The 72089-nt window shown below is 41.0% G+C and overlaps 1 protein-coding gene and 2 pseudogenes across 1 annotated transcript; 1 reads left to right on the forward strand and 2 right to left on the reverse strand.

Moving 5' to 3' along the window:
• Positions 1-4801: 4801 nt before the first annotated feature.
• LOC100450657 (mitochondrial protein C2orf69-like) lies at positions 4802-6706 on the reverse strand. Its single transcript, XM_054533832.1, has one exon. The coding sequence runs from the start codon at positions 6526-6528 to the stop codon at positions 6175-6177; it is 354 nt and encodes a 117-aa protein (XP_054389807.1). The 5' UTR covers positions 6529-6706; the 3' UTR covers positions 4802-6174.
• A 4344-nt stretch (positions 6707-11050) lies between these two features.
• On the reverse strand, positions 11051-15629 carry LOC100450296 (angiogenic factor with G patch and FHA domains 1-like; annotated as a pseudogene).
• Positions 15630-26331: 10702 nt separating this feature from the next.
• Positions 26332-28945, forward strand: LOC100449927 (protein FRG2-like-1; annotated as a pseudogene).
• The last annotated feature ends 43144 nt before the right edge of the window (positions 28946-72089 follow it).

The raw sequence follows: 72089 nt of genomic DNA on the forward strand, positions 1-72089 counted from the left end.
ACCCCTGAATGCAAATGCCTGTTTTGTTCTGTGATGCTCTTGCCTGGGGACGCAGTGCTAGTGCTGGCCACCAGGAGGCAGCATCCTCTTGTGTCCCTGGTACCCAGTGAGGTTTGCTGAAGCAGTGGGAGCCAGGGGAGTTTCCTGCTGAGGTCATTTTGGCCATTAACTGCCAAAGACCCAACTGAAACCTCCTGTCTTCAATTATCTTTACATTGTAAGGTGTTCAGAAGCATAAAGGAGGCTCCAGATCCCATTTATTTTCTCAGCAACTCTGCCTTCAGCATTCACTCTGTACTAGGTGCCCTGGTGGGCCAAGCATGTAGTGCTAAAAATGACCAAGTGGTCTCTGACCCCCAGGAATTCACAGTGTGATGCCAACTGGAAAAAAAACACTAAAGCAAGTACATATAACAAAAGAGCAAGTGATATAATAAAAACAAAGTAGGATGTTGTGAGGGAGAGCTGGGCATTTATGTTGTGACCAGAATGACAGGAAAAAGCTTGTTCTGCACAGGTCTGGAAACAGCGCGACAGGGAGAAGTCACCCTGATGCATTAAGACTTTTGTTTTAATGTTATTTTATTAAAATTATTTTATCATAACCAGTTTTTTATTTTGTTAGGATGAGTCGCTTTGCTGCAGCTTACAAAAAATTAAAAATTTGTATTAATAATTTTTTTAACTTTTAGATTGTTTTATTTTTAATTTTAAAATAACCATTAACCTCTAGACAATATTATTTTTTAGTAAAAACTACATCTATATGTCATTTTAACAAACGTTTATTTTACCAAAAACACATCTTAATTTTTAATATACTTTCTATGTAGATTTTTTATATCCAGTAATTTCAATTACACATATTAACTATGATTTTAATGCTTAGCAATGCTAATTTTTAGTGGGAAACTTAAGGTTACTTAACAAAACAGGACTTTAAGATTTTAAATCGTAAAAAAATTTATGACACAGGTACTTCCTCTAATTTTTTTGGGGGAGGGGGTTTCAAGCACCTATGTTATATATTTAAACCTAATGTTTCTGTAAGCCCTACCCTTAAATCAAAACAACCTTGATGTTACTGTGAACAAGTACTTAGCATAAATCCTACCCTTAGGCAAGTTTGTATAGTGACTTCAATTGTCCTACACATTCCTTTTTCTGTGATAAGTGTCTGGGTTTGAGGGTAACACTGTGGGGATCCACCATCTTCAGCCATCTGAAACACAGCTTTTATTCATAAGTCCCTCTTAAATGTTTCTTTCTGGGAAACTTGATTTGTCAGCCTCTTTCTTCAACTTCTCAACTCCCTTGGCCTTTCTATGTACGTTTACATATACCTAGTCATGACAGAACAACATCATATATATGGTCTGTCAATTTCTACGTTATTACGTGGTTCATGACAGTAATGTGTAGCACAAAGTACAGTTTTGTACATGAAAAGTATATTTTATATAGCATATTTTGTAGAGCTACTTTCTATTACACATCACTAAAATACATGCTCAGTAAGTACTCATTTAATGTCATTGATAGGTTCTTGGAAACTGACTTCAAGTGAAACAAAATACTACGTATCATAGAAAATGAACTCTTGTTTATATCAATTAGCCAATAGTAAAATTGGTTTCATTATATAGTACGTTTTACTAAAAATCACAGTTTCCAAGAATCTATCAACAAAGTGAGAACATACTGTAATTAGTATTATAGTGTACAGTACATTATAGAGTTATACTATTATAGTATGTTAGTGGAGTCTTAGCAGTTGGTGCTATAATGTGTTTCAGTTTCTCCCAAGATCACAGAATTATTCAGACCAACCAATAACAACCTCCTGTGGGAACCAAGAGCATCTCACCCTCTTGATACTACAAAGCCTGTTTGTTCTCTCTGCTCCCAAGTGCAATCCCTGTGTGGGTCTGTATACTTTACATACTTTCCTCCTTCCATGATTATATGTAATGAATATCTGCTGTCAATCTTGTTAATCCAATGATTGGTGTCATGGCTTTAACTGTTCCAGTAGCCCTAGGGTGGTAATTTCTCCCTCACCATTGCAGTAAAGTGGAGGCTAATCAAACAATTCACAACACAAACTGGATTAACCACCATGACTGAGGACACCTGCTCAACTTTAACTCCTTTTTGCTTACTGGTTTCATGATATATTAAAAATCACCTCCGTCAGAACCAACAGTTGGTGGTGGGCTTTTGCTTTGGTCTAAATAGCAGTTTGTGGCTGTTATCATGAGGTACCTTCCCTGCCCACACTAAAGCACACTCATCACCTAGACACAAATAGTCAATTGACTCTGCTCCAGCATGATGTGTCATCAGGTTTAGCCTGTGTTTGGCAGGCAGTTTGCAAGACACTTGCCTGTCAAGGCAGTGAAAACACAGCACTTTAATCAGTCAGCACTTCAGTCCTGATTACCTGATTATAGTCAGGCTATATCCCTGTAGTCACTTCATCTAGTCTGGTTATCATTACAAACAAACAAACAACAATCAGTAAGGTTCTGGGTCTCCTAATTGTATAAAGAATACAGATTACTATGACAATAATCAATATTCTATAGACTACTTGGGTCCATTATTATCAGAGTCCATTACACGGGTAAAATTTTGCCTCTTATGGGCACACTACCCAACAATTAGGATTATCATTCTCACACATGTACAAAGTGCACTGGTAAGGTTCTGAATCTCACATGTGCAAACAGTCCACAGTTAGAATTGAGACTGTCATTTGTGGATTTGGCAGCAGTTTGGAAGGTGACTCATTTCTGGACCCAACTCAGTCGTGTGAATGTCTCTCATGCCTGGTCCAAGGAAGTAGAAGAGATGTTGGCTCTTGTATCGAGGCTTACTGCAACAGATAATATCCTGGGCTTCCCAATTTTACAGAGGTCTCAGAGAATTACAACAGTCATGCATATTGAATAATGCCCTAATGTGGTACAGAGAGTGTGAAAACAGGGCCCAGCTCAAAATTTTGATTGTGACTCTTGTATGCACACACAACCCACAGTTAGGATTAAATGCAAAGAGAACCCACACATGAGGTCCTGGATCTCACTCACAGAAACAGTTCACAGTTGGAATTCTGACTTTCATATCTGGGTCCACCCACAAACGGGATGGTGGCTCATTTCTGGACCCAGTTCACAGGCATACTGATGAATCTCATACCTGGACCCAACAAATAGGACAGGTGTTGACTCTTATGTCTGAACTTAGGGCAACATTTAGGATCATGGATTTACACCATCACGAAGGTCGCAGAGCAGGTTTCATTCTCATGCAGACCATATAGAACCATTAAGTGGCACACGGGGTGTCTTAAAAAGACCCAGTGCATAGGTGACACTGTGACTCTTCTATGCACACACAATATACAGTGAGGAATGTCACCTTCCCACATGGACATAGCCCACTGTTGAGATTCTGAATATCACACCCAGATCAGTTGGAAGTTGACATTGTGACTATCATACATGGATGCAGTTCATAGGTAGATTGCTGACTTTTATACCAAAACTCAGCACACCTGTGAGGCAGTGACTGCTCTAATTAGACAGTGTTTGCAGGTGAGGGTGGAGCTTTCATGCATGAATTCTGTCCACCATTGAGACTGTGATTTGTGTACTTTAACACAATTCACAGAAGCTGTTGTCTGTTATACCCTGAGCCAGAAAATGTATGGGACTGTGAATCTCATCCCTGGACTTTCCTGCAGGTGTGACTTTGACATATAATTTTTTTCTCATCACCTGACTGACTTTACTCTCTTGCATGAGCCCTGCCAACAGTTGGGATTGTGACATATACCTGGCCTAAACACCTAGGTGATGTTACTGTCCTGCCTGGGTCCTGCCCACAAGGAGCATTGTAATGTATCTCTGAGCCCATCACCTGGGTGATGAGACTCTACTTTCCTGCCTGTGCCCTGCCTCCAGTAACAGAAATCTGGGCATATTACCTAGGTGGTATGACTCTCCACTTATGATTCGGCCCCGTGAACAGAGGGGATTGTGACATACTGCTGGGCCCAGCACCTAGGTGATATGATTCTTTTGACTGGGTTCTCCCTACAGTGGGCATTGTGACATATCACTGAGCCTAGCACAATGGTGATGTGACTTTCCTGTGTGGGTCATACCCATGGAAGGATATTGACATTTCCCTGGCCCAGCGTTCAGGTGATGTGACTTTCCCCCTGGTTCTGCTCACAGGTGGGGTTGTGACGTATAACCAGGCCCAGGCAACAGTCTGGTGTTGGGACTAGGAATAAGTGATGATGGCTTTCTTACATGGACCCAGAAAATAGAAGAAATTTGGACTCTAATAGCTAGGATTAGGGCAACAACTAAGGTCCCTGGTCTACTAATTCTAAAAAGCTCGCAGAAGATTATGACACTCACATGTATTTTATAAAGCCCTTGGTGTGTATAGAGAGTTACAGAACAGGGCCCAGCAAAGAGGGAGCTTGTGACTCTCATAGAAACATGTAGCCAACAATTAGGACTGTCACCTTCATACACGGACAGAGTCCCCTAGTGGGACTCTTAAATCACACATAAATGCAGTTCAGAGTTGAAATTGTGACTGTCATATATGGATCTGGCCTCTGGCCGGATGATGTTTAAACTTTCCCTTGTAACTTTTCTTACAGCAATGTAATTTTGCTTTTTGGCCAAGGATAACTTTTTTTTCCAGACAAAGTCATCATTGTGGAGAAACACTGATTTAGATATATGGAATCTGTTTCCTTTTTAATAGAGCCTGAAGATATACAGCATTATGTATTTATCTTACCTAAGTTGTTCCCCTTAAAAAAGGCTAATACATTGAAAATTTTGAAATTTTCTCAGTAGCACATTTTTATCCAAAATACATAAATAACCACCTTTACACTATTGCAAATTTTTGGACATTGGGAAACAAATGTATTTTGACTCTCAAGAAAAAAGTACTTGGTGGCACATTCAAGAATGAGTCAATGAGTTTACAAAACACAAGAGGCAGGGTACAGTTACTCCAAAATGACAGAAAACAACATTGTGCCTTTGCTTTTGTTTGAAGAGAAATAAAATGTTTCCACTCAAGTTTTAAGTGCCAAAATAGCTAATCACTGTTAAAATGTCACCAAAATTAGTAACATAACTCAGAAAATCAACTATTTTCAACAGAAACTATTTTAGTTACCTTTTACAAGAACTATGCTGTAACTTTCATTTTTAAGGGTCTTATATCTCCTTAGTATTATTACAAACCACCGTGTTACATTTCAAATTAGCTAATTTTAACCCAACCCAAATTAAAAACTGCTCACATCCACAAGCAAGACACACTATTGCACATTACACTCATATTCGAGGAATGTGTGCTTCCCTCCATACCCACAAACTGACAATGCATCTATCAATTACATTCCATTATCTGAATTTATAACACTCAAAGTGCTCATGCTCTTCCACTGAACAAGTACATTAATATACTTGTAATCTCAAAATACTTCACGAACTCTGAAGAGATTCTCTATGGAGGGACCTTCCTTTGTGAAATGAATTCGGCCAGTCACCTGCATATCAATATCCGTAAGTATCTAAACAAATTAATTTTGTTCCTTTCCAATCCAAGATCTCACTGGATCATGTACTTAGTAAGGTGTTACATGGGTGTGTACAATAATCCCTGTTTGTGAAATTCTTTCAAGACTTGTGGTTAAGTAACACAAGTATTGCTTCCTCTGGAATGACCACCATCCAGCCAATACATTGTTCTTATGCTTTTAATGAAAGCATCTATGTCCTTGTCTTTCTTGGCTTCTTTCAATTCAAAAAGAAACTGCTTCAAAACAACACAACCTTTACTGAATCCAGTCAAGGTAAAAGATGCATCATTTAGCGATGGTGGATAAAAACTCATGACCAATGCATCAGGTTTTTCACAGGCCCTCTCTTTTTCTCCCTGGAAACAATTTTTAGTATGAAAAGAATTCCACTACAATTAGATCCTGTGGCGTCCTTATTCCAATCATTCAAATTTTTATTTAATAAACTATTCTGACTTAAAAGCATCAATAAAATATAAAAGTGCTTAAAAGCTCTAGAGTCAGTATTGTGTTTTTGGAAACCAAACACGTTACTTTTCAGAAAACTATCATGGCAGCTGAATTTGTGCAAATGCATTCGGGAGCACTTTTATTACCCAAACATAACTATTGGGGAACCGGTGAGCTAAAACTGTGGCAACATTTTCTAGACTCCAATTTTCCCACTGGTAATTCGCAGGATGACGAGTCATAATTTCATGGTAATCCTGCACATTCCCGGGGAAAAAGAGGGCCTGGCGCCTGCGGCTTTTCCTTCGCCCACTCCCGGAGATGTCCCGCCGCTCCAGTATCCCTCTGATCGCCGCAAACAGGAGCAACTCCGCGCTGCGTTGCACGTCGGCTCCGGGGATGGCGGACAGTGGCAGGCTCTGAGGCGGCGCCCGTCGGCGGATTGGGAGCATCGGGGACCGCCGGTGCCGCTGCTTTCATGGTTCTGTCCTGAGAGTAGGACAAGGCATCTCCAATTCCAATCTGAGGCAGCAGGAGCAGCAGCCGCCGCGACCGCAAAGACTCGAGCTCTTTGGAGGTGGAGGGTGGGGAGTCCTGAGGTTGGGACTGCGCAGGACGCCCAACTGTCGCGCCGCGGCCAGGCCAGAAGCCGGCGCGGGGCAACACGTCAGAGGCCAACGTCAGCGCGCAGCTCCGGATTTCATGTTTTCTGTGGTTAAATCGTATTCCATTGTTTGTATACACCACATTTGCTTTATCCATTTATCCCTTGATGGACTCTAATATTGATTCCATATCTTTGGCTACTGTTAATAGAGCTATGATAAACATGGGAGTGCAGATCTCTTCAATACACTGATTTTATTTCCTTTTGATATATACTGAATAGTAGAATTTCTGGATTATATGGTAGTTCCATTTTAGGTTGGTTGGTTGGTTTGTTTTGAGAAACCTGCATAGTTTTCCATGCGGTTTCTAAAAAATCAACAAATAAATCTAAAAATGTACTAAATTTACATTCACAACAATAGTGTTTAAGTGTTCCCTTTTCTCCACATCCGCATCAAAACTTGTTATCTTTTGTCTTCTTGATAATGGCCATTCTAAATGGGGTGAGGTACTATCTCATGTGGTTTTGGATTGCATTTTCCAGATGATTAGTGATGTCAGGGATTTCTTTGTGCCTTCTTTGGAAAAATGTCTATTCAGGTCTTTTGCTTACTCTTTAGTTGAGTTTTTTGATTTGTATTGCTGTTGAGTCTCATATATTTTGGGTATTAACTCCTTGTCAGATGCACATATTTTCTATTATTTTATAGGTTGTCTTTTCAGTTAATACATTTCTATGCTGTCCAGAGCTTTCCTTTTAATATTTCATTAATATTAATTTTACTGTTTTCTGACTTGATACAGAGGCAAGAGTTTTCCCTCAGCTTCACAGGTTATCTGTCTTCTATCTCAATGCTTGTAAGAGTTTTTCTTCTTTTTGGTGTCATGCAGTTTGATCATTATTATTATTATTTTTTCTCAAGATGGAGTCTTGCTCTGTCATCCAGGCTGGAGTGCAGTGGCACGATCTCAGCTCACTGCAACCTCCACCTCCCAGCTTCAAGCAATTCTCCTGCCTCAGCCTCCTGAGTAGCTGGGATTACAGGCACATGCCACCATGCCCGGCTAATTTTTGTATTTTTAGTAGAGACAGGGTTTCACCATGTTGGCCAGGCTGGTCTCTAACTCCTGACATCGTGAGCTGCCAGCCTGGGCCTCCCAAGGTGTTGGGATTACAGGTGTGAGCCACCTTGCCCGGCTGATCATTATTCTTTTTTAAAGAGGTATTTTATTCATAATTGATGCACATGGGGTATAGTGTGATGTTTCTATGCGTGTATACATTGTACAATGACCCAATCAGGGTAATTTGCATATCTAGCACTTAAACATTTATTATTTCTTTGTGCTAATAAAATCCAAAGTCCTCTTTTTTAGCTGTCTTAGAATAAAGAGTACATTATTATTAGCTATAGTCACCCAACTGTGTAATAGAACACCACAATTTATGCTGCCTAACTGTAACTTTGTAACTTTGACAACCCTCTCCCCATTTCTTCATCCCTTCACTCTCCCTAGCCTCTGGTAACCACCATTCTACTCTCTACTTCTATGAGATCAACATTTTTAGATTTCACGTGAGTGATATCTTGTGGTCTTTTTTCTTTCTGTGACTGGCATATTTCACTTAACATAATGTCCTTTAAGTTCGTCCATGTTGACATAAATGACAGAAGTTTATTCTGTTTTATTACTAAACATTATTCCTGTGTGTGTATGAATGTGTGTGTGTGTGTGTGTGTGTGTCTGTGTATAATATTTTCTTCATTCATCTGTAGATGGGCACTTATAGACTGTTGGTGAGAATGTAAATTTGTACAGCCCTTTGGGAAAACAGCATGGAGGGTTTTCAAGAAATTATAAATAGAACTACCATATATTTGACCCAGCAATCTAATCACTGGGTATATATCAAGAGGAAATAAAATCAGTATGTCAAAAGATAATTGCACTCTCATGTTTATTGAAGCAGTATTAACAATAACCAAAACCATCACTTCTTTTAAGTATTTCTTAATTTATCTTTTTTGACACATTACACTCTAAACTTCATTCATGCCTTGTTTCCAATTTCTCAAACTGATGAGTCACCGATTATTTGAATATTGCCTTCCTGTTTATATAGTATAGTAAAACCATTCAATGTTTTTCATTTCTTCTCATCTAATCTTCATATATAATAAACAATTTGTATTTTGTATTAATTTGCCTGCTAAAAAGTATATGACTACAGTAATTGTGCTCAGCAGTTCAGTTTACTAGTCCTCTCATCAGCTCAGTCTATTTTAATGTGTAATTTGTATGCTGTACATTAAACACTTTTACTACATTTTCAATACTTTCCATTTGCCTCTCTTCCAAATATGACTTGCCAAGCTCATAGGTTTTTCACACATTATTTTGGTTTCTTGTTTTTTCATTATATTAGCAAACATTTAAATATAAACCTCATATCTTTTATGTGCCATATAATTTATCTAATGCTTCACATTAGTAGCTTATCTCCTGTGTGCAACATAATCTATAATTTAGTTCTCACATATGGAAGATAGCACACTCCAGAAGACAGCAGGCAGTTTATCTATGTTTATTCCATTTGCCTTATCCAAAGCTGAATGACCCACATAGATTTGACATCCTTGTGATCAGATGCATCTGAATGAAGCACTGGCCTCTTAGGTTGATACTTCTCAGGATCATTACCTTTATCTACTTCTGATTCTGAGAAGTTTCCATAATTTTCTTTCAACTATGTTAGGCGTTTTGTGAATTCTTGTAACTTCTTGGTGATTTTAGTTATGTTTATTATGTTTTTATAGCATGTTATTTTTCTGAAAAGCAGAAATATCAACAGTTGCACACATGAGTAAAATATTTTACATAGATTTTCTATGGCATAGATCACCACCTCATGAGAAATTCAAAGTTTGTTCATTTGAAATACTGATCTTTTCAATAGACCACATTGTAATATTTTGTAGAATGTGATTACTTTTTGCCATTAGAAAATTAATTATGTATTATGCACAAATTTCTGGAATACTTCACTGTAGTAAATAGTATATGGTCAGAATTATTGTTTTTATGGATAAAATTATTTACCCAAACTCAGATCTTTTGGCTTCAATTGCCATTCTACCTTATTAGCACTTCCCCAACTCCATACAAGTTATCATTTGATTTTTTTGTTTAATTCAGAATTTATTGAAAATTTTGTTAATGTTATAATGTTTTTATCACAATTGAAGATATTTTCAATAAATGTCTTAAACTTTAGGCCCTGGCTAAGTATTCCTTTTCTACTAGAAATCAGATTTCTCTGATGCAACTCCATTGCATGCAATAATATTTATGAAAACTACAAATACCAGCACAATATTTTAATACTCTACTCAGGTGTTTATATCTGAATATCTCATTAGCTATGATACAAACCAAATATAAATGCTGAATATATAGTACAAATAAACAGATTCTTCACAGAAGAAAACAATAACAGACTAATTTTCTACAATATGTCACCTGTTAATTCGTTCTCCAATAATATTATTTATGCTATTTTGAGGATAAGAGGTTCTTTTTGTTTTTGAGACAGAGTTTTGCTGTTGGTGCCCAGGCTAGACTGCAATGGCACGATCTTGGTTCACTGCAACCTCTGCCTCCTAGGTTCAAGCAATTCTCTTGTTTCAGCCTCCCAAGTAGCTGGGATTACAAGGTGCATGTCACCATGCCCGGCTAATTTTTGTATTTTTAGTAGAGACGAGGTTTCATCATATTGGTCAGGCTGGTCTTGAACTCCTGACCTCAGGTGATCCACGCACCTCAGCTTCCCAAAGTGCTGGGATTACAGGCATGAGCCACCGCGCCTGGCCAGGAGGTTCTTTGATGTAGGTTTTTAACAGCATAAACAAGGATGCATATAGTTAGGTTTATTTTTATAAACTTTTGATGTTTCTTTTGCTCTGTGTCTTACTGTGAATATATGGAGACAAATGTACATTTAAGTCATTCGTGATCATATTACTTTTGCTTATATGGGTTTTTGCTTATATGGATGTTGTAAATGACAAGATAAAATCATAAAGTTTGATAAACTCATCTGTGCCCTGTAAACTTTAGTCCACTGACTGCATAACTCGATTCAGTCACTATTTATCAGTTTAAAAATGGTTTTAAAAAGCTGTAAAGCAAGCTTTATTACACATTTCTGAATCAGGAAGGGGTAAAATGTGACACAGTTCCTCTGTGCCACAGACTCTTTTGGGGAGAAGAGTTTTGCAAAAATAAATAAATAAATAAAATAGGTAAGAGATTCCAAAGTCTATTTTTCAAAAAGCTTGGGTGTTTTTCTATGATTAACCCTCACTATACAGTCCCTTTTACCCAAGGCATGGTCCCTAGGTCATCTTTTTAAGGTTTAGTTTCTGGGAAGTTTTCAGCAAATCTATCTCATGCTTTGTCCCAGTTTGTTTGTTTTTGTTTTGGAGAAGGTGAACATCTTCAGTTGAGGATGGACTGTCTGTCCCCAAGCCTACATGTGTTCGCCAAAGCTAAAGCTGAATCGGAGTTTTCATTTCTTCACCACCCTTCCCCAGGCCCCCTCCTTTTTACCAACCCATCTTCTCCAACATCATCTGATCTTTGTTGCTGTCAGTAATTTCAGAATGAACAAATGCAGGAGCACCATCTCTTTGGAAAGTTCCTTCACTTCCAGTCTGCTCACTACGTCCTCCAACTGTATCTTTATATTTTAGATTTTTCAATATCTATACCTCTTCATAATGTATATTCTGTAAACCATATTTTACTACTATTGTATAAAATTATTTTCTTATTTCCAACTCTTTTTTATCCTTACTTAGTGTTGGACCAATACACAATTCATCCTTCTTATTAAGGCAAAAGTGAGCTCTAACCTGCTGTGGTTCACAGCCATCATAGGTATGACTGCCAGGGTGAATGTAAAAGGGTAACACAGTCTCACCAATTTTCACTTCATGTCTATGCTAAGCTACATAAGGCTCACATTTAGTTTTCAGCTGAACAATACTTTTTCCATTAGCAATTTTTCCATTTTGACTGTCTTCATCTACAAGGACATAAGTTTTCAAGTCTTGGTGAAAATAAATTTCTGCATGAAACTTACTGACACCAACTTCAGGGATTCAAAGAGTATGATCCAGATCATTTTCTCAACCAATTAGCAGGTTTCAGAGCAGTAATGACAAAGTGTGATCCTGCCTGCAGCATGGGTGATCTAATGACAATTATTCTAATACACGGGGTCCAATTTTTTTTCTCATTTTCCTCCTCAGTATCTTCCGCAGTTACATTGCCTTCACTAGTAACGAGAGGAGGGACTGCGCTGGAGCCATACTGGAAGCCTAAGGAGCCAGAGGGCACAAGAGGGCAGGCAGGAAAGGCAGCCTCGTCCCGGGTGGCTGCTATGGCCACTGCCAGGACTCCGTAAAATGCATTGCCTGGAGCCAAACGGGGCTGTGGGCAACAAGCAAGGGGATGACTGATGGCCCTGTCCAATCTGCACGGCCTGGAACCCGGAAAACTCCTGGGAACTATTACATCTTCTGCAACTACAAGAACAGCGGGAGGAGCGTCGGAGAAATCAAGGGGCCAAAAGCGCTTGGGCCGTTCCTAGGTTGAGCCAGAAAGAGTGGCCAAGAAAGTTTTAAATAAATTTACCTGTGGCTAGATATGACCTGTTGATTACTCTTATTTTTTTCCACATTTATTGAGGTATGATTTACACATTAAAAAGTGTATCTATTTAGGGTGTACAATAGAATGCTTTGAGATGTGTATACATCTTTAAATTATCTCAATTAAACTAGTTATCATATCTATCCCCTTACATAGTTACTTTATACATTTTTGTGTGTGTGATGAGAGTAACTCGGGTCTACTTTTGTAACAAATTTCAAGTACAAATTATTATTAACTATAGTCACCATTCTACACATTAGGTCCTCAGCAGTTTTTCATTATATAACTGACAGTATGCACCCTTCAATGGATATCTCCTCACTTTTCTTTCTTGCTTGCTTTTTTTTTTCTTCCTTTTTTCTCTTTCTTTCTTTATTTCCTTAAGATTCCACATACAAATGAGATCGTGCAGTATTTGTCTTTCTGCATTTCACTTATTTCACCTAGCATAATGTCTTCAAGGTTCATTAATATTGTTGTAAATGAAGAATTTCATTCTTCACTAAAGCTATAATTCTCTCTCACACAGTTTATCCATTTATCTGTATCAGAGGAGTACAGATATCCTTGGTGGTACGTATTCTATGTCCTTTGGCTATATACTCAGAATTGGAATTAATGGTACTTCTAGTTTAAAAATTTCAAGAAACCTCCAAAACTTTGTGTGTGTGTGTGTGAGAGAGAGAGAGAGAGAGAGAGAGAGAAAGAGAGAGAGAGAGAGAGAGAGAGAGAGAGAGATAGAAAGGATACAGAAAAAAGAAAGAAAATGTAAGAATAATGAATGTTTCAATATCAATGGCTGGTTCCTGGTCATCCTTGGTAGGAAATAAACAAGTAGGTTAAGTCAAGCATAGCCTAAATTATGTTTAAAACATTTTGTGAACTTAAAGTAGATTAGATGTTTAGAATAATTTTGTTTTCTTTTTGTCTGGATTCATTTGTTTTTTTACTATACTTTAAGTTTTAGGGTACATGTGCACAACATGCAGGTTTGTTACATATGTATACATGTCCCATGTTGGTGTGCTGCACCTATTAACTCGTCATTTAACATTAGATATATCTCCTAATGCTATCCCTCCCCCCTCCCCCCACCCCACAACAGGCCCCGGTATGTGATATTCCCCTTCCTGTGTCCATGTGTTCTCATTGTTCAACTCCCACCTATGAGTGAGAACATGCGGTGTTTGGTTTTTCGTCCTTGCGATAGTTTGCTGAGAATGATGGTTTCCAGCTTCATCCCTGTCCCTACAAACGACATGAACTCATCACTTTTTATGGCTGCATAGTATTCCATGGTGTATATGTGCCACATTTTCTTAATCCAGTCTATCATTGTTGGACATTTGGGTTGGTTCCAAGTCTTTGCTATTGTGAATAATGCCGCAATAAACATACATGTGCATGTGTCTTTATAGCAGCCTGATTTATAATCATTTGGGTATATACCCAGTAATGGGATGGCTGGGTCAAATGCTATTTCTAGTTCTAGATCCCTGGGAGGAATCGCCACACTGACTTCCACAATGGTTGAACTAGTTTACAGTCCCACCAACAGTGTAAAAGTGTTCCTATTTCTCCACATCCTCTCCAGCACCTGTTGTTTCCTGACTTTTTAATGATTGCCATTCTAACTGGTGTGAGATGCTATCTCATTGTGGTTTTGATTTGCATTTCTCTGATGGCCAGTGATGATGAGCATTTTTTCATGTGTCTTTTGGCTGCATAAATGTCTTCTTTTGGGAAGTGTCTGTTCATATATAATGGCTGCACCAGTGGAAATGCTCAGCAATGGTGTACAAATATTGTGTCTCTGCATCCTAACACTTTTTATCTTTTGACTTTTTGATAATAGCTATTGTAACACCACCATAAGGTGATATTGCCTTGGGATTTCGGTTTTAATTACTCTGATAATTAGTGATGGTAAGCATCTTTTTATATGCCTGCTGGCCATTTGTATGTCTTTGGAAAAATGGCTATTTAGATGTTTTGCCCAATTAATCATGGAATTGGTTTTTGTTTTGTTCTGCTATTAATTTTATTCCATATTGATTAGTATTACATATATTTTGGATAGTAATATATTATCCTACATGTGGTTCACAAATATTTTCTCCCATCCCATATATTCCCTTTATATTTTGTTGATTGTTTCCTTTATTGTGCAGAAACTTTTTACTTTGATATAGTTGCACTTTTTTAGTTTTGCTTTTGTTGCTTGTGTTCTTCGTGTAGAATCCAAAACATCATTGCCAAGACTGGTGCCAAGGAGCTTTTTCCCTATTATTTTTTAGAGGATTCATGATTTCAGTTCTTACGTTTGAGTCTTTTTAAATTTAGTTTAATTTTATTTTAGTTTATTTTATTTTCCTTTCAGTTCTAGGATACATGTGCAGAAAGTGTAGGTTTGTTACATAGGTATACATATGCCACGGTGGTTTGCTGCACTTATAAACCCGTCATCTAGATTTTAGGTCCTGCATGCATTAGGTAATTGTCATAATGCTCTCCTTCCCCTTGCCACCCACCCCCCAACAGGCCCCGGTGTGTGATGTTCTTCTCCCTGTGTCCATGTGTTTTTATTGTTCAGCTCCTACTTATGAGTGAAAACATGTGGTGTTTGGTTTTTTGTTCTTGTGTCAGTTCACTGAGAATGATGGCTTCCAGCTTCATCCATGTCTGTGCAAAGGACATGAACTCATTCTTTTTTAATGGCTGCATAGTATTCCATAGTGTATACATCCCACATTTTCTTTATGTATTCTATTGCTGATGGGCATTAGGGTTGATTCAAGTCTTTGCTATTGCTAATAGTGCTGCAATAAACATACATGTGCATATGTCTTTATAGTAGAATGATTTACAATCCTTTCGGTATACACCCAGTAATGGGATTGCAGGGTCAAATGGTATTTGTGGTTCCAGATTCTTGATGAATCACCACACTGTCGTCCACAATGGTTGAACTACTTTACACCCCCACAAGCAGTGTAAAAACATTCCTATTTCTCCACACCCTCACCTATTTCTCCACACCCTCACCTGCATCTGTTGTTTCCTGACTTTTTAATGATCACCATTCTAACTGGCATGAGATGGTATTTCATTGTGGTTTTGATTTGCATTTATCTAATGACCTGTGATTATGAGCTACAAAAAAACTTCTTAAATAATTTTTACATAATTCCTTTTCCTCCTTGGACTTATATTTGAATTCCATTTCCCCAACAGACTTATATTCTGCTAATGACCTCTTCAATGAGAACTACAAACCACTGCTCAAGGAAATAAGAGAGGACACCATTGACTTTCTTCAAAGAACTAGAAGAAACTACTTTAAATTTCATATGGAACAAAAAAGAGTCCATATAGCCAAGACAATACTAAGGAAAAAGAACAAAGCTGGAGGTATCATGCTGCCTGACTTCAAACTATACTACAAGGCTACCATAACTAAAACAGCATGGTACTGGTACCAAAGCAGATATATAGATCAATGGAACAGAACAGAGGCCTCAGAAATAACACCACATATCTACAGCCATCTGATCTTTGACACACCTAACAAAAACAAGCAATGGGGAATGGATTTCCTATTTAACAAATGGTGCTGGGGAAAGTGGCTAGCCATATGCAGAAAACAGAAACTGGATCCCTTCCTTACACCTTATATAAATTAACTCAAGATGACTTAAAGACTTAAACCTAAAACCTAAAACCATGAAAACCCTAGAAGAAAACCTAGGCAATATCATTCAGGACATACACATGGGCAAAGACTTCATGACTAAAACACCAAAAGCAATTGCAACAAAAGCCAAACTTGACAAATGGGATCTATTTAAACTGAAGAGCTTCTCTTCAGCAAAAGAAACTATCATTAGAATGAATAAACAATGTACAGAATGGGAGAAAATGTTTGCAGTCTATCCATCCGACAAAGGTCTAATATCCAGAATCTACAAAGAACCTAAACAAATTTACACACCAAAAAAAACCTCATCAAAAAATAGGCAAAGGATATGAACAGACACTTCTCAAAAGAAGACATTTATGCAGCCAACAAGCATGAAAAAAAGCTCATCATCACTGGTCATTAGAGAAATGCAAATCAAACCACAATGAAATACCATCTCATGCCAGTTAGAATGGCACCAAAAAGTCTGGAAACAATAGATGCTGGCGAGGATTCAGAGAAATAGGAACACTTTTACACTGTTTCTGGGTGTGTAAATTAGTTCAGCCATTGTAGAAGACAGTGTGGTGATTCCTCAAGGATCTAGAACCAGAAATACTATTTGACCCAGCAATCCTATTACTGGGTATACACCCAAAGGATTATAAATCATTCTACTATAAAGACACATACACACGTATGTTTATTGCAGCACTATTTACAATAGGAAAGACTTGGAACCAACCCAAATGCCCATCAATGATAGACTGGATAAAGAAAATGTGGCACACATATACCATGGAATACTATGCAGCCATAGAAAAAATGAGTTCATGTCCTTTGCAGGGACATGGATGAAGCTGGAAACCATCATCCTCAGCAAACTAACACAGGAACAGAAAATCAAACACCACATGTTCTCACTCACAAGTGGGAGTCAAACAATGAGAACACATGGACACAGGGAGGGAAACATCACAAACCAGGGCCTGTAGGGGGGTGGGGAGCAAGGAAAGGGAGAGCATTGGGACAAATACCTAATGCATGCAGAGCTTAAAACCTAGATGACGGGTTGACAGGTGCAGTAACCCACCGTGGCACATGTATACCTATGTCACAATCCTGCATGTTCAGCACATGTATCCCAGAACTTAAAGTAAAATTTTAAAAAAAAATGTTTAAGTCTTTATTTTAAACTAATTTTTCGGATGATATAAGAGAAGTGTTCAGTTTTTTGTGTGCATATTTAGTTTCTTCTACACCATTTCTTGCTGTGTCTATCTTTTCCTAATTCTGTGGGAGCAGTTGACTGTATATGTGTGTTTATTTCTGGGTCCTCTACTCTGTTCCATTTGTTTTTATATAGGCACTGTACTGTCTTGATGACTATACCTTTAAAATATAGTTTGAAATGAGGAGATTTCAGGCTTTCAGCCTTTTTCTTTTAAGTATTTGGCTATTTGGGGTCTTTTGTGGCTCCACACTAATTTTAAAATTGTTGGTTCTACATTTATTTTAATGCATTAAAATTTTGATAGAAATTTCTTTAGCTCTGTAGATGACTTTTTGTATTAAATTTTAACAATATTAATTTTTAGAATCCATTAACACAGGATATATTTCACATTTTGTATTCTTCAATTTCTTTCATCAACATTTCATACCTTTCAGTATGCATATCTTTCATATTCTTGGTTAAACTTCTTCTATTTAATGAATTATTTCATTCCATTTGATAATATTGTAAATGGAATTGTTTCTTTATTCCTTTTTCAGATATTTTGTTGTTACTGTAAAAAAGTGCAACTGATTTTCATGTTAATATCATATCCTGCAACTTTACAGAATTACTTTGTTAGCTTTAACAGGGTTTTGTTGTTGTTGTTGTTATTGTGATTGTCGCTGTTGGTAAAATGGCAGGTATTCTTAACCCTAGTTACACTTTAAATTGATAGTTGCTATTATCATTTCATAATTCTTTAAAATATGACTAGATGGGTTTCTGCTGTTATAAATTCAGTTAAATTCAAATGTTCCTATATAAAATAATTTTGTCAGATTTCCCTGAGCTCTGGGAATGGAGGGCACCCTGTGGGAGCCAGGAGATTCAGGATGGGGAAGGAGAAGTGGAGCGTGGGAACCAGAGAGGGTCTCCGGGGACAGTAGGGAGGAGAGGGTGTCGTGTCAGAGATCCAGTGGGGAGAAAGAACGGACCAAAAAAGGGTGAAGGGTGGGAGTGGGCAACAGGACTGCTTCCCGACCCAGGCAGGTGGCAGGGAACTTTGCTAAGACTGCAGGCCCCAGGGAACAGTGCAGGCCGGATGGGAGGGAGTGGAGAGGACCAGGTGGACCCCAAGGTCAATGTGGAGAAAGGGACATTTCCTGGTTTCTTCGCCTCTGCCCAGCGTTCTGCGGGCATGGCCCCCCAGAAGCAGGGCAGGGGAGGAGGTGATTCCCAGCGGGATCAGAGAGCTGAGGGAAGAACAGCCGCTTCGCAGGGCCGCGGTGACAGTGGAAACAAGCGAGGCTGCTGATCCCGCTGTCCCCGTGGGTGGATGGGGCAGGGGCGGAGCCGAGCTCTGGTGGCCCAGCGCCGGGGCCTGCAGCTAGCCCTGGAGGAATCCACTCAGACCTGCAGTGGGCCTTCTAGGAGACCAGTGTGGACGGCGCAGTGGACACACCCTTCCCTGCTGGAACATTTGTGAGGCTGGAATTTAAATTCTTGAAAACAAGATGCCAGAAGGACTGGAAGATATCCTAGTGCAAAGTCCAGCCCAAGGGGAGGAAGCGGAAATCCCTGGCCTGCATCAAACAGGGCTCTGAGGGTAAGGTTCCAGGCCAGATGGTCACTGCCCTATAGAGACGCACGCTCTGCAGGACCCTGAGGAGCACCAGGGACCCAGTGCAGCAAGGTGGAGCAGGCGGTGAGGACCCCACAGCTACTGCTTCCCTACATAGTTCGCCTTCTCCAAGGCTCGGCCCCCAGCTGAGCCCAGCACTGAATTGTGTGGTGCCTCCTGGACCACTGCCGGGAGTGACCAGTGGAAGACTCCACCTCCCAGGGAGAGGACCCCACTATATCCCCAGCTGATAAAGCTGCTCCCCCCACCAAAAACAAATAAATAAAAATTGATAAAACAATTTGGTTTGGTCTGAAAATAATGTGTATCCTTTGTTTACTGGTCAACATGCTGCCCATTTATCTATATGCCTAATTAGTAAAACTTTTTAATGAAGTTATTTAACGTTATGATCCTTTATTATGAAACAAAATGGTAAATTTGATAATGGTTTTAATAGCACGTAATATGATTGAAAATATGTCAATTTGTCGTTGCCAATGAATCTTTGTGTTATTTTACACTGTGGGATATTCTGTCTACAGATGTCTAAGAGCTTAGAATCTTGCCTCACATTATTGTCTGTGCTGAGTACTAACTACTCTAATTCATCAAATTATCTTTTTTATATCATTCTTAAAATACAATATCATTATTTATTTTATTAAAGTTATCTTTCTGCCTAATCTAAATATTTATGAAAATTATGAGGTCTATTCAGCCTGCCTTCTTGATAAAGGTCAGTTTTTGTCCTCTTTATTAATACATTAGAGGGTACAAATTCACTTTCATTACAGGGACATGTTGCATAGTGATGAAGTATGAACTTTTGGTGTAACAATCATCTGAATAGGGCTTATTGTCCCAATTAGGTATTTTCTCATTCCTAACCCCTCTAACAACTTCCCATCTTTCTGAGACATAGTCTCCAGTGTCTATTTTTCCAGTCTCTAGATTTAAGTGTATGCATTATTGAACTCTCACTTACAAGTGAGAAAACATAGTATTTTATTTTCTGTTTCAGTTATTTTACTTACAATAATGGCCTCCAGTTTCATTCATGTTGCTGCAAAAGACATGATTTTATTCTTCTTTATTGCTGAGTAATATTCCATGGTATAAATGTATAGCAAATTTGCTTTTTTCAATCATTAATTGATAAATTTAAATTGACTCTACATCTTTGCCATTGTGAATAGTGCTGCAATAAACATGTAAGTGTGAGCATCTTCTTTATATAATGAATTATTTTCCTTTGGGTAGATACCCAGTAGTGCAAGTGCTGGATCAAATGGAAGTTCTATTTTTATTTTTTTGAGAAATCTTTATACTGTTTTCCATAGAGGTTGTAGAAATTTACATTCCCACAATGTGTGAGTATTCTCTTTTCCTTGTATCCTTGCCAATATCTGTCACTTTTCTGCTTTTTAATAATTAGCCATTATGAATGATGTAAAATGGTATTTCATTGTGGATTTTAATTGGCATTTATTTGACCATTGGCAATGTTGAGCATTTCTTACATGCTTTTTGGCCATCATTGTCTTCTTTTTGAAAAATATCTGTTGTCATTCTTTGCCTGCTTTTTAATGAGGTTACTTGTTTTATTCTTGTTGATCTGTTTGATTTCCTCGTATATTCTGAACCTAAGTTCTTTGTGACATGCATATTTCGCAAACTTTTTTTTATTCCATAAGTTCTCTGCTCACCTGCCAATTAAAAGCTTCTTTTCAGGAGCTTTTTAGTTTAATTAAGTTCCATTTGTCTATTTCTGTTATTGTTGTGTGTACTTTTGAGATCTTAGTTATGAATTCTTTGCCCAGACCAATAACCAAAAAAGTTTATCATAGGGTTTCTTCTAGAACTTTCATCACTTCAGGTCTTACATTTTAGTATTTCAATCTATATTGAGTTGATTTTTGTGTACGGTGAGAGTTAGGGGTACCATTTTATACTTCTGCATATGGCAATATAATTTCTCCAGCAAAACATGTTGAAGAGAATGTCATTTCCCCAGTGTAAATTTGTGTTCACTTTGTAAAAGATCAGTTGTGTGTAGGTATGTGGTTTTATTTCTAGGTTCTCTATTCTGTTCCATTAATCTATGCATCTGTTTATATCAGTACCCTACTGTTTGGATTATTAAAGCCTTCTAGTATAATTTTTCAAGTCAGGTAACATAATAGTAATATCTCCAACTTTGTTCTTTTTGCTTAAATTTGTTTTGGCTATTTGGGATTTTCTACGGTTCCATATGAATTTAATTTTTTTTCTAATTCTATGAAAAATAACATTGAAATTTTGGTAGGAATTGCATTTAGTATGTAGATTGTTTGAGGTAGTACAGTCATTTTAATAATAATTCATCCAATCCATGAACATGGGATGTTTTTCTCATTTGTACAATAATTGTCATGGACAATTTATTCATCAGTGTGTTTTTCTTCATAGAGATGTTTCACCTATTTGATTAAGTATATTTCTAGGTATAATACCTTTTTTGTAGCTATTGTAAAAGGAATTGACTTTTTAATTTGGTTCTCAGATTGATCATTATTAGTGTATAAAAATGCTAATTGTTGTACATTGAATTTTGTGTCCTGAAACATTATTAAATTCATTTATCAAATCTAAAAGTTTTGGGCCAGGCACGGTGCCTAACGCCTATAATCCCAGCACTTTGAGAGACCGCGGCAGGCAGATCACCTGAGGTCGGGAGTTCAAGACCAGCCTGACCAACATGGAGAAACCCTTTCTCTACTGAAAATGCAAAATTAGCCAGGCGTGGTGGCACTTGCCTGTAATCCCAGCTACTAGGGAGGCTGAGGCAGGAGAATTGCTTGAACCCAGGAGGTGGAGGTTGCGGTGAGCCGAGATCGCACCATTGCACTCCAGCCTGGGCAACAAGAACTAAACTCCATCTCAAACAACAACAACAACAGCAACAACAACAAAGACACTAAAAGTTTTTTGGTGGTCTTTAATTTTTTTAGGTATAATATTATGTAATCATCAAAGAGGGACAATTTGACTTCCTAATTAAAACCATATGGATGCTCCCACCAAGATCAACAGACAGAATCTGTGGGAGGGCACAGGTGATGGTATTTCTTTAAAGTGGTCATGTGATTATGGTTGGACGCCTAGGCTGAAAGCCACTTAGCTAAGCATTGCCTCTCAAGTTTCAGTGTACATATAAAACATTTCTGATTTCAGGCCTCTCTCTTAGTAATGTGATTCTGCAGGTTTGGAGGGGGTCCATGAATTGGCTTCTTTAAAAAGTTTTCTCTTAATGCTGATGTTTCTCCCAGTACATCCATTGTAGTATCACTCAGTTAGAGAAAGTAGGCACAGCACATAGAGTTTCTAACACCCAACACTCTTACCACAACATAAATACATTTGGGTCAAAGTGGAAACCACCCATCACCCTTCAGAAACATGTTAATGTCAGCTGGCTCTTTAAAGTTTACAGAGGCTAGAAAAGGCTTCATTGTTTGAATGTCTGCATTTGAAAGGCTTCAGTGTTTGAATGTCTGCCTTTGAAAAACATGTACACATGAGTTAACACAGTGTTTATTGTTAATACAATGTTTATTGGGTGTGTACTATGTGTTCAGAAGTCTGTTACACGGCACTGTGCTGGAAACATCACATGATGTGTTAGTCCTCATAGCTCCCCGGGAGGTGGGTGTTAGGTGTTCTGTAATTCCCGGGATTTAAATGAAGGGCCCAACATTTCTATTTTGTCTTATATTTTTGAAATTATTTACCTATAAAGAAAATGTGTAGAATAAAACTGTATAGACAGATGAGAGGGATACAGAAAGAAAGGGTAAACTGTTCAGAGGGATTTTTTAGTATTTATATTTACTTTCTTGTGCCTTGTAGAACAACTACTAGATCTGCAGAAATAATAGACAGGTTGCTAGGTGAAATGTCTCTAGATGCACTGGCTTCAGTGAAAAAGCAATTGTGGCCCACAAATAGATAATTATTTGCTCCCATTTATCTGTTTTTTATTTTCAGGAAATTGTGGGCACCAGCTCAGGAGAGACAGCAGGAGCCACCACTCAAATTTCTGATCTCTTTTAATTAGTTCTGTGAGAGTTGATTCTAGGGTGAGGCCAGACCAGCATGAGTCCTTAGAAGAGGGTGGATCTGGGCAGGGCTGGGACAGAAAGTGGGCCCCATGTGGCTGATGTCTATGCTGATAGAGTATTTCCAGTTCTGTCTTTCCTAAGCCTGCTGAATAAAAACTTGACTCTTAGAGTTTGTGTAATTTTAATCTATTTTAGCCATTTCTCTGTCAATTTTTGTAACACACAATAACAAGGAATTTAATCAAAAGTCTTAAAGTTTTTTAGGAAAATTATATGAGAAGCTAAAAAATATTATTTTTACTAAGGTAAAAGAAATAGGAATAATCACAACAATAGCAATAATTATTTTGTCCATGAATAGCCCTTTAGGTGGTAACCTCAGAACTCACAACAGCATAAGGGAAATGGAACAAATGTAGCCAAAGTCCCCTGTACACCTCCCTTCTGTCTTCTGACCACAGAATGTTGAATTCAATCATTTAGCCATTTGCTCTGGAATGAAAGTATCTGAACAGTAGAAACCATGAATATTTCACCTGTTTCTCTAATGGTCATATGATATAGTTTAGATGTCCCCACCAAATCTCATATTGAATTTTAATCCCTAATGTTACAGGTGGGGCCTGGTGGGAGGTGCTTGAATCATGGGGATGGATTCCTCATGTTTCTGTGCTGTTCTTGTCATGGTGAGTACTCACGAGATATGGTGGTTTAAATGTGAGGCATATCCCTCTGCTACTTTTCTTGTTCCCACTCCTACCACGGAAATTTAACTCAATTTCCTTATAAAATTACCTGACAAAATTTTATCTTATAATATAAATATGATAAATAAATATGATATTGTGACATTACAATATATCATTTGCATTATGACATCATAATTTATGACATCATAATTCATATGTATTATGACATCACAATTATATTATGACATCATAATTCATACACATTATGATATCATAGTATATTATGACATCATAATTTGAATGTTTTCTGATACTACAATGTATACGACAACATAATTTCTATGTATTATGACATCACAATGTTATGACATAATTCATATGCATGATGATATCACAATATATTATGACATCATAATTTGTATTATTATGACATCATAATATTGTCATATCACAATTCATATGATTATTTTCATATCATAATAACAAAATTTTGTTACATAATTTTATAAGAAAATTGAGTTAAGTTTTGTAACAACATTAACATATAAACTTAATAGAACCTAAGAATATTGTCTGCTTTTGTGTGAACGACTGCTTTATAATATTATAACATTGACAGATCATGAGCACTGTCACCTCGGACAAACACTGCCACTTTAAGTTCCAGCTCCCTTTCTACCTTCATGCATTTCAAGGAAATCACTTCTCTTCTAACTACAAGCAGCCAGAAAGAGCAGACAGTAAAACACAGATAAGACAGCTTGGGCACAGAGGGAGATAGGGGAGAAGTCTCTTGGGTAACTGCCAAACTTCACCCACATACAATGGGCCCCAGTAAAGCAGTGGGACTTAATAAGCACATTCCTTTCCCTTCAGGTGCACTAAAACAGGGAAGCTAAAAGCAGACTCGGGGGGTATGCCTGCAGCTGCAGAAAGATGTATGGGAAAAGACACACAACTCTCCCTCCCGGATAAGCACAACAAAGAGACACAGAAGGAGTCCAAGCCACTGATAAAGTCTCCCACCCTGAATCCTTAAAATCTCTTTGTCTGTAAGAAAGTGTGCCTCCGACCTAACTGCCAGATGTTCCTTTCAGGTTTGTTTTCTCTAAAATAAACCTATCTCGACTGGCAAGCCACCTTTCATGTTTCTTCCCTCTTTAATTCTTACAAACATATCAAAATTTGTTTATATATCAAATAGATTTTATATATTATGTTATCAATATATAATGATATTATAAGTTCCATTTAAATCCTATTTAAATTCAGACAATTTTATTAGGCAGCATCTGTGTGTCTACCACCCGATTTTTTTTGGATTCCACTATTTGCACAGACAGCACACCTGGAAAAACACAGACCCACCCAGCACAGGCTCTTCTCTGAATCTTTCTCCTCCTCAGGGCATCAGTTCATCAGTCAACCAAGTCATTTGAGAGTGGAGACAGAGTACTCCCTAACACAGAAGGTCTCATTCCTGCAGGCTTTTCTCAGAAGAGGGGGAAACAAGAAAGCCATTTTAGGGGACATTTGCTGGGACATACACTAAGCCTTCTACAGTTTGAAGGTTCTAACAGCAGATACAGACTTCTCAGTAGGAAGGGATGAGGCAGCTGTCCTAAACCTGGAGCTCCACTATACCGTGTCTTATCTCACTTAGGCAAATTTGAGAGGCTGCTCTGGAATATGTCTCGATGGTGGATGTTGGGCAACAACACAAGTTTTGATGGGACTCAGGTGGTGTCTGTTGTGTGAGGACAGAAGCTGAATGCTCGGGATCCAGGCTGTTATTCTTGTGGTCAGTTGGGTTACCTGTGTGGGCCCAATTCTGTTTTTACTAGGGAGCTGAATAAATTCTACAGAACAAGGTAGAACTCCCAGGATGACTGAGGAAGGATGAGAACAGGGGGAAGTTTTTCTCTCTACCTAGACTTTTTGCTACTTCACTAATCACAGGCTGATTAAGTTACCACCAGCTCTAATCTAATCGATTCAATTCAGTTGTGATTAATCTAATTATTGTCCCCATTGTTAAGGTAAAAAGGGCCATTTTATTTGGTCCTTACTTTTTCTCCACATTTTTATTTTATTATGTATGTATGTATCTAATACAATCAACCATAATTTCAATTTGACTTTCCAAGCATTTGAGAAATTATAACATCTATATACATGATTTTAGCAATATATATAATTCTCTTTCTTTGCAAAATGTATGACACATTTCAATATAGGTACATTTAATTCTGAATCTTGAAAGGTAAGCAATATCTTAAATACTTCCATGTAGGAATTGGGAGAGAAAGTAGAAAAAAAGTGATTGCCTTAACTCATGATTCCTGTGCCCCTGGCTTTATTTATTTTTCTTTTTATTTTTGACACTATGACAAGACTCAGTAAATGTCTCCCCTTAACTGTGTTTACGTCCCTAGTAAAATGACAGCAAGAAAGGTTTCTTATTGAGGCCCTAATGAGTGGCAGAAAAAAGAAAACTGTTCAGCCAATAAGAGTAAGCCAACTCCAGCCAAGGGACTTATAAAACGCAGGTCCACCAGAATCACACTCTGTATCTGGACACATAAGAGAGAGCACCTTTCACTTGAGCTTGAACATGGGAAAAGGAAATGAAGACCCTGATCCCCCCTGCTCTTCCATTCAATGCCCCACTGTCCAGCATCCTTTCCAACAGATCTCCTTTACAAAAAAGGGCTCAGGTGAGAAGAAACCACTCAAAGAAAAAGGCAAGACCCCCTCCTCCCATTCCAGTGAGAAGCACATGCAAAGGCAAGGTAAGGCCTTGAGCTGTTACTATGGAGGCTGGAAGGAGTGTTGGAATCAGGTGTACTGAGCTGTGTGTCTTTGGTAGGATTTTATTTTGAGATTGGGAATGGGAAATGGCTTAGAGCCCCGAGGAAAGATTGAGAAATGTGTTCACTCATGACGCTGGCAGAAAAGCTTCATTTGAAAGACTGATTCACAAATATGTGTCAGAGATAGACTATGGGACTCTGTGCCTGGGAGAGGTGAGTCACTTAAACTCCATGTTGCACTAGGATCAGAGCCCGATCTAAATGAGGAGAAGGATTATGAGGAAACCAAGCTCAAAGCCAGAAACAGCACCGCCAGATCAGGTAAGATTTTACTCTCTCAATGTAAAAAGAGACAGAGCAGCAACACAGTCTTCCCTGGGAAGAAAACTGGGAGCTCTTTGGCAGCTAGGGCCTTACAGAGCTTGGATGCTGAAGAACAGAAGGCACCTGGGTTTTGGTAGCAACTTTAGCTCCTGTGTGTCCAGGATGAACTAAAGCTTCTAGGGTGTTTGTTTGGAGGCACTTACTCAAACTTTTATTTTATCAACAGAACCAGAGTTGAGCTCACATGAGGGAAACTCCAAGAAAAGGAAAATCAGTTCCAAGGACAGCTGCCAAGACAGAGCAGGTAGAATCTTGCCTTTTTTTTTTTCCACCAAAGGGCAAACAAATAGGAAACTTTTATACAGGGCTTGAACAGCAAAGGGGCTTCCAAGTGACTTGAACATTTTTTGAGATCCTGGCACTCAGAGGATATGTAGAGATTCAGGGGGTTAAGCTTCACTTCAACAAAGTGCTGAGATGGTCAGGATGGAGGAGAAGAAGAGACAAAATAAGGTTCACCTGAAAGTGCATGGGAGGTTGCAGAAATGGGGGACTGTGGGAACTGTTCTAGTGAGCTTCTCACTCACATGCTTTCTCTGCAGGGACCTGTCCAGGAGTGGAACACAGCCTGATGTTGAAAAAGAAACTAAAGTACTCCACTGTGGGGAAAAGAAAGAGAGATCAGATTGTTACTGTGTCCATGTAGAAAAGGAAGGCATAAGAAACTCCATTTTGATCTGTACAAAGAAAAATTGTTCTGCTTTAAGATGCTGTTAATCTGTAACTTTAGCCCCAACCCTGTGCTCACAGAAACATATGCTGTATTGAATCAAGGTTTAAGGGATTTAGGGCTGTGCAGGATGTGCCTTGTTAACAATATGTTTGCAGGCACTATGCCTGGTAAAATCATCGCCATTCTCTATTAACCAGGGAGAAAATGCACTGCAGAAAGCCGCAGGGACCTCTGCCCAAGAAAGCCTGGGTATTATCCAAGGTTTCCCCCTACTGAGACAGCCTGAGATATGGCCTCATGGGAAAGGAAAGACCTTACATCCCTCATCCCGACACCGGTGAAGGGTCTGTGCTGAGGAGGAGGAGTGAAAGAGGAAGGCCTCTTTGCAGTTGAGATAAGAGGAAGGTGTCTGTCTCCTGCTCATCCCTGGGAATGGAATGTCTCCGTGTAAAGTCGACCATTCGTTCTATTCTGAGATAGGAGAAAAACTGCCCTGTGGCTGGAGACGAGATATGCTGACAGCAATACTGCTGTGTTACTCCTTGCTACACTGAGATGTTTGTGTAAAATGAAACATAAATCTAGCCTACATGCACATCCAGGCACAGTAGCTTTCCTTGAACTTATTCATGATACAGATTCCTTTGCTCACATGTTTCCCTGCTGACCTTCTCCCCATCCTCACCCTGCTGCCCTACTACACTCCCCTCGCCAAGACAGTAAAAATAGTGATCAATGAATACTGAGGGGGCTCAGACACCAGCGCCAGTGTGGGTCCTCACACGTTGAGCACCGGTCTCCTGGGCCCACTGTTCTTTCTCTATACTTTGTCTCTGTGTCTTATTTCTTTTCTCAGTCCCTCGCCTCCACCTGATGAGAAATACCGACAGGTGTGGAGTGTCAGGCCCCCTTCACTCCACCACTGTGCACATCAGTGAATTCCAGGAGTCCTGTGATGCCCACCACAGAGGGCCTTTCATGGCTCGCACTGGGTGCAGCAAGTGGCATAGGTCTCGAGACCCAGGAGTTCAACAGCCTTCACTTCGGAAAGCTTGGTGACCTTGCAAGGTGTGTCCAAGGCCATTTATAAAGACATTTCCCAGGTGTTGGTACAGCAGGTCCATTCTCCACTGACCTGGGAGCAGCTCACTCAGCTTGCCCAGTTCTGGAGGCCTCTGTGTGCCCAGGTGCAGATCTCCTATAATATGGCCACCCGGGCAGGTTGTTTCTTTCCTGCTAAGAACTGGATTGTTTCAGCCACACTGCCCGGCTCTGGGGATCCAGTCCTGGATAGAGAAGCCCAACCCTTGCCTGGACAGGAGATAACTGAGCAAGTCAGTGGATCAGATGAGGTTTGAGCTGGGTGGACCCTGACCCTATTCAGCAGAGAATGCAGTTCTTGGAATGAGAACAATAACCTGCTACTTCTCAGATTCTTCCAGATGAGCAGCAGTGACAATTTTAGATGCACTGTGTTAATACGTGACAGAACCTGAAGCAGTCATAGGAAAGAAACTTGAACAACATACTCAAAATGGTGAGACCTGCATTTTGTAGAGGGCTAAGATTATAAACACATTTTAAATTTCTTGTTAGGTATTTGATGTCTTTTGGATGTCTGATAAGAGTCATGCATTTCTATATAATCAAACAAATATTAGAATATAATCATTCATATGTCTTTGCATATTTTAAATTGTAGGAAAATAAATATAAAATTATATGCTTCTCTATTAATTCAGAAAAGTTTGTAGCCTCTCACTCTCCCACGCTGAACCCATGGAGGACTAATATCGACAAACCTTTAATAGTATTCCCTATGGAAAAATGTCAATACATTTTTAGAGTTTAATACAATTATGGTGAAATCACTACACAAGTGTTTATTATTAATGTTTTTACATAAAATTGAAGTCCAGATATGTTAAATGTAATTGATCATGCTTATTTATTCTTCACCTGACTCATATTTGCCTCATTTTAAATTTTCTAAATATAAACTTCCATTTTATTCATTTCAGTTGATCATACTGTACTGTAGAATATTAAATGTAATATACATATCATTTTACATATTGCTGCATTTTATAGTTTTTCTTCTTGTATTTTCTGGTGAGATTATGAAATATTTCATCATCTAAATATATTTTTGTTTTATTCTTTGCCTCATAGTTTATATATATGTAATGATATAAACATTTATGTTTCTGAGAATCTTCAATTTTAGATAATTTTGTATTTTATCAATACTGAATTTGTATTTACTCCATGTGTGAGTTAGAGGACTTTTTGTCTTCACTTCTTCTATATATTTACTTTGACCTTTCCACACTACACAGCTCTTGTTTTAGTCTAAGAATAGTAGTGATTTATCATTTCAGTAACTAAAGCCAATTCAATGAAAATATACAGATATACCTTAGAGATATATGGCTTTTGCTCTAGAGCAGTGTTTTAAAGCAAATATCACAATAATGTGAGTCACACAGCTTTTCTTGTTTCCCAGGGCATATAAAAGTGATGTTTACACTATACTGTAGAATAAGACTGAAACAGCATATGTTTATAGTAACAATGTACATACCTTAATAAAAACTGTATTTTATTAATAAAAAATGCTGACACAGATATACACACACACAAAGGTCACATGATGTTGGAAAAATAGTGTTAATAGAGTTGCTCAATGTAAGGTTGCCAAAACCCTTCAATTTGTAAGAAATCCAAGCACAATAAAGTGCAATAAGACAAGGTATGCCTGTGTCACAGTCAATGTTCACTAGTGATAGACTTAGAAACCATAAAAGATATTTACATATGTATAAAAGTACTTAACGGCCTGGCGCGGTGGCTCATGCCTGTAATCCTAGCACTTTGGGCGGATCACGAGGTCAGGAGATCCAGACCATGTTGGCTAACACGGTGAAACCCCCGTCTCTACTAAAAATACAAAAAACAAAAATTAGCCGGGCGTGGTGGTGGGCGCCTGTAGTCCCAGCTACCCAGGAGGCTGAGGCAGGAGACTGGCGTGAACCCGGGAGGCGGAGCTTGCAGTCAGCCGAGGTCGCGCCACTGCACTCCAGCCTGGGGGACAGAGCGAGACTCCGTCTCAAAAAAAAAAAAAAAAAAAAAAAAAACAACAACAAAGTAATTAACATGTTACAGAATGGGTGGGAGATAAAAATTATAAAATGATTTATAAAGTAAATTAAAAGGGCGACAAAGCTCGAAACATTCCTGAGGAGACAGAATTAGACCTCCTCAGTGACCTCATCTTGTTGATTTGCAAACAAGCAAAATACCATGTGAGGTATTTTTTGTGAGTTCTTGTATTAAAAAATGACAACAACAACAGAACTTAAACTTTATTTATCAGAAGTACCCAAGATGCTTATAGTAATATACGTCTATAAGGTAAACCAAAAAAGACAATTTTATAATTGCAACAAATCAAAAAATTTTAATATTTTGCTCCTGCATTTTTTCAATATGCTCTCTTACCTCTGACGCATTGTCATTGAAATGCTAAACCTCGTTTGGTTTATTAGTTGCTTCTTACTCAAGAAAATGTTTTTTGAAACAGGTTCTTGCTCTGTAACCCATGCTAGATTGCAGAGACAGAGCCAAAGCTCTCTGCAGCCTTACATCTGAGACCAAGCCATCCTCCCACCTTAGCCCCTTCAGTAGCTGCAATTACAGGCATACACAACCACACCCAGCTAATTTCTTCTTATTTTTTGTAGAGATGGGGTCTTACTGTGTTTCCCAGGCTGGCTTCAAACTCCTGGGCTCAAGTAATCCTCTCACCTTGGCCTCTCAGAGTGCTGGAATCACAGATATGAGTTACAATTCCCAGCCAATAAAACTTTTAAAATTTGTATTATACTACAGTTTACTTCTTAAAAGGACAAAATAAAATAAATTAGCCGTACATAAGTCTAACAAAAATTTGTAAACCATATGAGAAGTATGATAAAAAGTCCAAGAAATATAGGAAAATCAGCATAAACAAATGGAATATGACATCATGTTCTAAGGTAGAAAAACTCAATATTACTCAATCATCATTTTATTAGAAGTAATTCATAAATTTAATTTTGTCCTAATAGAGATACCATCTGGTATTGGAAGCAGGCATTTTATTGCAAAACTCCTATAGATGAAAACACAAAAACAGCTGAGAAAACTCTGGAAACACAATTAGAGTTGCTATCCCACCCTATGAGACATGTTGATTTATGAATATATGGATAGCTCAGTGGAAATATAAATTCAAAAATAAACCACAGTGCATGAGAAAGTGTCTTTGTTCAGGCTGCTAAAATGAAACACATTAAACTGGGTCATGTATAAATAACAGAAATGTATTGGCTACACTTCTGGAGGCTGGAAAGCTCAAGATGAAAACACCAGCAAATTCAGTGTCTGGTGAGGGTCCTGTTTCTCATACATGGTGCCTTCTTGCAGTGTCTTCACATGGCAGAAGGGACAAGGGTGCAACCTTCAACCTCTATTACAGGGTATTAATTACATTTGTGAGGATGAAGCCCTCCTGAGTTAGTCACATCTCAAAAGGCTTCATGTTTTAAAACTATCACATTAGAGATTAAATTTTTACAAATCAGGTTTTAGAAGGAAACACAAATTCAGACCATAGCAAAAAGTCAGTTGGCAATAAAAACTACAGTTGGGTAGGCATCACTAAGGCTTTGGGTTTAGGCATCAGATGTTTCTATCATAAAGGTAAAAGATAATGTACTAATTATAACCTTCAATAAAATAAAGATCACATAAAAGAAAAATCTGTACTATGAAACAATCAAGTTTTTACAAGGTGAATTCTTACAGGTTATACCATAATTTTTGTGGTCTCTGGGGATGAATAAGACCCCAGAGTTTCCTCCTGTGACTTTTTTACTGAAGTTTCTGACACTCTTACTCAATTTCAAAGTGGAAAAATATCTTTTCTGTTTCTGTCTTTGAGAAATTCAAAATAAAATTGGCTTCCATATGCTTGATTCTAAAACAATTATTCACTCAGTGGTGCTCTGCTGAGGAAGGGCACTCAATCTCACACTCACAGAAGCATCATGTTCTGTCAGATACAGAACTTCTCCCTGAGTCAGGGCCTCATCACTCACAGATGATTAGAGGCTTTCTCAGGCATGCGCTGCTCTGCACCCTCCCACAGAGGCTCAGCCCTGAGCATCTGATTCTGAAGGTGACTGAAGAACATGTACCCTAGTACCCTAATTTACAGGGATTTTGTTTTCTCTTAATGATCCTTTCCAGGGCTCTGGATCTTTCTTGAGTCCACCTAACACACACAGATAGACTGGGATATTTGGACAGAAGCTTCCATTCTCACTCTAAGCCCTGCCTGTCCCATCAGCTTCTCTAGAAGTACAATGTTCTAATTACCACGGAGAGACCACATGTCAGGGCAACTTTCTGTGTCAATAACTGAATAAAAGTGAGAAGAGAAACAGGCAAGAATTTCTGCTGAGGGCTGCATCTAAGGGTCTACTTGCCAGATTTATATCTCTATTTTACACAAATATTGACAAATGTAATTTCATGTCTAGATGAAAAATCAAAGGAACTGCAGCTCACAGAGGAAGGAGAAAATTGAATCAATGTTCTATGGAATCCAGCTTACCTCAGCCATGGGGTGCTAAGTCTTCTCAGGAAAAAAGCAATTGTTCTCTATCATCAGAAACAACTGTGGCCTCAGACAGCTGGACACTGAGAGTGCAGGATGCTCCCTGGGATTCCATGCCTACATCACGGAGGAATGGAATTCCCAAGAGAGGCCGAACCCACAGGTCCTGTTCTACCACTTGGTCCAACTAACATTACTCCTCCTCCTGGCCCAATAGGATTCCCCAACTCTTCACTGTGTCTCACTAGGGATAGTTCAGACAGACAAAATATTACTAACATCCCTCCATTTCTGTACTTTGTGGGGTCTAATTTGTTCATTTTTAGGTTTGGGGTTTTTGTCCTCCCTCTACATCACACAAAATTGGTGTGTTCTATTCCAGTACCTATAATTTAAAATAGTTACTTTTTCTCGTCTAGTCACCTATTCTGTATTCTAGTCATTTTTTTCTAGTGGAGCCAGATGATATGGACATAAGAACTTCCATATAAAAGTTAACCGTAACTAAGTTGAATAACACAACCCCTCTTTGGGCTGGACTGCAATTCAGAGAATGTAGAAACCAGATTAGGCTGGGGTTGCAGTTAAGGAAAAAAAAGACACATCTTGTCCAGGAGTGGTCAGTGAGAAATCTCAAATCTTGAAAATGGATGCCTATAGACCTCAATGATGTTCTCTTCATCTTGGAGTCAGTGAAGAAGAGATTTTTGGGTTCTAAGGGGCCAGTCACATTCAATCAACAAATTACCTAGCCAACATTCGTGCACCAAGAGAAAAAAAGGAAGTAAAATCAAACAGTTGGGCCATGTTAATAGACTTAGTGATAAAAGCTACAATGTGATTAAAATGCAAGTGGTCTCAAAGGCCTAAAAGGTTACATGAATGAGCTTCAAGGGACACATGGTGTGGCTGGTGTCAGCTGACTATTATGCTAAAGGTGTCAATAGTGGTGAGCCATGATTGATACCACAGGAAGTGGGCCAAAGGCCAATGCTGGAACGGTCTGGGGCCTTCTAAATCATGAGACAAATAGGTCAACTTTCACCAAGAACCACAAGTCTGGGATGCAGTGATGACCTCTGCATTACACATGGATTCAGACTTGGTTCTTGGCTTAATTGTGGTTAGTATTTTCAGAGAACAGACCCTTACTGTAGACTCCTAAATAAATTACCTGACAGATCAGCAGCTGAAATTCATTCTGGTTTGAAGCCGAAAAAAGGATGTCATCAATCATATAGCCTTCGGTTTTAATGTGGAAGACCAAATAGAACATGGGCAATGACCCAAAACCCTGAGCTCTTACAGTTAAGTGGAGCAACCACCCCTGCTTCAGGTTCTGTGTGACTGGCACTAAGGCTAGGCATCCACAGTAGCCCAGTGTCCACCAAAAGGTGGCAGCTTCCTTGACTTGTCAGTGAATTAGGGCCAGGCATTTAGGAAATATTCAGTGAATTGAAGACCCTATAGAGCCAGTAGTTTGGCTTCGAACAGTGGAGGGCAGTGTATTAGTTTGTTATCACACTGCTGAGAAAGACATACCCAAGACTGGGCAATTTACAAAAGACAGAGTTTTAATGGACTCACAGTTCCACATGGCTGGGGCGGCCTCACAACAGTGGCAAAAGGTGAAAAGCATGTCTCACATGGCGGCAGACAAGATAAGAGAGAGTGAAAGTAAAGTAAAGTGAAAAGGGTTTCTCCTTATAAAACCATCAGGTCTCTTGAGACTTATTCATTACCATGAGAACAGTGTGGAAAAAACTGCCCCCATGATTCATGTATCTTCTACCAGGTCCCTCTGACTACACTTGGGAATTATGGGAGCTAAAATTCAAGATGAGATTTGGGTGGGGACACAGCAAAACAATGTCAAGGGGCATAACGTTTTCACCAAAGAACATAATTTTTCTTTTACAGCTAATGTTCCTGTAGCATTCCAATTTTCTTTTGGAATATGTTATATTCTAAGTGACCTTCTGATGTCTCATAAAATTCAAATTTACTCACTTCAAAATTGGAATATCAAGGTAGGAAGCCCCAAGCCCTTGATGTGTCAGGATTCAATTTGACAGGAGCTTTGTAGTAAGTTTGTCACTGACTTTCAAATTAGTGTGTGTAGCAGTGTCAGGGAGACTATGTGTCAAAAACTCCAAGGGCCACCTCTAGGTGGAGGCTGACTCCCTCTCTCAGATGCTTCAAATGAAAACAATATCAAGTGTTCCTTGGCTGCTGGAAGAACTGAGCTATGTAAATTTACACACATAGTTCCAGTGAATTTTAACTGGAAAACAGGACTATGGGATTTTGGGAATTTTATCAGCTACTGACAAAGAGATGTTACCATTCTAGACAGGAATATGAAGGCAGATGCTTCCAAATTGGCAGCGAACAGAACCTCACCTACAGAGTTGAACTTTTTAGACATCAGAGGGTAGAGGCACTCATGATAAATTCCGCCTTGCGGCTGTGGCAAATGGCAGGGAAGATTATCTCACTTACACTTCTCCACCTGCTCCTCACCCAGTTTAGAATAATCCCCTCTGGCACTTATGGGGCAGGCAAGGACAAAAACACCAAACCTGAAAATTGCTCCTATAGATTCTGATGTAGAAACACAACAGGACATTAATTTAGCTCCAAGAGCTCCACCTCTGCTGTTATGTGATCTTCCTGCCTTCACTGTCATCCTGCCCAAACACTATCAGTTGAGTTTTGCTGTTTGCTTTTATTTTATTGTTTACCTTTGTTTTATGTTTATCCTCTACATAAACACAGATTAACAAGTTACACTATCCCCAGGGCAGGGGACTACAAAAGACCAATTAAAGGCTGGCACAGGTGTGTGTAGGGGATAGGATAGGGGAATGGGAAGATGTTATTCTCTAAACTTTTCACCCTGAGGTCTGTGCTGTCCCCTCACCTTTGTACCTTCCAGCATTTGGAGAGTATTCAGGATCAGAAGCTTCCTTCTGACAAAAGAGGATGAAGGATTTTATCTGGAGAAAGAAGTCCAAGGTCAAGATGTGGGCAGGGTGGGCTTCCCTGGAGGCTTCTCTCCTGGGGTTGTAAGTGGCCGCCTTCTCCTTGTGTCCTCACGTGGCCATTTCTCTGTGTGTACACATTTGTATCCTTATCTCCTCTTTAATGGAGATATCAGTTACATTGGATTACGGTCCACCCTAAGGTCCTCATTTTAAAACCTTTTTTTATTGTAACTGATAAAAATTTTCTACATTTATGGTACTGTTTTGAAATATGCACACGGTGTACAATGGTTAACCCAAGCTAATTGGCATATTTGTTACTTCACATACCCATCTTTTTGTTGTGGTTGTTGTGAGAACATTCAAAATCTTCTGTTAGCAATGTTCAAGAACAGATTACATTAACTGTAGTCACCAAATGCAATAGATCTGTTGCACTTATTCCTCCTGTCTAACTGAAATTTTGTATAACATGACCATCTCCTCATCACCCCACCTCTACCCCCAAATACCTAATTTTAATGTAATTACCTCTTTGATGACTCTATCTCCAAATGTAGTCACATTCTTAGGTACTGGGGGTGACAGTGTCAACATATGAATTTTGGGAAGCACACATTCAGCTCACAGAAGCCTCCGTCAGGATGTAATGTTTACATTGAGATCCCGGTAACCTAGCAACAGAGGGAATGACATGCAAAGATCCTGGGAATAAAATTCTAGGCAAAGAATTCTACTGAGCAAGGGTCCTGAAACAGGAGTGAACAGGGTGAGTTTGAGAAACCACAGACCAGTTGCATGGGGGAGGGGGCACAGAAAGCAAGGGGAGGAGCTTAACTCACAGAGTCTTGGTAAGACATATAAACCTGGCTGTGATTTCGTTCCCTGTGTGGTGAGAAGCCATTGGAGGGTTTTAAGCAAGAGGCATGATCAGATTCAGATCTTCAAAAGTTTTTTTTCAGTTGCTTTATGGAGAATGCATTCTCAAGGGGGCAAATATGGAAACAAGGAGCCTTTTGTTACAGGTCAGGTGAAAGTGATGTTGGCTTAGACTGAGTGATGTGGAATCAATGAACGAGGTCGATTGCGGACATATTTGAGCACGAGGCTATAGGACCTGTTCGTTTGTTGCATGAAAGGGAAAAGGGTCTTCCAGAGTACTGCTACATGTTAGTCAAGTCAGGAGAATTTCCAGAGATATGGTGGGGCCCTTTCATAAGATAGGAATGAATGGGAGAACCGGCTTTGGGAGAACATTCAAGTGATCTAGTATTTTCCTAAAAGCATGGATCAGGAAACTTGGTGAAGCCTGGGCATCCTCAGAAGTACTGACACACTCCTCCTTCTGGGTCATTTTAGCACTGACACCCAGACCTGGAGCATGGAAATTCCCAAATGGGAAGAGGCATGATGCTGTAGAAACACAAGTGTGGTGGTGAGGTTGGTGGGGCTTTGCAGCATAGCACCTGTGTGACCTCGATGGAGACCTGTTGCATCTGTCCTGGGTGAGGTCAGCCTCTGGTGCAGTGGGGATAAGGGCACCCACCTCCTAGATCTGTCTTGACAATTCTACTGAGTCACACTCATGAAATAAATGCAAGTCCTGGCACATGCTGGGTAGCTGGCATGAATTATTATTAGTATTATTATTAATATCTTTTTTGTTATTATTAATATCCTCAATACTAATGGGACATCAGCTCAGGCACTACAACAAAACCTTCAGAGATATCCAAAGGCCCTCAGACAGTCTTCATTCTTCCACACGTTTCTCCAGTTTTGTAGCCAACTGACTCTTGCTTCAGCTTTATTTGGGTTTTTACGTTAAACTAGTGGCTCCAGGAAAGTCCCTAAGGCTCTGAGCAGTGTGTGGGTTGTGTTCTGTCCACGCCAGGACTTTGAAAGATGAGGGGAGGGGCGAAGGTGGCAGCTGTAGACCCACAGAGACAGTGGAATGAGCAGGTTGTCCCCCACATGCAAGGCTGCTTCATTTTGCTTGTTTAACCAATAGAAGCCCACTCAGTCTCACAAAGTTTGCTCCCAAGTGAGACAATAAACATTTTGTCCATAGCTGTATGTTTCTACTGTTGACAACAGATGAAACTAAGAAAGTCAAGTACAGTATTCCCCCATCTGCAGGGACTATGTCTGTTCAAAGGCCCCCACTGAATGCCTGAAACTAAGGATAGTACCACACCTTACATATACTATGCACAAATTTCTTTTTGTTCTTCACAATTTCACCACTAGAAGAACAGTTCTTACAATAGACATTACCATCCTCAACCTACAAGATTGTTTTTCTTTCCTCATTAAGTTGAGAACTTTTGGGTTTTCATTTTTAATAAAAGTGCTTTATGGCTTTTCTTTGGTATATCTGAATTGCCAGTATCACTACTCTGTGCTTTGGAATCATTATGAAGAAAAATAAGGGTTCATTGAACCCATGCACTACAATAACACAGCAGTTGATCTGATAACTGAGACAGCTACTAAAGTGACTAACAGGCAGGTAGCGGATACAGAGTGAAAATACTGGACAAAGAGATGACTCACATCCCAGGTGTGTGTGAGATTTCATCAAGCTACTCAGAATTGATCAGCAATTTAAAATTTGAGTTATTTACTTCTGGAAATTTCTACATAGTATTTTCAGACTGCAGGTAACTGACACCACAGAAAGCAAAACAGCAGATAATGGGGGACTACTGTATCAGTCTTCTCTTGGAGTACCGTACACAAAATTGTACTGTCCAAACTAATGAGCATTCATTCATCTACTAATGTTTATTGAGCACCTATTAAGTCTCAGATGCATACTGGTGTGTCAGTAAAGCAAGGGTGTCACTTTGCCTCTCACGGGGGTTTTGAGCCTCATTGTGCTGGCCTTGGGGTACCTGCCTCCCAGTCACCCATCTGACTTGCAGAGGTCCCAGGCCTGAGCCCAGCCAACAAGAGTAGTTGGTCATCTTCGCAGTTTGTTTGATGAAGCCACTCTCTTAGTCAACAATGGCACAGGACTAGTTTCCTGGATCATATCTTTGTGGGACCCCAGCAGCTGTGGCTGCTGGATGCCTCTCAGCAGGACACTGGAACCTACAGCTGCCAGGGCTCACCCCATGCATGCTGTGCCTGTTCGTTGTCTATGTGAGAGGTGAGTGCTTTTTTTTCTTTTAAGATGTGGTCTCAGTCTGTCACTCAGGCTGGAGTGCAGTGGCACTGTCATGGCTCACTGCAGCCTTGACCTCCTGGGCTCAAGTGATCCTTCCACCTCAGCCTCCTAGCTTGGACTACAGGCATGTACCACCATGGCCAGCTAATTTTTAATAAATTTTTTGTAGAGATGGGGTTTTGCCATGTTGCCCAGGATGGTCGTGAACTCTTGGGCTCAAGCAATTCTCTCTCTTCAGTCTCCCAAAGTGTGGAGATTACGGGTGTGAGCCACATGCCCCACCGTGAGTGCCTTGGGGCTGCATGAGGCTTGATGGAGGGGACCAGGGCCACTGAGTTCCCTGAGTGGATGCATGGCCAGGAGCTTCTGGAGGTCTCAGGAGGTGTGGCTGCTGCACACCTCCTCTGAGGGTCTCCCTGATCACTGGTCAACAGGAGGTTACCGCAGGAGATAATGCCTGAAAAGGGGTTCCAGCCCCACCTGTGAGGGGCACCTGGGGTTCTCCTGGGGCAGATCAAAGACTGAGTTTCAGACAGAAAGCTGCTGCCCCCAGCTGAGAAGCAGCAGGCATCTGGACGTGGGCCATCCTGCAGCCACTGCCCACTCCCACCCTCTCCTGCATTGCAGATGCTCCATCCCTGGGAGGTGAGGAAGATGGGGGGACCAAGCTAACACACAGGCGAGACCAGATTCTAGGCACACAGGCTGACCAGGGGTTGGGCCTGCTTCCCTTCCAACTAGCCCTGCCCTCGAGTGGCAGGGGAGCGACTGAGCATGGGGATGACCTCCCTGGGGTCACACAATGGTTTGCATCCCCTCAGGGTGAAGGTGGGGCTTGGCCATCCAGATGGCCCTGGATGCTTTGTCCTGGGCTCTGGGAGGCAGGCTGGGGGTGGGAGGAGACACCCATGCTGCAGATGAGGAGATTAAGGCACAGGCCCCTAGGTTTCCAGTAGCAGTGAGGAGGTCAAGACTGGCCTGTGGAGACTTTGATTTGGCTCTGGGTGAGGTGGCTACTGCAGGTGTGAGCACAGCAGTCGGTGGGGACTCAGGTGGCTGCTGTGGGACAGATGAACGGAGGAGTTAAAACACCAGGAGATGAAAGCTACAGCCCAGCAAGAGGGGAAGATGGCTGTGGGGGCTGTAAAAGGGGTGTCAACAGCATTTTAGGGGGATGGGCTGTGAGTGTGAGAGAGCAGTCAGGGGGACAATGCCCAGGCATTCTGGCCTGGAACAGTGGAGGGTGGAGGGGTCTGTCAGGGAGGTAGCGGCTTCTGGTTTCAGAGGAGCCCAGAGGTGTGCTCATGCAGATGAGGGTCCTCGTGGGATGGAAATGGAAGGGGCAGCTACAACCTGGGGACCAATGGTGGTGGGCTGAGCCCTTGGGACCTCTGGGGTGAGCAGGCAAGAAAGTGAGGGAGAATCAGCCAGGGAGCCAGAGGCAGGAGAGGGGCAGACCCAAGAAGAGGATGAAAATTTCTGCTCACCTTCCCCATTGGCCTCTGCCTCTGCCCACATGCCCTAGGACTGTCGCACTGAGTCTCTCCTTGCCTCTGCCTACCTGGCCGTTCCAGGAAGATGCAGGCTGAAGCTGCGGGGGTAACTGAAGGGCCATTTTCAGAAGGCACAGTCGAGAAGTGAGCAGCGTTGTCCTAGCCATCTCCTTGTCTTGGGAACAGCCTCTGCCATACCCCACTGAGCTATCTTCATCATTCAGGGGCCTCCTTTCCCCACCCCTGGAGGCCTGGAGGACAGCTCAGAGCTGTGAGAGGTGCCTTTTCTCAGTGTCTGTCTACACAGCTCCCACCTGTGCCTCAGCATCCTCCTCTGAGAGATGGGCCTATTGCTGCATATGAATGGCCAGCAGGTCACTGTGGGGAAGGGGCTGTCTCCTTCCTCTTTCCTGGGCCCCTGGTGCCTCTCTCCTGGGGGTAAGGCAATCCAGCCTACCCATGAGTCCAGGCAGGAAGGCAGACCCACACCAGTCCCAAGAAAAAAGAAAAACTCATGGACAAAAAAGAGCTGATGCCTCCAGATGGCCATCCTCACCAGTGCCCGCTGGGCCCTGGAGCTCTGCAGGGTGTGGCTTAGGGGCTCAGAGGCTTGTGGGCCAAGGCTTATCAGCTGCTTCTGAGGCTTCCAGCTCTGCAAGGTGCTGGGTTTTCCCTCCTGATAAACTGCTCCCAATGCCTGTCCTGGCTCTTTCACTTTGTTGGGCTACCTGCTGGGCCTCTTTCCTGGTGGGCTCTACCAATGTGCTTCCCTGGGCTGGTGGGGACTCCCCAGGAGACTCCTTTATGCTCTGAGGCTTTCTGGCCAGGAAGAAGCACCCCAGCCTCTCAGCAGGTGCAGCCACTTGGCGGAAGCAGAGGAAATGGGAGGGGACACATGGCCCAGCTCTGGGCATGACTGGGTGGGGACATCATGTTGAAGCTCCTGGGAGCCTCAAGCAGCCAAGGCAGAGGTCCTTGGAAGGCCAATACTCTCCCTATACAGGAGGGAAAACTGAAGCTGGGGGTAGGTAGGGGTTGCCTTGAATTGGAGTTCTGGTCAGATGGGTCTCTGCTCCTCACCTCAGCTATGGCCCTCAAATTCACTTCCACCAGCAGAGGCCTCTTCCTGGACTTGGCCCCAGTGGATAGACAGGAAACTGCCAACCATGCTGGCCACCCAAACTTTCACTGCTTGGCTACTGGCAACCCCACTCTCTCCATCTCCTGGTTGAAGAACCACAAGAGTTCTAAGGAGAGCATCACATCAGGACATCAAGATGGGCCTGGATGTTGGTGGGAGTGTGGCCTGAATGTGGAAGGTGGGACCTATCCTGCATTCACCCGCACTTCCCCCTGGAGCTGTGGCACTAGCAGTAGAGTCTGGTCATAAAGTGTGGTGCCCTCAGACTGCTGTCACCCCACCTGTGATGGAGAACAAGTGCAGCAGCCTTCAGAAGACATGCACGCTGAACAGCTGGGTGAGGGCTGTGACCCATGGGCGGGGGTAGGAAGGTGGGCAGCCTCTGAGCTCTCATCTATTCTGTCAATGTACTCTCCTGACCATCCCATTCCACCCACAGGGCTTCTGGCCAACCAGATGCAGCAAGGTGGAGTTCCACTGCAAAGTGAACAGCAACTTAGTATGTGGAGATGAACAGCAGCTAGATGGGTGTCAATGGCATGCCTATGTCACAGTGCTCAGGGGAGATGATGCTGCTTGCCAGGAGCATGGGATTGGCAGGCCTGGGGCTCCACTTCACTGAACTCTGCCATCATTATTCAATATTGGGAGTAGCCTATGAAAGACACTATCATGTCATCAGCCAGGAAACAATATGCTCTTTAGCAGTTCTCCTGCATATGTACCTGCTGCTGGTTCATTCAGCATCTGCTATGAACCAGTATCTAAAATTAGAGGCAGTTTCTCCAATAGTAAGATTATATGAGTCAACTGATGAAAGTGGAAAGCACTCCTGTGAGTATTGTCCCTCAAAATTCATTCCACACATTTGCTTCAGCCTTTGCAACTTTATGTTCTCTGAATTCTCACACTGAATAAAAACCTCCTTTGTGAGCTTTGTATTCAATCTCACATATTTAGCAATTTGGGTTTTGTGGGGAAAAGACAGATCAGATTGTTACTGTGTCCATGTAGAAAAGGAAGACATAAGAAACTCCATTTTGATCTGTACTAAGAAAAATTGTTCTGCTTTGAGATGCTGTTAATCGGTAACTTTAGCCCCAGCCCTGTGCTCACAGAAACATGTGCTGTATTGAATCAAGGTTTAAGGGATTTAGGGCTGTGCAAGATGTGCCTTGTTAACAATATGTTTGCAGGCACTATGCCTGGTAAAGTCATCACCATTCTCCATTCTCTATTAACCAGGAACACAATGTACTGCAGAAAGCCACAGGGACCTCTGCCCAAGAAAGCCTGGGTATTGTACAAGGTTTCCCCGCACTGAGACAGCCTGAGATATGGCCTGGTGGGAAAGAAAAAAACCTTACATCCTCCAGCCCGACACCCATGAAGGGTCTTTGCTGAGGAGGAGTAGTGAAAGAGGGAGGCTTCTTTGCAGTTGAGATAAGAGGAAGGTGTCTGTCTCCTGCTCATCCCTGGGAATGGAATGTCCCTGTGTAAACCCGACCATTCCCATCCATTCTATTCTTAGATAGGAGAAAACCATCCTGTGGCTGGAGACGAGATATGCTGGCAGCAATACTGCTGTGTTACTCTTTGCTACACTGAGATGTTTGTGTAAAGTGAAACATAAATCTAGCCTATGTGCACATCCAGGCACAGTACCTTTCCTTAAACTTATTCATGATACAGATTCCTTTGCTCACATTTCCCTGCTGACCTTCTCCCCACCTGTTGCCCTATGACATTCCCCTCACTAAGATAGTAAAAATAATGATCAATAAATACTGAGGGAACTCAGAGGCTGGCGCTAGTGCGGGTCCTCCGTATGCTGAGCGCTGGTCCCCTGGGCCCACTGTTCTTTCTCTATGCTTTGTCTCTGTGTTTTATTTCTTTTCTCAGTCTCTTGTCCCACCTGATGAGAAATACCCACAGGTGTGGAGGTGCTGGCCCCCTTCAGAAAGGGGAGGAGCTCTTGAAACCAGGAATTTGAGACCAGCCTTAGCAATATAGTGTGAGCACCATGTCCCCCACCTTTTCTACAAAAAAATGAAAATATTAGCCAGACATGGTTGTGCATGTCTGTGGTTCCAGCTACTTGGGAGGCTGAGGTGGGAGGGTCACTTGAGCCTGGGATGTAGCGGCTGCAGTAAGCTGAGATCAGGCTACTGCACTCTAGCCTGAGTGACAGAGCAAGATCCCCTCCCTTTCTCTCTCTCAATCCCTTACTGTGTGTGTGTGTAGAAGACAGAGTTGCGTGTGTTTGTGTGTGCATGTGTATATGTATTATTCAAAATGAAAACAATATAATGACAATTATTTTTATTTTTATTTTTATTTTTTTGAGGCAGTCTCACTCTGTCACTCAGGCTGGAGTACAGTGTTGCAATCTTGGTTCATAGCAAACTTCACTCCCCAGGTTCAACCAATTCTTCTGCCTCAGCCTCACGAGTAGCTGGGATTACAGGCACCCACCACCTCACCTGAAAAATTTTTGTGTTTTTGGTAGACAGGGTTTCACCATGTTGATCAGGATGGTTGTGAACTTCTGAGCTCAAATGATCTGCTCGCCTCAGACTTCCAAAATGCTGAGATTAGAGACATGAGCCACCGTGCCTGGCCAATGACAATTATTTTTAAATTTTAGGTTTTACAATCTTTCTGGCCTCTTGGCTTTTGAGGCAGCCCGAGCTTTGAAAATAGGCAATTTTCTATTGCAGCAATGTGCGATATAAGTAAAATGTGAGCCATGTGTGTCAAATAAAATTTTCTAGTAGCAACATAAAGAAAAAAAAGAGTGAAATTGATTTTAATAACTTAAACCAATATATCCAAAATATTTTAACATATAATCAGAATTATTAAAGACATATGTATTTATAAATCTTTAAAATACATTCTTATATTTTTCCCTAGCATATTTCAGTTCATACTGTGCACAATACAGGTGCTCAGTATCCCCTGTGGCCAGTGGCTGCCACATTGCAAGTGCATCTCAGAGGGCTCTGACTTTTCTGAACATAGGGAGGTAAAGGGCCTGAACTCTCCTTTTCTGCCAAATGGGAGGGAATGCCCCTTCTCTGCCAATATCTTTCCTGTTTCAAGGGTAAGAGAGGTGGTGCCCTGAGAGACAGTAGGGCCTACAGGAAAGTGTTCACAGGTAGAACACTGCTGTCCACTGCTGCTTGGTGTGGACTCATCACTTCTCCAGAGATCAGACAGCAGTCCAAAAAAGATGGGGCCCCAGAAGCGAGAAACCTCGTGTTTTTAGATCTGTCCATAACCTTGATCTCCAGAGTTTAGATGTCAAGAGAACAGATTAAAAGCAAACCTTTTATCTTGCAATTTGGCCCTGGCAAATTAAAATATAAATAAATAAAAACACGTCACCATAAAAATCAATTAAACACAAAGGAAGGCACCAAGAGCAGAAAAGAGGAGAAAATAGCTATGAGAAAGAAATAGAACCATTAACAAAATGGAAATAGTCCATTCTTTTCAGAATTAAAATGAATATATACATGGAGTAAAATTTTCAATAAAACTATGTAAATTGGATAAAGAGATTTAAAAAAACAAGATTTATTTTCTACTGTCTATAAGAAACTCACTTTAGATCTAAGCAAACAGATAGGCTAAAAGTGGTATGAAAAATACCTAAATACTAAATACTAAAGTATGAAAAATACCTTCTAGGAAAATTACAACCAAATGACAGCAAGATGGGTCATAATTATGCAAATATGCATAATTATGCAAAATACACATTAAGGCAAAACTGAAACAAGAGACAAAGAAAGACATGATATAATGATAGAAGTGTCGATTCACTTGGAAAGCTGTATTAGTAATAAATATATGCACACTTCACATCAGGGTTCCCAAATGTATAAAGCTAACATTGACCAAATGAAAAATGAAATAGCTATGCAAATATAGTAAAAGACATAATTACCCCACTATCAGTAATGAACAATAAAACCAGACAGAATGTTAACATGAGAACAGAGGATTTGAATAACACAGCAAACAGCGTAAACCCGAAAAATATATAGAAAATACTAGTCACAGTGAATTGAAGTGGAAAAAGAAAAGAAAAGAAAAAAACTACTCCACACAATAACATCACAATACACAATATTTTCAATAGGTCATGAAACATTCTCCTGGGTAGATGACCAGCTAGAACACAGAACAGGTTTCACTAAATTTTAAAATATTAAAATATGGGTCAGGCATGGTGGTTAATGCCTATAATTTTAGCATTTGGGAAGGCTGAGGTGGGATGATTGAGTGAGTTTAGGGGTTCAAGGCCAGTCTGGGTAATATAGGGAGACCATGTCTCTACAAAATATAAAATAAAAAAATTAGCTGGGCATAATGGCATATGCCTGTGCTTCCAGCTACTCAGGAGGCTGAGGTGGGAGGATTGCTTGAGCCTGGGAGATTGAGGCTGTGGTTAGCCATGATTGAGTCACTGTGCTCCAGCCTGGGCAACAGTACAAAACCCTGTCTCAAAAAACAGATTAAAATATTACAAACTATCATTTTTGATTAAAAGAGAATAAAATTAGAAGTTAATAGCAGAAGAAATACTGGAAAATATACAAATATTTGGAAATTAAACAACACACTCTTAAGCATGCTCTTCTTCAAGGGTTGGAAGACAATATTGTAAAGATGTCCATAATACTCAAAGTGATCTACAGATTCAATGTGGTCTCTATCAAATTTTAACTCTCATTTCATTTTGTAGAAATACAAAAAACATTTCTAAAACTTATATAGAATCTAAAGGGACTATAAAGAACCAAACAACCTTCAAAAAAAGAAATAATATTGGAGGCATCACACTCTTTGACTTCATAATGTATTAGAAAACTATAGTAACCAAACCATTTGGTACCAGCATAAGGGCAGATAGACAGACCAATGGACCAGAAGACAGCACAGAAACAAACTCTCATATATATGGCCAAATGAAGAGTTATTTATATATCCATATTCATTGCAGCATTACTCACAAAAGCTGATAGGGGGAAGCAACACAAATGTCCTTCAATGAATGTGTGGATATAGACAATTTGGAATATACAAATAATGGAATATTATTCAGGTTTTAAAAGCAGGAGATCTGATTATTTTTACACTAAGGATAAATCTTGAGGACATTATATAAGTAAAACAAACCAGTTACAAAAGGACAGACACTGTGTGATTCCAGTTAAATAAGATATCTAAAGTAGTTAAACTCCTAGAAACAGAAATTAGAATAGTATTAGAGCCTTAGTGGAGGAGACAAAGGGGTAGTTGTTGTTTCACGGGTATTGAGTTTTAGTTTTACAACATGGACTCATTTTAGAGATATATTGCGTAATAATATGAATATATTTAATAGCATTTAACAATGTAGCTAAAATATCTAAGATGGTAAATTTTATGTGTTTTTGACTACATAAAAATGAAAAACTTTATAAAGAGATACATATTTATAAACCTTTTTGAAAATTACCTTTACATCATAAAAATGTCAGAAAAACAATAAAAAGTCCAAGTGCAATGGCTCATCCATGTAATCCAAACACATCGGGAGGCTGAGGAGGGAGAATAGCTTGAGGCCAAAGTTTGGAGATCAGCCTAGGCAACATAATAATACCTCAGCTACAAATCATAAGCGGAAGCAAACTGGCAAATCAAAAAATATATGAAACTTAAAACAACACACCCTTACCCTCTTGTTCAAGGGTCAGAAAAATTAATATTGTTAAGATGTCAATACTACTCACAGTGAAGCACAAATTCAAAGAATTTTCTATCAAAATTCCAATATTATATTTTTTGCAGAAATATTATTTTAAGTCCTAAAATTCATAAGGAATCCCAAGGGACAATGAGTAGCCAAAATAGCTTTGGAGAAGAACAAAGTTGGAGGTTTCACACTTCCTGATTTCAAAACAGATTACAAAGCTATAGAAATACAAACAGAAAGACAAATAGATGATGGAACACAATACAAAACCCGGAAATAAACTTTCATGAATATCATCAAATAATCCTCAATCAAGTCGTCATGATTGAACAATGGGGAAAGAACAGACTATTTAACAAATAGTGTTATAAAACAGAATGTCAAAATGGCAGAAAATAAAGTTGGACTTTTCACTTGCACCATATACAAAAATATCTTAAATGTATTAAACACTTAAATGTAAGTAAGATAGCCATAAAACTCCTAAAACTTAGGGTAAACAATCATGACATTTGTCTTGATAATTTTTTTTTTGAATGTGACATTAAAAGCAGAAGTAACAAGAAAAAAAGAAAAATGAGACTACATCAAATGCAATAAGCTTTCCGGACATCAAAGAAAGCATGTAGTGGAGTAAAAATGCCACCTCAGAAATGAGAAAAAAAATGCAAATAATATATTTGATAGAAGTTAACATCCAGAATGTATATTCAACTACTAAAACTCAACAAGAAAGAGTGAACCCTATTTAAAAATGGACAAATCTCTCAACAGATGTTTCCACAAAGCAGATATACAAATGGCCAAGAGGAATTTGAAAAGATGCTCAAAATGACAAATATTTAGGGAAATTTTCAAAAACCCCAATTACCTCACTCTCGTTAGTAAGGCCAGTATCAAATAGCAAACAGTAACAAATGTTTTCAAGGATGTAGACAAATTGGAACACCTGTACACTGGTGGTGGAAAAAATAATAATGCAGCCATTATGAAACATTGTACAGAGGCGCCTCAGAATATTAAAAATGGAATTATCATAGGATCTGGCAATCCCATTTCTGGATATGTACCTAAATGTGCAAAGCAGGACTTGAAATAAACATTTGAAAACCCATGTTTATAACAGAATTACTCTCAAAATCCAAAACATAGAAGCTACTTGAATGTCCCTTGACAGATAAGTAAAGAAAATATGATGTATATATATATATAATAAAATATGATTTAAAATGGAAATATTATCACACGCTACAATAACAATAAACCTTTAGGACATGATGTTAAGTGAAATATGCCAGGAAACAAAGTGACAGTGAGTGTATCATTCCACCTATGAGGTATCTTAAGTAGTCCAATCATAGAAACAGAAAGTAGAATGTGTTTTTTAAGGTATCAGGAGAGGGTAAAATAGGCAGTTGTTGTTTAATGAGTATTGAGTTTTAGTTTTGCAATGGAAAAGCTCTAGAAGCCTGTTGCATAACAATGTGGATATATGTAATACTACTAAATTATGCAATTAAAAATGTATAGAATGGTAAATTTTGTTATGTGTTTTAATTATAACTAAAATATTGTAAAGTGATATATAAAAGAGATACAGCGTTATAAACTTTTCAGAAAATTACCTTCAAATTACAAAAGTGTTTTCCTCACACAAAATAATATAGATTCATCAGTAAATACATGGGTAAATTAAGACTATTTACATGACTACTCTCCTGAACAAGATAAAACAACTTTTGACACCAGCCAAGAAAAAAATATGCAAGATAAGTTATGAACAAATGGAGTACATTAATAGAAGCAAACAAACATGTATAATTTTATTGGTGACAGATTTGGCTGATTCATATTTTATTTAAACCCCACAACTACTTAACGTGTACACATAGAGTTTCAGATTTACATCCAAAATCACAATACGTAGGTAAAACCAAACACAACACAGGAATGTCAACATCCTAAAAAAGAAACACAGTCATATGAAATTGCAAAACAAGAATGAGAGAAACATTAACCAAAAAGCTCCTGTATAAAACACAGATGTACTATTAAGAAAGAATCCTCCTAGATAACTACAATTTTCCACTGTGACTGTGCACCCGTGATGAGAAGGGATTTTGAATCATGACTACATTAGGGAGACGCTCGAGGTGGCAGGCAGTGCCACCTCCAGAGAAGCCACTGCTGCGATCCGAGGCGCAACGGGCAGCGCGGGTCGGGGTAGCTGAAACGCTGGCTCCGGAGTTCCCGAGGGCGCCCTGGCCCAAGAGACACCGCTCATGGCCCCGAGCGCTCCACAGGCCATCGTCTCTCTGGCCCTGGTCCCTCCTCCTCCTGCTGCTGCTGCTTCTGCAGCGGCGGTCCTCTGCGCCTGCAGCCCCCGCTGGGAGCCCGACTCCTTCCTGGAGGGCGGAGGTCCTGTTCCTTCTGGAGCGACACACAGCTTTTCTTCCGGCCTCCTCGCTTGCTCGCCCGGCAGGTGCAGGAACCGAGGTCTGAGCTGGTCCTGCGTCTCGGAGGTGGCTGGCGCCTGGCTGAGAACGAAGAGGCGAGCTGCGGGCAGAAGGGGCGACAGGGGCTTATGGTGCCGCTGGCGGAGGCGCGGGCAGGGCTAGCTGCTGCCTATGCCAGATGGTTAGAGGTACAAGAGGTCGTCACCGTCCCCACCCTTGGCCCCCTAGCCGGCATTCATACATTCTTTGCTCAAGAAACGGAAGCGGCAGCAGGAGCTGACGCTCAAGGAGGCGGAGTGGCCTGGCGGGGAGCACACAGCTGCCACCTGCTGCCAGGCGAGCTGGTCTGCAGCCTGGGCCCGCAAACGCCCGCCCTTCTGCAGGACACACCACTGCCTTTGTCCTGCTGGCTCCCTCGCCTGCTGTGCAAAATGCTATGTGCCAGATCTTGGGCATTCCTGTCAAGTGTACTGTGGCGGGGAGGCAGCAGGGAGAACGGGCTTACCAGGAGACTTGAACAGAGGTTTTTGGCTTGGAGAAAAGAGAGAGGTGGCTGACTGGTTCCAGTTGTAGGTAGGGGGACAGCAAACCCGATGGGACCCTGTCTTTTCAGGGAGACTTCAATGAATTGAATTCTCATCTGTTCTCCTCCTTCATGAGCCTGTGAGAACAGAAGAGATAGGGCTCTTTTAAATTGGCCTGGCCATAATGGTCTGGACCCTTGCTCCAGGGCAAACCTCCTTCTGGGGCTCTTTGCTGCTTGGAGGCTCACACCTGTCCACCCCAGGTGTGTTTAATACAGGGTCTATTTAGGCCTGGCTGGCAGCGATGGTGAGATGCAGCACAATCTGGACAGATATTCAGCTGTTAGAGGAGAATTTAGCCTTCAGCACCTTGGGCCACTTCCCTCACATTCAGAAGCCCCCATGAGCCTTAGTGTTGCCAGGACCAGGCCCTGGCTACCACTCTATGATCCCATCTTACCCATTTAAATGCACCAGGGCCTCACTCTGCCTTTTCCCCTTTCCCAGAACAGGTCCCATTCAATTCCAACAGGACATGCCTGGGCCATGTGCACCCCTCTTCAGTGTTAAAACAGAGAAAATAATTTCTTTTTTTTTCACTCAACATGTAATTGATTTAACATATAAGGAGGTCAGCTTTATGTATAGATATGCATATAAATATATACAAAAATTCTAATGATATGGGAAGATTAACATCCTTACACTTTGTTCAGTGATTTTATAGAGTGGGGTTTTTTTGTCTCTCTCTCACTCCTTTTTTTAAATTTTTTTGATAGAGTCTTGCTCTGTTTACCAGGCTGGAGTACAGTGGCAAAATCTTGTCACACTGCAGCCTCTGCCTCCTGGGTTCAAGAGATTTCTATGCTTCAGCCACCAGAGTAGCTGGAATTACAGACATGCATCACAATGCCCAGCTGTTTTGTGGGATTTTAGTAGAGACAGGGTTTCATTATATTGCCCAACCTGGTCTCAAACCCCTGGCCTCAACTTATCCACCCACCTTGGCCTCAAAAAATGCTGGTATTACTGGCATGAGCCACCATGCCTGGCCTACCTGTCACTATCTCTATGTTTATTTGTTCAATGGGAAAATTCTCAGTGAAGACTCCTCAGTATGATGGAGATAAGCTTGTGCAAATAATCACTGATAGATGCATAGTGGAAAAACTTCCATTTTTCATTTGCAGCTCTCAGAGCTAGGATTAAAGACTCCTGGTCATAAACTCATGTGATAAGAAGTTACAGAACGTCCTCATTTTCTACATATCCACCTGCATTTACAGATGCCGTTCAAACTTGCTGGAAGGGAAAGAAGTGGGAATTTTTCCTCTTTAGTGCTACTCCTCTCCCCTTGGTGGGTTCCAGGAGCTGATGATCAAAGGGAAGAGGTCATGTCTGTCAGGAGAACACTTCACTGCATCAGGATTCAGCAAAGCTGTTCACTGCCTGGAGCCCATGCAGGCTCCAAAGGCAGGATGGAACTCAGAAACCATCACTGAGGTTAGAAAGTGAGGACAGAAGTTGAGGGCTGCCCACAGGAAAGATCCAAAATGCTCCCTTTGGATTTCCAAGTGGTTGCTGCTGCTTCCTGCAACAGTCTTTCTTCTCATCACAGTGTGTTCCTGGTCCCTTCTTCTTGGCATTTCACTGTCTGTGTCCAAGGGAAACAGTCCTGGTCAACAGTGGTGAGAAGGATGCCTGCCTGCTATAGGTGATCCCCTTGTAAAATCTGCAGCCTGTTAAGCAAAGCCTTAAGTTTTTTCTGAGTGGTTATTCAGATCACAGGGGGTCCTCCTCCTCTGGATCTGCATTCAGAAAAGATTGTGCCTTTTTCTGAAATTCTGGGGTTGATAGGACATCATGCTGATGGCTGGTGTGGTTGCTCCAGAGATGGGATGGCTCCTTCATGTATTGTGTCTGTTTTTGTCACAGGGGAGACTCAGGGTACATGGGCTGCTGAGGTGCTCCTGCTCCAGGTTCCCATTGAATCATTACATCCTGGGATCCCTTGCCCAAGCCCCACCACTGCTGAAGGTGAGATGTGTCTCATTGTCCCACACCCTGAAATTGTGGCTGAGAATGACCAAGCTGAGGCTGTCCCTTTAAGGCAGAACTTCCAAGCCAGTGTGTCATTTTTCTTGTCATCCTGAAATTTTCCTTTCAACAGAGGCCAAAAATATGTCTGTGTATGGGAAAGCCCCTACTCCTAGAGTTGGTACCATTGACACATGACTCCTAAGTTCCAGAAGAGGTTGAGAGATCTCTCCCATCTGCACAGCCAGAGTGGGCTGAGCATCATGACCCCTGGTACCTGGCTCATGCAGCCTGCAGAGGGATCCAAAGGATCATAGGATGTGGGAGGTGGAGGAAGAGCTGGTACAAATGACAAGTGGCTGGTGAAAGAATAGGAGGCAGGAAGAGGGTGAGACCTGCCTGGTCTTATGGCAATGCACATGTTTTGTTCCAGGCAAAGACTTAGATGAGTTCTTGGTCTTGGACCTGGTGCCAGGGAATTCACAAGCCCCCTTCTTCTGTGGCCTGGGAGCTGAGGTCTTTGATTCAGAAGCCAAATGTAAACTTTGGACTCTGGAATGCCTGTTTGTTTAGCCAGTTTCTCTCTAATGGTGTTTCCAGGAAAGAATTACTCCTGGAAAATTTTGAAGATTCTTCTCAAAGGCTTCAATGACTACACTGGTTTGTGATTGAGTGATGGATGTCCCTTTCCTTCTACCTTCTTATTTGACATACACAATAAATATTAACTATGGCAGTTACGGACATATCATTCTTGACAACATAGGAAAGTTTAAGTCATTCATGGATGACACCAAAGTCTCATTCTCCTACATTAAACATTCCCCTACATTAAACTTCCTGAATCTTCCACGTCAACTGTCTAGAAATCCTAAAAACATGAAATACTACAAATTAGAATTAAGTACCTGAACAGGCACTAATTATAAAAATAAATCCAAGAAGGAACAGAATATATGAATACACATATAACAAGTAAAGAGATTCAATTAATTAAAAATCTTCACAAAAAGAGAAGCCCAGAGCCATGTGGCTTAACTGGTAAATTCTACTAAACATTTAGTGAAGAAGTAATGCCAACTCTTCACAAGGCCTTCTGGAAAATAGAAGACAGTTATTGGAAACACTTTCCAATTTGTTTTATGAGGCCAGTATTACCCTGATACTAAAGGCAGATAAAGGCATTACAAGTATATATGAATATGGATGAATTTCCATTTCTCTGATGAATACACACAGAAATTCTGAAAAAAGAGTGAAATGAATCAATAACATATCAAAATGATATGTGAACATATATAATTTTGTACATGAATAGTATATTTTATATACTGTATTTTATATAGCATATTTCATATAGCTACTTTCTATTACACATCACTAAAATACATGTTCAGAAAGTGCTCACTTAACTTCATTGATAGGTTCTTGGAAACTGACTTTAAGTGACAGAAAATACTATATACCATATGAAATTAACTCTTGCTTATATCAATTAGCCATTGATAAATTGGATTCAGTATATGGTACATTGTTTTACTTAAAGTCACAGTTCCCAAGAATCTATCAACAAAGTGAACACATACTGTAATTAGTATTATAGTATATAGCACAGTACAGCATTACACTATTGTAGTATGTTAGTGGAGTCTTAGCAGTTGGTGCTATAATGTGTTTCAGTTTCCCCCAAGATCACAGAATTATTCAGACCAACCAATAACAATCTCCTGTGGGAACCAGGAGCGTCTCACCCTCTTGATACTACAAAGCCTTCCCCTGACACCTCCTGTTTGTTTTCTTTGATCCCAGGTGCAATCCCTGTGTGGGTCTGTATACCTTACTACTTTCCTCCTTGCATGATTATACATGACTAACTGCTGTCAATCTCATCTGTCCAGTGATTGGTGTGATGGTTTTAACTGTTCCAGTAGCCCTGGGGTGGTAAATTCTCCCTCAACAATGGGGTAAAGGGGAGGCTAATCAAACAATTCACAAAACAAACTGGATTAGCCAACCGTGACTGAGGACATTTGCTCAGCTTTAACTTCTTTTGGCCTACCAGTTTCATGATACATTAAAAGTCACCTCAGTCAGAGCCACCAGTTTCTGGTGGGCTTTTCCTTTGGTTTAAATAGCAGTTTGTGGCATTTATCATGAGTTGCCTTACCTGCCCACAATAAAGCTCACTCATCACCTAGACATAAATGGTCAATTGACTCTGCTGTAGCATGACATGTCATCAAGTTAAGCCTGTGTTTGGAAGGCAGTTTGCAAGACACTTGCCTATCAAGGCAGTGAAAACACAGCACCTTGATCAGTCAGCAATTCATTCCTGATTACCAAGAGTCACGCTATATCTCTGTGGTCACTTCATCTGGTCTTGTTATCATTACTAAATGCCTGGGTAGTCATCTGAACATTGTTTATTATTGCATACTCTCAGGACAGGCCCAGGGATGGTCTTTTGTAAAATTGCAGAAACAAAAGGGACTTTTACTTTGGAGAGAATTATGCATGTCACTCCGTTGCTCTAACAAGTGCTACTGTCATGCAAGCAATAACAGTGGCCTTGTTTTTTTCTGAGCCGCTGCTTCTTTTTGTGCAGTCACATGCACTCTTATGATGAGGTGCACATTCCCTGTGCCTTATGGTTCAGGCACTGATGAGTAATAAAAAGGAAAAAGAGCATTTAATATGAGCCCCTCCCAAAACATGAGGGGTAATTCTCTCACTGTAAAACCCCTACTCATCATGTGGGCTTTTAGCACTGATTCTCTACCAGTATGCCAAAAGTGCAATCTTAGGATCAGGAGTTTGATGGAGTCAAGCGAAATGACCACAGTGCATATGGGTGATAATCCCAGTGAGACTGAGTGGCAGTAAACATCTTCATCAAAAGAGAAGACAGATCACAAATAAGCAAATAATGATACAACTCAAGAAACTAGAAGAGAAAGGACTTATCCCAAAGTTACCAGAGGATAAAATCAATAAAAAAATCAGAGCAGAAATAAATATAATGGAGACAAAAAAACAACAGAAAATATAGAAAAAAAGTAAGACTTTGTTTTTCTGATAACATAAAATTGACATATCTTTAGCTAGACTAAGAAAAATGTGCTCACATAAATAAAATCAGAATTAAAGAAAAGACATTACAACTGGTATAACAGAAATACAAAAGGTCATAAGACTACTGTGTACATAGACTACTATGTACAATTATATCCCAACAAATTGAATAAACTAGAAAACATGAATAAATTTCTAGATGTGTACAACTCATCAAGGCTGAAGCCTAAAGAAATAGAAAATATGACTAGATCAGTAATGAGTAAGGAGTTTAGTTCTGATGACTTTACTGCTGAATTTTACCAAACATTTAAAAAGAACTAAATCTTTTAAAAAAAATTGAAGAAGGAGGAATACTTCCAAACTCATTTTAGGAAGCCAGCATTACCCTGATATCAAAGCCAGAGATGGACATTACAAGAAAAAAATTACAGACCAATATCCCTGATGAACATAGATGCAAAATCACCAACAAAGCAAATGAAATTCAAAAGCACTTTAAATGGATCATTTACTATGATCAAGTTGGATTTATTCCTGGGATGCAAGAATATTTTAATATGTGGAAATCAATAAATGCCATACACCTTATTTACACAATAAAAAGATTAAAAATCATGACTATTTTTATGTATCCCTAAAATTATTTTGACAAAATTTAAAATCCATTCCTAATAAAAGTTATAACAAATTAGGTATAGAAAGAATATGCCTCACAATAAAGAGATACACATTTATTAACTATAGGACAAGCCCACAGCTAACATTATAGTCAATGGTGAAATGTTGGAATCTTTGTTTCCAAGATTTATTCTAAGATAAAGATTCCCACTCTCACTACTTCACTCTCACTACTTTCAACACAGTACTGGAAATCCTACTCAGAATATTAGACAAGAAAAAAAGGGCATTTAAACAAGAAAGAACAAGGTCTTATTTCATGGAAATTAATGCTCAGGATTTGCAGATTAGATTTAACAGCATAAAAGCTGGTACCATCCAGGAATCAAAGGAATTGTCCCTGAGGACATAGGACTTCAGATACATCATTATTAAGAGGTTACATGAAAGTAGAAATGCTCCTGAATATTTCCATTGTCTACACAAAAGTTTCAACAGATCAGCCCCAGCAAGTAAAGGCACATCCCTGACTCCTGTGGATGATGAGCTTTTCACCCAAAGAAGAGAGGTGAGACCTGACAGGTTTCAAAGAACCCCCCACCGCCAAGTGCTCCATCCCTTGAAAGTCACTCCCACAAAGCTGGAGAACCATCTGTTCCTGAGGGATCAGGTCATCCTCTGTGTCTTGGAGACACTGGCCAGTCAGGCTTCAGTTGACATGAGGCCAATGATTTTCAGTGTAAAATGCCTAAACCGTCATACTCTTTAGGTAGATATTTGGGGGCCTGCGCACTTAAATGGGTTGGTGAAATATCACCCCAGACACATGGCTAGGAATTGTGGTTTTCTCCTCTGCTCTTATTAGCACCTTGGTAACCCAATGACTATCCTCCCTCATGCCTCCACGTCCACATCTGGGAAAACATCACTGGTGAGGGTGACATTTGCATGAAGCCCAAGCCCATGGTCACTCCTTGCAAACCTCTGAACTTGTGCATCCCCAGGCCAGGCAGTGGTGTCTTTCAAAGGCGGCTGAACTTGCGCTCTGCTTGAAGAGAGCGGAGGGCAGCAGCACAGTGGACAGCGTCTGGGACCTCAGTCCAGTTCCCACAGCCACTTAGGAAAGCAGGAGGCTCCAGGAGCTGGAGGAGGCGCGATGCTCTGGAAAAAACCCGGGTGTGGGTGGGAGAGAAAATTGAGCTGAGCAGTGGGAAACCGGGTGAGTGAGGACCAGACTCTACTCCCAGTGTGGGCAAAGGCGGGGTGCACTTCGCAGCAACACACCCTCCTCATTGCCCAGCCCAGACCAGTTCCTCTCCTGACTCAATCACCTTGGCGAGGGTTTGGCACGGAATCAATGGCCAGCAAAGCTTGGTAAGTGAAGAGGCCTACACCGCCCTGCCCCTCCCTCTAGGGCTGTGCCCTGCCTCTGCCGCTGTCTCAATCTGTGATTGTCCTCCCGCAGGCACGCCACCCAACGCTCGGAACAGGCAAAGAGACCATAACTCCCAGCAGGCGCCGCGAGGCGCGCACCGCCCTGGCCGTTCCGCAGAGCTGCGCACACCCTCAGCCCAGAGCAACCTGGTGTGGTAGACCCTCCACCCTGCGACTCCCTGCCCCGCCCTTTCACGCATAGGAGCAGTTTCACCCTACGAGGGAAGCCCGGCTGTTCCCAAATCTCTCCGGCCTGGGGAGACTGTGGAGCTAGGGTGGCTAGTTTCACCTTATAATTGTGACATGCCGTTTCCCCGAGCTAAGGATGTGGCGGTTGTCAAGTCCGAAGTTTGATTTCTCACACATCAACAAAGGGCAAATCGCCTCTCAGGGCCTGCGCAGCAGGGTTCCCATGGTAACGCTCGTCAAGAGGGCTTTGGGCGTGCCCCGCCCGTTTTCTCGCCCAGCCTCTGCCTCAGCCCCGCCCCTCTAGCTCCTCCCCTTGCCACGCCCTTTAAGGCATGCGCAGTGCAGTTGTCCCTAGGGGTGGGGCTAACGGCTCCGCCCTTTCAGACATGCGCAGTGCAGCCCCTCCCTAGGGGTTGGGTAAATGCCGGGACCAGGCAATCTTCAGGCTTCTTCGGATCCCCGCGAGAAGCCCTCTCGTGAGTATCTGAAACCGTCATTTCACTGCCAGAAATGAAAAACATCCTGTCCCTAGTCACCTGCCATATGCTTTTTCAAAACCATCATTTCCTCTGTTTGCTGGATGTCCAAATCCTACTCTGCACCCCAGGGGCACCCCTTGGACCCCCGGGTTCGCTGCAGGGCCCACACCTGGATCAGGCCTCTCACGGGGACGCTCTCGCCAATGTAATAAAGAGGAGAAAACGTCCTAGGGGAAGGGCCTGACCCTGCTTCATCCAGTCAGCAAAAAGCCACATGGAAGGGACCACCTCAGCCACTCTGGAAGCCACATCCATCACTTCTCTGACCGCACCTAGGCTGCTTCCCAGGCCCTGAGGTCCTAGTGTGGACCTCCCTGCCGTGATTAATACAGGTCAGCAGGACCAGAGCGCCCCTTGGTCCCTCCCAACACATGAGCGAAGTTTGTGTGATGAGGTCAGGGATAGTGTCTGCGTTTCTGCCCTGAATAGGGCTCCCTTGGAAAATCTTTTAATGTCTCTTTCTAAATACCCTCTTTGGACCACTTTTTTAATAGTTTGCTGATAGAACGAAACAGTGACCATTCTCTTAATTCATGTTTCCATTAAGTTTTTCAGATTAAGTTCTCCACGACTACACGCTTCTGAAACTGTCATAGGCACAGCCACAGCTTCATTCAGGGCAGACGCACAAAAGCAGACTCTCCGTGGGGCATGTTTCTGGAGCATCAATATTACTGCAGCATTTGGATTAAACAAATTTAAATAATTTCGAAAATAAAAAATTGAACATTTAAGACAAGGCTGGAAAAGTCATCTGCCTTTAATAACTGTCATCTGTGCCTCACATGTCAGACTTTCTCCAAGAAAAAATCTCTGAAGAGAACCTATTTCCATTCTTATAAATAGTAAAAATGATAAATCATATCAAGTCAATTGAAAGTCCTGCCCTGCTAGTTTTCTAAATCACAGTATGGCCTTGGTATGGTTTTATTTGTATTTTTGTGGGGCGTTTGTGGACCTTTGAATACAAAAATTTAGATTTTTGAACAATTTTTGGAAGTTTTCAGGCATTAGTTGTTGATTTACTTTTGTACCCCATCTAATTCTCCTGTCTCCACTCCTTCTCAGACTCAATCATTTTACAGGTCTCTAATGTTCTATTTATTTCCTTTAAATTTTGTTGATTTGCTTTTGGACCCCATTTAAATTTTTCTGTCTCTCTCCCCTTTTCTCAGACTCAGTCATCCCACAGGTCTGTAAGGCTGTTCATTTTCTTTAAACTTTTAAAAAAATTCTATCTTCAGAAAAGATAATTTATCTTGCTGTGTCTTCTGTTTCTAATCTATAGATAGGCTCAAAATTATTATTTTTATTTCTTATTTTTCTATTTGGCTATTTTTGTTTTCTCTCCTGCTGCTCCACATCTGTTCATTTATGAGGATATTTTCCTTTGCCCCCATGAGCATACTTATAATAGCTGCCTTCAACTTCTTGTCTGCTGGTTACATCTTGGACATCTTGGAGATGTCTACTGCCTGCTTTTTATCTTGTGTATGTATTACATTTTTCACGTGTCTTCACTCATTTCCTGAATTTGAAAATTGTGCACTAGAGAATGTATACAAGAGTTATATTGTGTCCCTTCGAATAGTGTTTCTTTAAATAGGCTGTAAATTGGGCTGCATTCTAAATTCAATACTTATCTGTTCTATGGAAATCACAGCTGAAATCCTCATTCACTTCTTATACACACATATTTCATATATGTATTATGTATAGAAGTGTTTCTATAATAATATATAATGTGTTATCCAGGATTCATCATTCTTCTCCCTGATAGTGTTAGTTCAACTAGCTACTTCACCATTAGTGAAAGCCAGAACCTCAGTTTTGATTTTTGGATTTAATATAAATGAAATTATATAGTATGGATACTTTGTGTCAGTTTTTTAATTCAAGATTGTATTTGTGATCTTCATTTATGCTGTTGCAGATATCTATGTTCTATTCATTTTAAAAAGTACTTTTTTACATTGTGGTAAAATATACATATAAATAAACATTTGAACAATATTTTAATGTGCAGGTAAGATGAATTAATCATGCTTACATTGTTCTGCAACAATAATCCACTTTCATAGGGAATTTTATTCATTTTGCAAAACTGAAACTCTGTTCCTGTTAAAAAACAGCACCCCTTTACCTTCATTTTGGCCTTTGGAAACTACTCTTCTACTTTGTGTCTCTATGACTGGAACTACCATAAGAACCTCACATAAGTGGAATCATACAATATAGTAAAGAAATCATGAAGAAGAAGAATACACTGTATAATATGTTTACTAATGTAAATAAACACAAGAATTAGTAATACATGGAGATATTAGAAAAAGATAGATTAAAAAAGAAAAAGCAGTTAGAAGGGTGTGTTAAATTTATGACTATGGTGTCACAAGTTCCACAGCAGTGAGGCCCTTGCCCCAGACACAGGGATCACAGTGAAGCTGGGAGCCCAGTGCAACTGTCTGACTTGCAAAGCCCATGCTCAGCCCAAACATCACGGAGCCCTGAGGCACTCTGCCCCTGCCAGACCAGGCACTCAGTGGTCCTGAGATTCACCATGGCCTGTTCTTGGTCTTGAGGGTGTTGCTGGCCTACTGGGATGGGAGCTTAGCTGACAGAACAACTAGGAGCTTCAGGAAATAGTGGCAGCTGTGAGACTACCAGGAGTCACACCTCAGGCTTCCCACTGCCAGCGCAAGGGTCCCCATGCAGCAGGGCCTAATGTTGACCAGGGAACCACGGCCACAGGCTCTCTGAAGCTGGCCACGAGATGGAGTCTTCTCCTACCTTCTGCTAATCTGCTAGACCTTCACTTTTTATTCTGACTGTGCCACTTCATGGACTGGAACAAAACCCTGAATTCCTTCTCCATTGGAAGATGGTAATTCTCTCTTGTCACTGAAGCAGCTGCAATTCTTAGAGGACTTTGATCTGGAGACAGAAGGAAGGGAAGGATTCTGACAAGTCCTGGGTAAAAGATGACAAAGGGGACTTGTGTGGGAGGGAGGGGCAGGGGCCAGTGTCCGGGGCTTTTCTCTTAAGGTGCCCCATCCTGCCCTCCAATCCCATGTAGCCCCAACCTGTTCCCTGAGTTGGGTATAAACAGTCCCTCTTCTAGGAATTTATCATTGATTCTAGTCCCAAGTCAAAGCCTCCACTGGGGTGGGTCTCCCCTTCTCTGTGTATTGAACCTTCCCAATAAATCTAAGATGCAGAGGATGAAGCCAGGGGGATTTCCCCCAACACCTAGGGTGGTATCTGACTTTCACATCCTTACCCTCCCTAAAGCGATGGCCCCACCTGATCACCTTCCTCCTTTATTAGTGTTGATTATATTTTCCTAGAAGGCAGATGGCCAAGATCAATGAGAAAGGCCCCCTGACCCATGACTAGACCTCATGCCCTATATGTCCCATGCTGCACAACTACCAGGGCTTCCAGGGTCAGTGCGTGTGCATAAAACAGGACATGGAGTTGCATCAGGTTCTGGGCTCTACAGAAGGGACATTGAGGTTAAGTTTCCCTTTGCTCTGACTCTCTGTGATCACAGGCAGGGAAACTGAGGCCTCAGAAACAAAGATGGCACTCAACCACGTAGGACCTGCTTGTCTTAGAAGGGGCCCAATTTCTGTCTTCTCCAATGGGCACCACTTAAGGCAGAGGCTGAGACTCAGCTCTGCATCTTTACTACTCAAGGAACAAGGACTAGTGTCTTTGCTGGAGCCTCCATCACTCATAGATAAGATGGAAATGACACCCCCATTCACAGGGCCATCTGGTAGACTCCCAAGAAGGGAGGTTTACCTAGTGCTGCAATCTCAGGGCTCATTCGAGGACTCTTTGCTCAGAAGCATCTCATCCTCTTGATACTACAAAGCCTTCCCCTGACACCTCCTGTTTATTCTCTCTGCTCCCAAGTGCAATTCCTATGTGAGTCTGTTTACCTTACATAGTTTCCTCCTTCCATGATTATATGTAATAAATAACTGCTGTCAATCTCGTTAGTCCTATTATTGGTGCCATGGTTTTAACTGTTCCAGTAACCCTAGGATTGTAATTTTTCCCTCATCAATGAGGCAAACGGGAGGCTAATGAAACAATTCACAACACAAACTGAATTAACCAACCATGACTGAGGATATCTGCTTAACTTTAACTGCTTTGGGCCAACTGGTTTCATGATACATTAAAAGTCACCTCAGCATGCCAGTTAGAATGGTGATCATTAAAAAGTTAGGAAACAACAGATGCTGGAGAGGATGTTGAGAAATAGGAATGCTTTTACACTGTTAGTGGGAGTGTAAATTAGTTCAACCATTGTGGAAGACAGCGTGGCGGTTCCTCAAGGATCTAGAACTAGAAATACCATTTGACCCAGCAATCCCATTACTGGGTATATATCCAAAGGATTATAAATCATGCTACTATAAAGACACTTGCACATGTATGTTTATTGCGGCACTATTTACAATAGCAAAGACCCAGAACCAACACAAATGTCCATCAATGATAGACTGGATTAAGAAAATGTGGCACATATACACCATGGAATACTATGCAGCCATTAAAAAGGTTGAGTTCATGTCCTTTGCGGGGACATGGATGAAGCTGGAAACCACCATTCTCAGCAAACTATCACAAGGACAGAAAACCAAACACCACATGTTCTCACTCATAAGTGGGAATTGAACAACGAGAACACTTGGACACAGTGTATCAAACCTTCCCAATAAATCTAAGATGCAGAGGATGAAGCCAGGGAGAACATCACACACCAGGGCCTGTCAGGGGGTGGGGGGCTGTGGGAGAGATAGCATTAGGAGAAATGCCTAATGTAAATGATGAGTTGATGGGTGCAGCAAAGCAACATGGCACATGTATAGCCATGTAACAAACCTGCACATTATGCACGTGTACCCTAGAACTTAAAGTATAATAAAAAGAGAGAAAAAAGTCACCTCAGTCAGAGCCATCAGTTGGTGGTGGGCTTTTGCTTTGGTCTAAATAGCAGTCCATGACCTTTATCATGAGTTGCTTTCCCTGCCCACACTAAAGCACACTCATCACCTAGACATAAATGGTCAATTGACTCTACTCCAGCCTGATGTGTAATCACGTTTAGCCTGTGTTTGGCAGGCAGTTTCCTGCCTGTCAAGACAGTGAAAACACAGTACCTTAATTAGTCAGCACTTCAGTCCTGATTACCAAGATTCAGGCTATATCCCTGTGGTCACTTCTTCTGGTCTGATTATCGTTACTAAATGTCTGGGTAGTCATCTGAACATTGTTTATTATTGCACACTCTCAGGACAGGCCCAGGGATGGTCTTTTGTAAAACTGCAGAAACAAAAGGGACTTTTACTTTGGAGAGAACTATGTATGTCACTCAGTTGCTCTAACAAGTGCTATTGTCATTCAAGCAAGAACAGTGGCCTTGTCTTTTCTGAGCTTCTGCTTCCTTTGCTGCTGTCATGAGCTCTCATGATGAGGTGCACATTCCTTGTGCCTTATGATTCAGGCTATATGGTTCAGGCACTGATGAGTAATCAAAAGGAAGAAGATCATTTGCTATGAGCCCCTCTCAAAACTCCTATCCAAAGGGGTTTGTAGACCTTTGGATATAAACATTTTTTTGAACAATTTTTGGAAGTTTTCATATTAGTTGTTGATTTACTTGTATACCCCATCTAATTATTCTCTCTCCCTCTTCTTCTCAGGCACAGTCATTCCACTGGTCTCTAAGGCTCTGTTTATTTTCTTCAAATTTTGTTGATCTACTTTTTACCCCATTTAAGTTTTTCGGTCTCTACCCTTTTCTCAGACTCAATCACCCCACAGGTCTGTAAGGCTCTGTTCATTTTCCTTAAACTTTTTTTTAAATTCTATCTTCAGATTGGATACTTTCTATTGCTCTATCTTCTGTTTTTGATCTGTAGATAAGTTCAAATTTATTATTTTTATTTCTTGTTTTTCTATTTGGCTATTTTTCATTTCTCTGCTGAGTTTCCACATTTGTTCATTTATGAGAATATTTTCCTTTGCCTCCATGAGCATACTTATAATATCCGTCTTCACATTTATTTATTTATTTATTTTGAGATGGAGTCTCACTCTGTCGCCCAGGCTGGAGTGCAGTGGTGCAATCTCGGCTCACTGCAACATCTGCTCCAGGGTTCAAGCGATTCTCCTGCCTCAGCCTCCCGAGTAGCTGGGACTACAGGCCCGTTTCAACACACCCCACTCATTTTTTGTATTTTTAGTAGAGACAGGGTTTCACTGTGCTAGCCAGGATGGTCTCGATATCCTGACCTGGTGATCTGCCTGCCTCTGCCTCCCAAAGTGCTGGGATTACAGGCATGAGCCACCAAGCCCAGCCACTGACTTCAAATTCTTGGCTGCTGATTATGTCTTGGACATTTTGAAGATGTCTACTGCCTGCTTTTTATCTTGTGTATGTATTTCATTTTCATGTATCTTCACGCATCTCATGAATTTGAAAATTGTGCACTAGGGACTATACAAGAGTTATAGAGACTCTGAATTCTATTGTGTCCTGTTAAAGAGTGCTGATTTTTAAAGAGGGTGTTGATTGGGCTGGGATTCTAACTTCAATACTTATCTCATCGGTGGAGGGCATAGCTGAAATCCTCATTCACTTCTTATGTACACATATCTCATATATGTATTATATATAGAAGTTTTTATAATGATGTGTACTATTTCATCCAGGATTCATCATTTTTCTGTGTGACAGTGTTAGTTAAACTAGCTACTTCACCATTAGTGGAAGCCAGAACCTCAGTTTTGATTTTTGGATTTAATATAAATGGTATTATATGGTATGGATAGTTTTACATCAATTTTTAAATGCAGGATTATATTTGTGATATCCATTTATGCTGTTGCAGATATCTACAGTCTGTGAGATATCTATAGCAGTGAGATATCTATAGTCTATGAGATATCTATAGCAGTGAGGCCCCTGCCCCAGATACAGGGCTGGTCATGGTGCAGCTGGGAGCCCAGTGCAGCTGTCTGACTCCCAAAGCCCATACTCAGCCCAAACATCACTGGGCCATGAGGCACTCTGCCCTGCCAGCCCAGGCACTCAGTGGCTTCTGAGTGTGAGATTCAGAATGTCATAAGAAGACTGGGTTTTTGTGGGAGGTGAGAATCCTTACTGTCAGCCAGGTGTGCATATGAGACTCACAGTCTCACCTGTTTGCTGGTTTCTGTTATGACACTCTCTGTACTTCCTGATGGTTTTACATGGCATATATGAGTCACAATCTGCTTTGAGATTTTTGTGCTTTCCCAGGTATATGTTACAATCTCAAATATATGATTATGTCCATTGCCCTAAGCCCAGTCATGAGCATCAACGTCTCTCCGTTTGTTGTGTCCAGGTATGACGGCCATTTATGTTCCTGTGATCGGGATACAGAAATCGGTCAACATCCCTCCTGTGACTCAATCCACATGTGACAGGCACAACTCCAACAGTGGACTGTATCTGTCAGTGAGGCTCAGGAACTCATTATTCTGCTCTGTCCATGTGTATGGGTGACAATTGTAATAGTCAGCTGGGTGTTGATACAAGAATCACAATCTCAGTGTTGTGCTGGGTCCTATTATGACACTTACTGTACCATCTGAGGGCTTTACACAATATGCATGTGTGCAGTAATCACCTGTGATTATTTTTTGAAGTAGAAAACCCAGGACTTTATTTTTTGGCCTAAGCCTAGCTATGAGAATCAACAGCTGTCTTATTGGCTGGGTGCAGGTATAAGAGTCATCACTGGGCCTGTAAGCTGGGTCCAGATATAAGTCACCATCCAATCTTTGGCCAGATTCACATTTGACCATCAATATTCTAATTGTGTATTTTGTCCTCATATGAAAATCAAGACCTCACCGGTAAATTTTGTCAATTTTTTAGAGAAACAATGCTAATTGTCGTCTGGGTGTGCCTATAGAGTCAGAATTTTACCTCTGTGCTGGGCCCTGATGTGGCATGCTCTATATCACCCAAGGGCTTTATAGAATATTCATGAGTGTTGTAATGTTGTGTGGCCTTTCTACATGTAGAAGACCTGGATCCTTACCTGTTTCCCTAAGCCTAGCTATAAAAGTCAAAATATCTTCTACTGCCTGGGTCCACATATAAGAGAGTCTTCATCATACCTGTGGGCTGGACCTAATTATATTTGACAATGCCACCTGTGGGCAAAGACCAGGAGGGAGAGTCACATCAACTAGGTGCTGGGCCAGTGATATGTCAATGTTTTTCCTCTGGGCAGGGTCCTGGCAATAAAAATCATATCTCCTGGGAGCTGGGCAAAACAATATGTCACAATCTACCCTGTAAACATTTTCTAGGCAGAAGACAGTCATGTCACCTAGGTGATGGTCCCGGCGATATGTCATCATTCCTCCTATAAACAAATTCAAGAAAAAAAAGTCACATAACATAGGTGATGGGTCGAGATATCTCACAGTGACCCTGTGGACTGGCCCAGGCAGAAGGGGAGAGTTGCATTACCTAGGTGATTGGCCCAGAGATATGTCACTATTTCCCCAAGGGGCAGAGCCCAGGCAGGAAAGTCGCATTATCTAGGTGCTAAACCTAAGTATATTTTACAATCTAAATTGTAGGCTGGGCCTAGGCAAAGAGTAAATCAGCCAGATACTGAGCAAAGGTGTATGTTACAATCACACCTGTGTAAAGGTCCAGAGATAAAATTTGCAATCTCTCATATGCCCTAGCTTCAAATTCAGAGGCAATACTTCCTGTGTTTCCACCCAAAAGGCAGGTAACAACCTCAACAGTAGACTGAGTCCATGCATAACAGTCCCAACCCTGCCTATAGACAGTGTCCCAGTAAAAAATCAAAACATCACAAGGTGCTGAATCTTGATCCAGAGTTGCCATCCTAACTGTGTATAGAATCCCCATATGACAGAAACAATGCCAACTTTTGACTGCCTCTAGATGTGAGATTCTGAACCTTAACAGTGGACTGTGTTCATTTGGAAAGTGACAATACTTTTGGCTGGAAGTGCATATGAGAGTAACAATCTCACTGGTATTTGGGGCCAGTGTACATATATGATGCTCTGTGTACCAACTGAGGGCATTATAAAATAGGCATAAGAGTCACAATACTCGGCTGGGCACCATGGCTCACGCCTGTAATCCCAGCACTTTGGGAGGCCGAGGCAGACAGGTCACGAGATCAGGAGTTTGAGACCAGCCTGACGAACATGGTGAAACCCCATCTCTACTAAAACAAAACAAAAAAACAAAAATTAGCCGGGCATGGAGGTGCATGCCTGTAATTCCAGCTACTTAGGAGGCTGAGGCAGGAGAATAGCTTGAACCCAAGAGGCAGAGGTTGTAGTGAGCCGATATCACACCACTGCACTCCAGCCTGGGTGACAGAGCAAGACTCTATCTCAAAAACAAAACAAACACAAAAAAGTCACAATATCTGTGAGAACTAGGTGCTTGTGTGGACACACAATCTTACACAATCCTTTAAGCCCACAGAGGAGAGTCAACATCTCTCCTATTGGCTGTGTCCAGGAATGAGATTCATCACTGTGCCTGTGAGTGGAGTCCAGAAATAAGTCACCATTACACCTGTGGCAGTCAAAATGTCAACCATAGACTGCATCCACAAAATATTTAGCACGTCAGCAGTGGGCACTGTCTGTGTGTGAGGGTGACAATCTTAACATTTGACTGGATGTGTATATGAAGGTAACAATCTCAACTGTGTGCTGGGCCCTGTGTGAGCATACTCTGTACCACCTGAGGGAATTATACCATATGCTAGGGTTTCATATTCCTCTATGACCTCTATACAGGTGGGAAACTCAGGACTTCACCCATTGCGCTAAGGCTAGGTGTGAGTCAATATATGTCTTACTGGCTTGGTCTAAGTATGAGAGTCAACACCATGCTTGTAAGGTGATCCAGAAATTTGTCATCATCCAGCCTGAGGCCAGATGCATATATGACAGTCATAATTTCAACTCTGAACTGCATCCATGTGTGAGATTTAGAATCTCACTAGTGGACTCTGTCCAAGTATGAAAGTGACAATCCTAATTGTTGGCTACATGTGTCTTTAAGAGTCACAACTCACCTGTTAGCTGAGCCCTGTTACGTAACTCTATATACCCCAAGGCTTTATAAAATACATGTGTCATAATGTTCTGTGACCTTTTACAATTAGTAGATGAAGGACCTTCATTGTTGCCCTAAGCCTGGCTACTAGAGTCAAAATTTCTCCTATTGGCTTGATCCATGTAAGAAAGCCATCATCATGACAGTTGCCTCTGTGTAGTTATAGATCACAACCCCACCTATGAGTAGAACCAGGGAGGAAAGTCACATTACCTGAATGCTGGTCCAGATAAATGTCAATATCCCACCATGGACAGGACCCACACAGGAAAATCACATCACCTTTGTGCTAGGCTCAGTGATAAATCACAATGCCCACTGTAGACAGAACCCAGTCAAAAGAATCACATCACCTAGATGCTGCGCTGAGCAATATGTCACAATTCCCCCCTTCACAGGGTCCAGTCATGAGAGGAGAGTCATACCACCTAGGTAATAAGCCCATACTTCTGTTACTTGAGGCAGGGCACAGTCAGGAAGGTAGAGTCTCATCACCCAGGTAATGGGCTCAGAGATATATTACAATACCCCTGGTGGGCAAGGCCCAGACAAGACCATCACATCATCTAGGTGTTTGGGTTAGGTATATGTCAAAATCCCAACTGTTGGCAGGGTTCAAGCAGGGAAGTGAAGTCAATTAGGTGCTGAGAAAACATTATATATATCAAAGTCACATCTGCACGAAAGTCCTGGGATGAGATTCACAGTCCCACACAGTTTCTGGCTCAAGGTATAAGAGACAACACGTGTGATTTGTGTTAAGGTACACAAATCACAATATCAGTGATGGAAAGAATTCATGCATGAAGGCTCCAACATCACCTGCAAACACTGTCTAATTAGGGTAGTCAATGCCTCACAGGTGCGCTGAGTTTTGGTATAAAAGTCACCATTCTGCCTGTGAACTGGATCCATGTATGAGAATCGCAATGTCAACTTTCAACTGATCTGGATGTGATATTCAGAACCTCAATAATGGGCTATGTCTATATGGGAAGATGGCATTCCTCACTGTATGTTCTGTTTGCATAGAACAGTCACAATGTCACCTGTGTGCTGGGTCTTTATAAGACACCCTCTGTGCCACTTAAGAGCTTCATATGGTCTGCATGATAATGAAACTTGCTCTGAGACTTCATGATGGTATAAACCCATGATCCTACATGTTGCCCTAAGTTCAGGCATGAGAGTCAACTTGTGTCCTATTTGCTGGGTCCAGGTAAGAGAGTCATCAATGTGACTGTAAGCGGGGTCCAGAAATTTGCCACCATCTCATTTGTAGGTGGACCCAGATATGACAGTCACAATTCCAACTGTGAATTGTTTCTGTGAGTGAGATCCAGGACCTCATGAGTGGATTCTGTTGACATTTAATCCTAACTGTGGGCTGTGTGCATACAAGAGTCACAATCAGAATTTTGGGCTGGGCTCTGTTTTCACACTCCCTGTACCACTTTAGGGCATTATACAACACGCAGGAGTGTTGTAATTCTTTAAGACCTCTGTAAAAGTAGGAAGCCCAGGATCTGATCTGTTGCTGTAAGCCTAGATACAAGAGTCAACATCTCTTCTATTAGCTGGGAACAGGCATGAGAGACATTGACATGCCTATGAGCTGGGTCCAGAAATGAGTCACCTTCCAACCTGTCGCCAGATGCACATACAACTGTTCCAATTTTAACTGTAGACTGCTTGCACATGTGAATACAGATCCTCACCAATGGACTTTGTCCACGTGTGAGAGTGACAATCCCAATTGTTAGATAGTGTGCCCATGACAGGCAAAATTTTACCTCGGTAATGGACTCTGATAAGACCCAAGCATTTTATAGAATATTTATGAGTGTCATAATCACCTGTAATCTTCATATAATTAGGAGACCCAGAACCTTACTGATTGGTCTAAGCTTAGCCATGAGAGTCAAACTCTTCTTTTGGCTGGGCTCTCATATGACAGTCATCATTATTCCTGAGACCTGAACCTAGGTGTATGTCACAGTCCTACCTGTGGGCAGAACCAGGCAGGAGATTCACATCACCTGAATACTGAGCCAGGGATATATTAGTATCACCGGTTTTAGTTGAGTGCTGGTAGGAAATTTACATCAATATTGTGCTGGGAACAGTGATGTGTCACAATGTCCCTTGTGGGCAGAACCCAGGCTGAAGGATTTTATTGCATGAGTGCTAGGCTCAGCAATATATCACAATCCCCTTTGGGAATGGGGCCCAGGCAGGAGAGGACAATCACATCACCTGGAAATGAGAACAGAGATATATCACAAAGCCACCTGTGAGAAGGGACTAGGCAGGAGGGTCAAATTACCAAGGTTATTGGCTTAGGTATATGTCACAATCTAAACCGTGGGCTTTCTTCAGGCGATATATTCAAATCAATCAAGTTGTGGCTGGGCAAAAGCATATGTCGCAGTCACACCTGTGAGAAGGTCTAGGAAGGGAATTTGCATTCCTGCACATGTTCTGGGTCCAGGTATAAAAAAGTATGCACCTCATAAACTTTTACACACCTCATGTATCCAAGTACGCAAGTCATGATTTCAGCAGTAAATTGGATCCATGCATGAAAGCCTCAACCTCAGACAACACCCATTAGGAGAGTTAGAGCCTAACATATTTGCTGAATCTTGGTCAGGGATTCATCATCTCACCTGAAGGCTGGATCCACATATAAGAGTAATAATACCAACTTTTGACTGCAATGAGAGTCAAACCCTCAACACTGTACTGGGCCTTGTTTTATTATTCTTTGCACCATCTGCAGCTTTTTATAGTATGTTGAGACTTGCAATCCACTCTGAAACCTTTGTGCTTATATAAACCCATGATCTTACTTGTTGCTCCAAGTCCAAAAATGAGATTCAACATCTCTTCTATTGACTGGCTCAGATATGAGAGTCATTACCATGCCCGTGAGCTAGGTCCAGCAATGAGTCACCCATTTTACCTATGGCCAGATCCACATGTGACAGTCAAAATTCCAGCTGTGGATTGTGTCTATGAGTGAGATTCAGGACCTTAACAGTGGGCTCTGTCCATGTGTGAGACTGACAATTTTAACTGCTGGCTGTGTGCTGGGCCCTGTAATGACACTCTCTGTACCACCAAAGGGCATTATAGAATATACATAAGCTTCCTAATACTTTGTGATCTTTCCAAATGTAGGAGTCCGAAGTCATGATACATTGCCATAAGCCTAGCTAGAAGAGT

Source organism: Pongo abelii, chromosome 18 (assembly GCF_028885655.2).
Source record: "Pongo abelii isolate AG06213 chromosome 18, NHGRI_mPonAbe1-v2.0_pri, whole genome shotgun sequence".
NCBI classification, from domain to species: Eukaryota; Metazoa; Chordata; class Mammalia; order Primates; family Hominidae; genus Pongo; species Pongo abelii.

Excerpts from the sequence above, each read along its gene's own strand:
- LOC100450657 (XM_054533832.1), bottom strand. The coding sequence starts at position 6,528 with ATGCTCCCAATCCGCCGACGGGCGCCGCCTCAGAGCCTGCCACTGTCC.